The 72,089-nt window shown below is 46.4% G+C and overlaps 2 protein-coding genes and 1 pseudogene across 2 annotated transcripts; 1 reads left to right on the plus strand and 2 right to left on the minus strand.

Annotated features, from left to right (window-relative positions):
- Positions 1-4,819: 4,819 nt before the first annotated feature.
- Positions 4,820-6,510, minus strand: LOC125514798 (1-aminocyclopropane-1-carboxylate oxidase 3). The gene is made up of 3 exons (XM_048680149.2): positions 6,280-6,510; positions 5,945-6,174; positions 4,820-5,613 (listed from the first exon to the last, which is right to left on the minus strand). The coding sequence occupies exons 1-3, from the start codon at positions 6,409-6,411 to the stop codon at positions 4,986-4,988; spliced, it is 990 nt and encodes a 329-aa protein (XP_048536106.2). The 5' UTR covers positions 6,412-6,510; the 3' UTR covers positions 4,820-4,985.
- Positions 6,511-18,021: 11,511 nt separating this feature from the next.
- LOC147966155 (uncharacterized) lies at positions 18,022-19,656 on the plus strand (annotated as a pseudogene).
- Positions 19,657-43,897: 24,241 nt separating this feature from the next.
- LOC125514797 (1-aminocyclopropane-1-carboxylate oxidase 3) lies at positions 43,898-45,655 on the minus strand. The gene is made up of 3 exons (XM_048680148.2): positions 45,411-45,655; positions 45,039-45,268; positions 43,898-44,641 (listed from the first exon to the last, which is right to left on the minus strand). The coding sequence occupies exons 1-3, from the start codon at positions 45,540-45,542 to the stop codon at positions 44,008-44,010; spliced, it is 996 nt and encodes a 331-aa protein (XP_048536105.1). The 5' UTR covers positions 45,543-45,655; the 3' UTR covers positions 43,898-44,007.
- Between the last annotated feature and the right edge of the window lie 26,434 nt (positions 45,656-72,089).

The raw sequence follows: 72,089 nt of genomic DNA on the forward strand, positions 1-72,089 counted from the left end.
TTTATGAATTCATGAATATATTTTTAATCAGTGAACATTTTTCTAATATTCCCAAAAGTTGTTATGAATATTTTTAAAAACATTCGTGGACATTTTTTATAGGTACAGACATTTATTTTTGAATCATGAACATTTTTTGAGTCGATGAATGGTTTTTTAAAAACTCATGAACATTATATAAATTCATGATATTTTTTAAAAGACAACTGTGTCTATATAAAGGACGAAGCATCCCGATATTTCACAAGATCCTGCAGTCGGCATGCTGGCTACCACGCCCAACGATAGGGTAGAGCCTGTTCGAATCCCCGCCTACAATTTTTTTCCTTTTATATCTCGGCGCCCTTTTTTGTTTTTTCTCGGCCCACAGACAAATGAGCCCGTCAACTATAGAAATATGAGATACGTATGCAATGTGTAGAGCCAGGACTGCTGTTTCAACCTCAGAGACCATATTGATTACGTATTTTCTTGTATCGGAACCGTATTAAAGCAATACGCAAATTCCAGGATCAAGTTAGACGTCGCTAGCGACTACAAGGACTATAGATACAATTATCTCCAATCGATACTTGTACAGCCAGATGGTCCAAAAACATATTCGATCCCTACGAACCAACGTCCGCCTTTCAGTTGGTTGCAGGCCAAGGCCAAGTATAATAAGCACGTGAGATTTCTGAGATTGTGATCTATATATTTCTAGGTACATATGCTTTCCAGAGAAAACTTTTGCAAACTGCCGGGAATCCGAATCTAATCCGTCCCTCTGGGCTCCTGCCGGCGGTCCTTCCCAGATCGCACGCACAAACCTTAATAATCGACCAACGTAACCAGAACGAATTTCTTCGCCTGTTTCTATAACAAGATCGCTCTACAAAAGCAGAATGTGTAGGCGCGATTCCCTCCGGACTAGACTAATTGTTCCTCTCGTGAACAAGCCCGGCAGCTTCGTCCTGTATTATCTGTTTGTAAAATACTAACACCTGCATGTTATTGTAGTGGTCGAATAACTTTGCCTTCTTACAGGCGCATGCAAATAATATTTGCATATATGCTCCCTGTTAACTTCTTGGCGGGAATTCCAGATAGGGATCGAGAAAGTAATTAAGTACTGGTAGCACTTGATGACGACAATAGAATTTTGGCATCCGCGCCACTGAAGCATATGCAATATATTTTTGTAAAACAGTCGCAACAAAATATTTATGGCGGAAGATGGTTGGACGTAACCGGATCATGAGACTTAGGCTACATGCATTAACACATGACCATTTTGTCGATGGCTGTGTGCATCATTTGATGCAGAGGCGGGGTAACCCTCCTTTTCGAAAAAAGAACTGCAAGTTTTCAGCTCGCCATGACCAACTAGAGCTCATCAGGAATAAGAATCTGAACGTTTGGCAATTGTAACTTACGAAAACATTTAAAATGAAGTCCAAACGAAACCGAACGAGCAAGATATATATGTGGCCAGTCTCATCATCTTATCCCTGTACCAACCAGCCCGGATCGGCGGCCCATGCCCCATTCGCGTGCAGTAGGACCGTTTCTCACGAGGGGCTCAGGAAAATTCTCAGAGGACGCAAAGGGCCAATGGGCGTCAGTTGCATGATCCAAGTACCCGGACCCACCCATGAATGCGTGAGTGAGAGAGATGATGGCTGTGTGGGTACGGTTGATACGATGTCCTTTTGTCATGGAATACTGTAGCGTTCATGTGCACGAAATGACGGTTATGCATGTGCACTCCATGCGCTTAACAGCTAGTAAAACATGAGATTTACTCTCTTTTTTAAATAAAGACTAATTTATTGACTCATTTATTAATTAAGCATAAGAAAATCAATTAGGGTGGTGTTTGGTTCTCTAGTCCTATGACTTTTTCTAGTCCCAACTAAAAAGTCTCTAGTCACTAAAAAGTCTCTCTCTGTTTGTTTTCAGAGACTAAAAAGTCCCTAGTCCCTTCCTAGAGGTTATTAAATGACCATGTTGCCCCTAGTACATAGAAAAATAACAATCAAACAACACCATGGGGTGGCGGGCCAATGGGTGCATGGAGGGGCATTGTTGGAAAAGTCCCAAAAAGACTCTTCTTGAGAGTCTTCTTCATTTAGTCCCAAATGCCTAGTTTAGTCCCTAAAAAGTCCCTCTCGTTTGGTAAAAAAAAGTCTTTAAGAGAGACTTTTTCTAGTCCCTACACAAAAAAGTCCTTGGAAACAAACACCCCCTAGATAGAGTCGAAATATAACACCTCCCACCAAAGCACATGGATTATTCTTTATCAAGACAAGGAATTTACTCGGGCGTGCTTTCTACTGTGTCGACAAACCATAACAGCTTTATAGGATATGAAGCAAAAAAAGAGTGATCGGCATCTCCAAAGTTGTTCTCCAAATTGGACACGGAGTACTTCTTCGCGGACTGATAGGGACCAGTCCACGGACAATGATGGGGGAACCGGCCATCCAAAATTGCCGACATACATTTTAAAACAAAGTTGAATAAATTGGATAAATTTTATCAAACACGACGGTTTTCAGCAGATGTTTGACATAGTTCACATAAAAGGGACGACCATTTGACCGTTTATCTAAAAACAAAAATAAGTAGGTGCACCAGGTACACCTAATCTCATGTGCGCTAGGTGCGTGCGGCCCTCGCCCATGGGGTGTCCAGAGACTTAGCCATGGACCGGGCACAACCCCTGAACCCCATGGGCACGGGGAGGCTGCCCATGTGCACATTAGGCGATGAGATATATGTAATTTGCAGTAGTAGGTGTAGGGTGGCTGGTATATGATTTTAGCATATTTTGGCACCTTCATTCGAGCACCTCGACCCCTTTTAGTAGTGTGATGTCCTATGACTCAAATAAAGTAAAACCAAAGCTCTGAGTCGTCAAAAAAACATGTCTTTTTATCCTTTTTGAAGTGGGGGTTCAACCATCTTCTTAATAATACCTCCAAAGAACCAATAAACTAGGATAAGCTTTTAGCACCTGTCATTTGTACCACTAACCATATTATCATCTCATCAAAAAACTATTTAGAGATAAATTTACTTTCAAAGCGCGATAGCGTCCAACGCCACACACTAAATAAATACATTTCCTTAGAGGAGCTAAAAGCATATATTAATAGACATTAAGGTCGTTGTGGAAAGAAAAGCAAAAGCAAACAACACATGCTTTTGCATTGATGCCGCAGCTCATGATGGGTTTTCGCAGCCCAACTGCCAATCGGCAGGGATTGCAATATGAAATCAATCCTCGCGTCTCCCCAAGCGCCTAGCGTTCAAGACGTTATAATGCTCTCATAGGGAGCTCCTATTGCATGCTCTATACTAGAACGTGCATCCTATGAGCGTGGGCAGGCTACCCGAGTATCACTTAATCCTTCTCCTATTCGATAGCAAGAACACAATTTTTTATGTGTGGTTCGACAAGTTTCTTAATTTTGGAAACATTATGTCTAATATAAAATAACAAGGGAAAAATAGAAGTCATATGTTGCCAAACAAATATCATATAATCAAAATATGTTTGTCCCAATTTTTTAAAATTACGAATATGAAGAATTTTCACAATTTCAATTATTTCCTCAAATTTAAAAACCTCTCAGAGATTTTAAATAGTGTACAAAAACAAAAAAATGATTACAAATTTCAAAGATGTTTATAATTTTTAGAAAATGTTTTTGGGTTTCAAGAATTTCATAGTTTTAATTATGTTTGTGAATTTAGAATAATAATTCACAAATTTGAAAGGATGTTGATGAATTAGAAAAATATTTACATTTTTAATAAAAAATATTTGCGATTTATAGAGAAAAAAATAAAAAATAATAAAAAATGTTCATGGGTCTTGAGGAAAATGTTCATAATGTATTGTATGTTTGTGAGTTTGATTGAAAAATGTGTATGAACGTTATACAAAATGATGTGTGTTAGAAAAGGATTTGCTTTAGAATACCCCCTCTTAAAAATAAAAGGGATAATTCTGTCTTTTACAATTAATTATCTTCTAAACTAAATTAAATTGTGTTGACCTCATCGAGCTGTATGCGGTCATGCCATTAGGTGCTAGTGCAGTGGCACTTTGTGGGCTTGCCTTGGTTGATCAACTGAGCATGGATTGACTCCAAGGAGGGGACAAGGAACACCATCTTATCTCATGCGTGATCAGGGAGGGCATTGATGTAACGCTACCAAAATGGAGCCTCACCTTAGGGTTCCTAACCCTATCCGCCGCCTCTAAAGTTTTCCTACCTACTTTTGTTTGGTCTTCTTCCTCTTCCCCGTGCGAGGGTAAGAGGTCTGTCTCATTTTTCTTAGGTTTTTGTTCCATGTTGACATCGACAAGGTGCTTGGGCGATGGCATTTTGAATGGTCTCTCCAGTCCCTCCCAACCTTGATGATGTCCGATCCAACTCTAGAGAAAGGCCTAGAGTTTGTGTCCACAAATACGATGACTCCCTCCAGATCTTGGTACTTGGTGTGTCTTTCAAGGAGAGCTATTGACTGGTTATTGGTACGGCGACTAAGACATCTCATTTGTGTTGTTCTGTGTGATGGTCTGATCCCTCCAACACTCTGAATTGATGGTGATGGATGGAAGCATGTATTGCATGAGCAAAACCGATGCTTGTTTAACTACTTGTAGATCATCTCAACACTATGGCTATTGTGGTTTTCAATGCATGGTATGGCGAGTATGTTTGTTGGTGTTGATGTCCTTTACTGAATGAATGGTTTTAATCACCACATGGAACATGTGGTAAACAATCAAAACTTGATTCATACGTTTGAATTAAAAGGAAAGTGAACTGAAACATAGTACCCTTTAGAAAAGCAAATAAGAAAAATACCAGTGACAACATTACACGCATAATATCTTACAGTACACACCACAACACAAGTCTGAAAATACTTTTGTCTGAGTACTGGCACGTACGAGCACATGAACTTATGCGCGCGCAGTCCACTAGTCACGCAGTGGCGATGGGCGCGGCGTCCGCCTTCATGGCCTCGAAGCGCGGCTCCTTGGCCTCGAACTTGTGGCGCAAGTACAGGTTCATGTAGTCCTCGAACACGAACCTCGGGTACACGGCGCTCCCGGCGCGCTCCGCCTCCTCCTCCGACAGCTCCTCGAGGAGCGCCGGGGCAGGGAAGATGACGGCGTCCGCGCCGGGGTTGTAGAAGGAGGCGAGGGACATGCGGTTGCCGTCGGGGCGGGTGAGCACGCGGTGCATCACGCTCTTGTACCGCCCGTTGGTGATCACCTCCAGCTGGTCGCCGATGTTGACGACGATGGCGTGGCGCATGGGCGGCACGTCCACCCATGCTCCATCCTTGAGGAGCTGGAGCCCGCTCACCTGGTCGTCCTGGAACAGCAGGATGACGCCGCCGGCGTCGGTGTGCGCGCGGAGGCCGGCGACCAGGTCGGGGCGTGGGCACGGTGGGTAGCTGCTCACCTTGGTGCCGAACGTCGGGCCCCTTGAACCGGCGAATGCTCGCTTCAGGTAGCCCTGCTCCAGGCCCAGGTTCTCGCACAGCAGGTCCAGCACCTTCTCCGCCAGCTTCTCGATCTCCGCCGCGAATTCCTTCATCACTTGCCTGCAACGACGACACGAAAAAGGCAAACAAGTGTCACTTTCTAAAAAGATGATTCCATTCCAATCGTGTTGGTTCCTGCTGCCAAATTAGTACGATTCTGATTTGCGCAACCAATCTTATCTCCTGTTGATATCCCAGTGGCAGTACTATAATTGCTGCATGGTGTTTTTTGAGCTGCTGTACGTGTGAGGACTAACAATAGGCTGCCTCGTCAGAAAGAGTTGAATCAATCTGTGGAATCTGATGCTATCTGTTGTCTCTTATGTTATTACTTAGTGATCAAGTAGCCGTAGTTAATTAATTAAGTAATCACGCGTGCGTGCGTGCGTACCTGTAGTGGTGGTCGAGGTCGGGCAGGTCGGCGAGGTTGGAGGCGGGGAGGTGGCGGACGAAGAAGGTGCTCTCCCAGTCCACGTCCTTCACGTCGGCGCCCTTCTCGCCGGCCTCCAGCGTCTTCGCCGCGAACTCCTTGAACTTGTCCTCTCGGCACGCCGTGTAGTGCGCCTTGCTCACCCGCTCCACCTCGTTCATCAGCTCGTGCGAGATGCCATGGTTCAGCAGCTGCACACATATACCCTCAGTTAATCATGTCCAGAATTATCAAGCACTGCGTTAATAAATCACTCTGCTATAAGAGAATTCTATGTGTGTGGGGGGCAGTGTCACCTCGAAGAAGCCCCAGTTCTCGCAGGCGTCGCCGATGAGCCCCATGGCGGCGCCCCTCTCCTCGGTCTCAAGCTTCTCCATGTTGATCACCGGGAAGCTCAACGAGGCAGCAGCATTAGCAGGAATTGCCATCGCTCTCTCTCTCTCTCTCTCTCTCTCTCTCTCTCTCTCTCTCTCTCTCTCTCTGTATGTGTGCTTGTGCTGGTTAGCTGAAGCAGAGAGTGTGTGTGCGCTCTGAGGCCGGCGTGAGTTCCCAATTTATAGGCGCGACCGCGCGAGGGAGAAGGCCGGGACGTAGGAAATTACGACACAGCTTAATTTGTTATAAATCACTTTGGTCAATCGTCAGTATGGAACGGGGAACAAAGCTGTCTGGACGTACAAAACAAAACTGTAGGGACCAAAGCAAGCGAGATATGCCCCAGTTAGTTAGCTAAACGGATCAGCGTGAGGGCCGCAACTTCAAGTAGCTTACCGCATATACAATGATGCTATCTTAGGAGTGCCACGTAGGATAAATAATGAGGTGGAGGAGAGAGAACTAGTAAGAAAAGGCTTGCCTTCTTTTATTTAAGAAAAGACAAGTATGTCTCATCATATTTTTAAGAATAACTAGTTATTGAAGATAAGACTAAGAAATGACTCATTATAGACATCTTTTTTTCTCATCTGTAAATTACATATAAAACTTAAGATAAGACCATCTTATCAACCATTGTACATGCCCTAACCAAGTTGTCTTCAAGAATATCGCTTCTTGCTAGCTAATATGCCCTGATGGAGACGGAGCAGTCTGATAAGTACTAGGCTGATAGTCTACGTTGGCCACTATTCTATATACCTAAATCTAAGCGGGCAAGTAGCCAGTGTTGATGAACTTTGTGGCGTACGGATGGAGTTGTCCCTTACTTTACACGTTGATAATGACAGAGATTAGGCCTAGTACACCTGACCCAGGCCACTTATAGTGGAGTTTTGCTGTCAACAAATAGATGGTACTCCTTCAACATCGATCAATTTGACTGCTGCTGTCCGGGGACACCGGTCGATTGTGTCTGAAACATGGCACGTACACCTTGTCTAAAGCTTGTAATTTCGGGTGTCTACCAGGATCAGCGCTGTCTGTCCTACTCAGCGACAGCCAGCAGCAGTAGCTAAATGGCATGCAGATCACTTATTGCCCAGACTACTGTGTGCCCGTCGACACAAAAGCGGGAATGCGAGCAGAAGTTGCTGCACTCCTGTACGCATCAAAGCTTCATGGTGCTTTGCAGCTGGACCGCCAGACCCCGGCCATGTCCCAGACCGACTCATCGATGGACAGCTCGAGCTAGCGTCTTCGTCATCGCTGGTCTCTCTCTCTCCCTCCTCCCTAGTGTAACCTTTCCTTTCTCCTTTGTCCCTCATGGTAGGGGTCGGGTTAAAGTTCCCTTCTCCAGTCACCAGGACCCATGGCATTGTCCGAAAACTTATCTCCAGCAGTTCCAAAGACCATCGGATGGAGGCAGGGAAAAAGAAAGGATCGAGTTCTATCACGATCGAGCACATCATGACATGACTCGGCCACCTCTAGTGGGAATCAAATTAGCAAGCCAAAAGTTAGCTACTCCCTCCGGACTGGTATTTCAGTCGGGAGAATAACAGCCCTGAGAGAAGACAGCCCCATGAAATTAGCCAACAAGCGCTGCCTAATCTTCCTCGCGTGCGGTTTTAGGTCATCAACTTTACTAACCAAATATGTCTTATCCGTCACGGAAAGCAATTTTTTTAATTTACGAAAAGCATATTTTTGTATTCATATACAAATGTGATTTCTAAACACATATTTTGTCACATATAACATGTATTTGCCAGTGTGTGTTATTTGTGTGTGTGCGTTTATATTGGCCGTGTGCATTCTAGCTATGCGATGACTGAATGTGTACTCATTGTGTTTGTTTCCATTTGATGCGTCATCTCGAGTCAATAAAATCCACCATTCGTCAAAAAATATAACACATGTTTAGCTAATTAAATTATCGGTTTAGAACTACGAACATGCCCTTACAATTGGACGGATCTAGTATCTCGACTTTCCTCCAAGCGCGAAGGATAGAAGGGGCTGCCCTTTTCCTAAAAAAAAGAAGAAAGAAGGGGCTGCCCTTTTCCTCAAGAAAAGAAGAAGAAAGAAGCGAAATAACTAATTAACGAGTACTCGTTGCAAAGAACACTTCACTTTTTTAGGTTGCGACAAGTGGCGCACATGCAATGCGCCACTTGTCGCAACCTGTGAGTTTTCCCTTTTTTCGTAGATTCGTTTATTCAAAACATTTTATCTTTTAAACCGTGCATCCAAATCTCGAACCGTTTTCATCATTGGATTTCTCGCGTCGAGATCTTCAAAACTAGATCCCATGTTGATAGGTTTTGATGAACTTTTTTTTCATGAAAAAACCAAACCGGGAGCACGGTTTTTTTCCCTTTCCGAAAGTGTCACGCCCGTGCCTCTCGCGAAATCACACCCGTGCCTCTTGTGGAAGCAAAACCGTGACTCTCGTGGAAGAAAAAAAATAGAAAACGCGTTTTGATAGAGGCGAGGGTCCCGATCTTTCGATGAGATGATAACTATCGATTTGGTGAAGACGACTTTGACGATCCGACTACAAACGTGCACGATGTTGCGCCTTAGCAATCGCTAAACCAATCTCCTGAGGTTACTGACGATGCTGGAAGCACGGTCAGCCTGACCACGAAGGTCTATTCCTGCAAGCAATCGAAGAACGAGCAAGAATATGATAAAGCAATCTGAATATTGCAAATATATATGAAGTATTGATAATGGTGGGGATTCGGAAGCGGTCCTGGTCTGGTCGTTGGACACGAACGAAGTACACGAAGTTGCAATGGCTAACTTTTAACTAAACAAATCCCAAGGAAAAAGCTACTAGATGGATCTACTTATATAGGAGCAAGGGATGGCGGCCAAGGAGGTGGGAGGACATCCCAAGCCAGCCTAAAACTAACCCTAGGTCGTACAAGGCTCATGGGCCCAAGTGGAGGTGATGCAACACCTTTGGGCTTGTAGTTTGACTCGGATTCTGCTGCAGCGTCAGATTGTTTCGTCCGTAACTCAACGCTCCGGACGAATTTGAAGGTGAATCCAATTGGGTTGGAAAGAGCACGAAATCTAGTTTCCAACAAAAAAAGAATCACCCAATTCGGAGTCCGTATGAAAAAGTTGTTTGCGTTTTAAGTCAGGTATGTCTGTGCAGTCCGAATCTGAATCCAGAACGTGAAAGACTTGGACTCTATCTTCTCTTGGCCCAAAAGTGACGTGAGAGTAATTTTTGAACACAACATAAACTTCTCCTTTTCCCTTATCTTCATATGTGGATTGTACAAATGTCCCATACACCTGCAATTAGACAAAACACAAAAGTGTGTGAAGTATTTTTGTTCTGGATAACATAAATAGATTATTGAATAGTTTGCATTAGAAATCACCTGACAAATATGCATGTATGCAATATTTTTGGTCGTATCCAAGGTAGTCATGTCCTCATCACGTTTTTTTCGTTTCCGAGAGGCACGACCGTGACTCTGGCGAAAGCACAACCGTGCCTCTCGCGGAAGCAAAATCATGACTCTCGCGAAAGAAAAAAATACGGAAAACGCGTATTTTTTTCCTTTTCTGAGAGGAACGGCCGTGACACACATGAAAGCACAACCATGCCTCTCGCGGAAGCAAAACCGTGACTCTCGCGAAAGAAAAAAACAGAAAACGCGTATTTTTTTCCTTTCTGAGAGGCACGGCCGTGACTCTCACGAAAGGGCCGTGACTCTCACGAAAGCACAACTGTGCCTCTCGCAAAGCAAAACCGTGACCCTCGCGCAAGAAAAAAAATAGAAAACGCATTTTGTTTTTTCCTTTCAGAGAGGCACGGCCGTGACTCTCGCGAAAGTACAACCGTGCCTCTCGCGGAAGCAAAACCGTAACTCTCACGAAAGAAAAATAAACTAGAAAACACGTTTTTTTTCGTTTCTGAAAGGCACGACCGTGACTCTCGCTAAAGCACAACCGTGCCTCTTGCGAAAAAACCGTGACTTTCGCGAAAGAAAAAAAAACATGAATTTCCGTGCAAAAAAAATTCAAAATTGTTTTTGATCGAAAAGCTAAAGAAGACCGGGAGAAAACCAATACGTCGAAAAAAAACAGAAAAAAACCGTTTAAAAAGCCGGAAACGCGTGCAGAAAAATAAAAAAATTCAGAGAGAGTGTCCAGAGCGCGACACGTGGCGAATGACTGAGAACGCGCCAAGTGGCGCTGATCGTTGTGAGGCTCCCCGAGGAGGATCCGGCTTGCCTGCTCCCTCCCTGTTCTCCCGTCCGTGCTCCCACTTCATCCTACGGCTGTCTTTTTTCCTTTTTTCTTTCTAATCTAATTATCTCCCCCCTGATTTTAATGAGGTGGGGCCGGGCCTTATTTTGTTCCAATCAAATCAAGCCACGTAGATAGGAGCACGGATGGGCACAAGACGAGGGAGCAGGCAAGTCTGGTCCCCTCGAGGAGCGCTTGTTAACTAGTTGCTCCTAAAAAGAAGGGGCTGCCCTACCGCACGCGATGGCCCAGCCATTTTACATGGACGAGATGCGGGCCACGGGTGCGCATGCATACGTGAATCAATTAGAAATATTTGAGATTGGTGAGCCCACTAGAAATCTGGGACGGAGGCAGTAGCTAAATCTAAAAAAAAAGTTCTACGAAAAACTTGGTAAAGGTTTCGCTTGCGACGAGTTGCTAACATTGGCTAAAAACATGAACTAGAGTTTCTTAAGCACGCCATTGTGCACATGTTAGGGAAGAGGATTTGTAGCACGTACTCCCTCCATTCGGAAATATTTGTCATCAAAATAGATAAAAGAGATGTATCTAAACGTATTTTAGTTTTAAATACATACTTTTTTATCCATTTTGATACAAGTATTTTCGGACGGGAGGAGTATAGACGAGGGCACGCTTATCTTTATTAACTTGATTGTGTTGTGATTCGCAAATTGGATGGTACCCACACGTGTTTTTGGCTTAATGCATGCATCTTTTGGCAGAGAGTGCATCCCTCACTCATCTCATCTCCTCATGTTTTTTTCTTTTGACTTGTAAATTTTAATATATTACCCCCTTAGTCTCAAAATAAGAGTTGCTGATTTAGGAGATCAACGACACATACTTTGAGACAAAGGGAATATATCTTTTGAACCAGAAATTTAATTATTATTTTGTTTGCATATTCGTGTTTTTTGCGACGAAGTTGAAATTACATCAATTTTCAATACGTTTTGATGTGTTTATAAATTTCCGCTAAGTTTCAACTTTTAAAATTTAATAGAAATGAACGATAAAATCAGTAAGATTTAGAACTAACTATTAAAACCATGTGGACTCCAGCGTTTTGACAAGTTTTCAAAACTTCAGCAAGTTTCAAACTTGCATCAAGTTGGGTAGCTAGCGTAGAACAGAGGAGTTAGCTCACGCTATGCCTGGTCCAGAGCTGTTCCATTCCAATTTTCCGGTAGAACGGCCGTCGCCATCTTAGGTTATGAAGATATGCATTTCAACAGACTTTATGGTTTTATCTATCTCTTTGCTAGGTGGAGTACCTAGGATGTGTTTGATTACCTGCATTATTTTTGGCACTTTGCATACGTGTCCCAATTGGGCCTGGCTGAGCATATGCAGACAAAAAATCAACATCAGCATGTTGATTGCCGGCCTACATCCCCTCTAGCCTGCATGTGCCGCTGAGGGAGGCCTGCAGTTTGGTTGCGGACTTGTTTCAGGAAAAACACAAGTTCGGTTGTTTGGTTATATCCAGGACAGTTGTGTGGTAACCTCCTCAATGTGGTGAGGTTATCAGAGGTACAGATGAAGAACTGTCTTAACCATGTTTGTGTTTGAGGTAAACTAGATCAATAGAATAAATTTAGGCACAAACACAAGTCTTAACCATGTATCACAAGTTTTAAGACAAGATAGTACGATAAGCTTTAGACGAAACCCAAATCTTAAACAAGCAACAGGGGCTCATGCGGTCACGGCGAAGGCGTTGTCGTGCTCCTTGCACTTGGTGACCACCTCCACGCCGTCATCGTTAAAGACGATCACCTTCATGGTGTAGGGGGTCAGCAGCTTGAACGTCGGCATGTGCCCGATCATGATCTGGTGAAAGGCGGCGAAGGTGGCCCAACCCTTATCAAGGGTGACCCTGCTATTAATCACCGTCACCGTCACCCTCCATGCACAGCCGGTGTAAGTCTTCAGTTTGAACTCTGTAGGGATGGCCCGGAAGTGCTTCGTGAAATCCAAAGGCAATGACAGCCTCTCCAGCTTTGGAGCAAGGATAATCTTGCTGAAGTGGCTTGATCCTGACTTCTGATGGTAGCGGCCATAGTTCCTCCACTTGGCGCCTGAATGATCCTGCACCAGCACGTCAACTAATGGCGGCACGACCTCCTTGCCCTTCTCCAATAGTGGCACGACCTCCTTGACCTTGTCCATCTGCATTATGCACAACACGCAGTTCAATGGTCAGCATTCATTCATATCGGCCTAACGCTTCTATACTAACCCACCCTACTAATCCAACACCACACTCAAACCCCCTCTGTTTCACCACCTCTCCCTCGCCATGAACTCCAACTCCAACCCCAACCCTTTCCCCTGGGGCATTGGATGCAAGGCCTTATTCCTTGGGTGCTCGCTCGATGCTCGCAAGAAGTTCGAGCACACCATGGAAGTGTGCTCGAACTTCAGCAACATCGATGACATGCACAAGGAGGCTAACGTTGTGATGAAGAAGGCTATGCCGGATGAGCTCAGCTGACGACACTGATTACGGACTCACCCAAGGGCGCGATGTCAGTGGACATCCTGCGCTGGGCCATGAATCACGCGGACTCCGGCGATGCTGGACAGCGGGCAAGATGGGCCAAGTATAGTACAAGGCATCTCAAGACCAGCGTGCGGCGGCGTACTGGAATAGGACGTTTGGGTCACCGGAGACGGACAACGATGAGGTGCAGATGGTGGCCAGGGCGACCGTGCAAGACCCATCGTTCTTGACAAAAACGATGTGGAAGAAAAGAAGATGGCTACCCCCCCGCCCCCACCCCACCCTCTCCCTCCCCACCTGTCAACGCGACTCCAAGGTCATCGCGGCTAGACAAGAAAGTTTGTACCCCCAATCTCCACCCCCGATGTAATCGAAAAATAACCTACGAGCCCTAGAAGCCGTCGGTGCAGAATCGATGAATGGCAATCCTCCACCCCCCCCCCCCCCCCGCCCCCCACCCCCCCAATGTTTTCAATCCCCTCCCTAACTCTCCAATCACGTGCTCAAATCTAATCTAGCCCGAGTCGAAAGCAGTAAATGTACTGAGAGGGCGAGGACTTACCGCCATGGCCGATGCGCTCCGGTGGAGGTCCGCAGTCACTCCGGTGGTAGCCGCCGTCTTGGATCGCCCAGGTGTTGCTCCGATGGTCGCTACCGGCGGTGTGAGTGGGGAAGAGGGGAGAGAGCGGTGAGGAAAGGAGGTGAGGGTAATTTATGACGACACGTCTGAAAACAACGCGACTTCTCTGGACCGCACTCACGCGTGTAACCGCCCGCGCCCATGTACCTAGGGTTGCACCGCTTGGGCCTGACTCCACAAAAATGGCCAATTTGAGCTCTTCCCTGAATGCAAACCTAGAGATGCTTTAATGATCGTGCTATGCTGCCCAACAATGAAGGCAAGTAACCAGACGGATCTTTTTTCTTCACGCAGGCCTGACTGAGATATATGCAGCCTACCAAATACGTCCCTACTGTTTAGGTTGCCGGTTCATGAATGATGGGCAGGCATGGCTGGCCGCAAGTGGGCTCGTGTCGCCTCGGCTCTGCCCATATGAACAGCTGGTCGCCTGCGCCGTCGCGTCGGCGTCGGTGTCACACAAAATGCATCGCCGACGGTTCTTGCGGAGGACACGTAGTGGTCGAGCAAAGCAGCGAGCTCGGCTGCGGCCGCTTTGGAGTTTAGCTAGACTAGCTAGGCAGTCTGCTAGTGGGGGAATCGGAGTGGCGACGTCGCGGAAAGCGCACTCGCGTGTCCGTCCACTACTCGTGAACGGCCGGCTGCACGTACGGCCGGCCGAAGAGAAGAGTTGTTGGCTGGCTGGCTCGCTTGGAAGTCTCTGGCCGGTTAAAGTTACGCACGCGTGCATGGCTGTTTTATATTGGTCCTCTCGTATCCGCCTTGGTCGTGAGCCCTGACGCAATTTTCCACGCGCGCATGACTGACCCAGCAGAGGAAGCGATCGAGCGAGACGTACGAGCAGATTTGGTTTCCTGGCACGATATAGATCGGATCCCATCAGCGTGCGCTGTTGTCAAAGATTCAGATCACGGGCTCCCAATCGCATGTAAACCGGCGGCATCCGTAATACTACTACGTGCGTATGACTGGAGCCTCAAGTGACTGCATCGTCTTGTGCAACGGATGGTCTTGATCATTTCCATCTTGGACCCTAGCTAGCCAGCTCAAGTGGGCACTGTATAATCCACTGCAAAAAACAAAGAGGAAGATCTAACTGCGAAGACTCTGGGTCTGCGAAGATCTTCCCTTGGGATCCACGACGAGCTAGGGATCGAGATCGATCGCGACCGAAAGAGGTCGGGATCGACGACAATGCAAGTGTTCAAAGCACGCTGACGAACAGTACACATCGAGGACTCGAGGCGATGCCCTCGTCGATCTGGTCGTAGAGGAGAAGCAGGCGTGAGGCCGCACGGTCCGACAGCGAAAGCAGATGAAGAGCGAGAAAAGGTTTCCGGCCATGGTTGAACGCTTCCTCGGCAACTCGTTCATAGCACGACGAGGACGGCTGGTACGAGTGTTGTACGTACAGTACACGGATCTATGCTAAGACGGAGACCTGATCGTACCCGAGGAGTTGGAACAGAGTGTTGTGCTGTGGGCAATGTGGGACACTATCAGTGGTTGGTAAAATACAACCTCAACATTGCGATGAACGAGCCCTCATTGCGTCCTTTTCTATTTGCATGTAATCAGCATTGTTCGCTAGCGATGTATACTCCCTCCCAGATAGGGGAGACATGCCCTTTAGGGCGTATCGACCCGATGCCGAAGGACTGTTCCTAGCCTCGAGGAGTGAATCCGAGAGGCGTGACTAGCTCGATGGAGTGAGTACTTGAAACCGTAGTGAAGAGTACAGATCAACCGGAAGGTAGGTTAGGGAGCGGAATAGTTTATAACGGAGAGAGCCTTTTCTTTAGTGCAATTGTTTAGTTAAACTTCCTTTAACAAGGTTGACGAGGAGTGACCGATCACTTGACGGAACTCCGTCAGTGTGGAAGACGGAAGAAGTACATTGTTCTACAAGTCATCAAGTGGGCAGTGGTGGATGACACGGGTTTCACTAGGCTCTAGATATATAGATCGACACTAGCTATCTTAGCTAGAGGCACGCAATTCCGTCGTAGCCGTACGTCGTGTCAGCCTGCTGCTGGCCAAATACGAATCTAGCCGTGAGCTGTGTGTGTGTTCGGCTTCAGTGCGCCCAATATATTCTACAACCAACCAGCCAATCGATACTTGTAAAGCCAGATGGTCCAAAAGAAAATTCGATCCCCTAGGAACTTACGCCTTTCAGTTAATGCAGGCCAAGTATATATAAGCGCGTGAGATTTCTGGGATTGTGATCTACTCCTATACTCTCTCCCGTCCTTTTTTGTTTGCGTTTTAGCTCCAGCCCGGATACTAAAGAGAGGAGAGCTCAGCAAAATTTGGACTACTTTGCCCCTGAATTGCTACCAAGGAGACCCTGGGCAGTTACTCCCTGCATGCAAACGATTGGCCTGCAGCCATATATTCTCGCGCCCACTCTCTCCATCTCTCTGCATGCGTGTCTCTCTCTCCTCCTCTCTCTCTCCCGGTCTGCATGCATGCGCATCTCTCTGCATGTGCCTCTTCCTCTGTGCAAAATCTTCTTGAAATCGACGCCAATCTCTCATCCATTGCATGGCCTATGAGCAGGAAGAACACCAGCGGGGCTTGAAACTGGTGGAGTTGGAGCCAAAGCAATTCGTTTACCGCCATGGCTGAACAATTGGAGCAGATGAAAATTTCCAACTCCCTCCAACTGAACAGCCCGCCATAGATTAGAAGCTCAAAATTTAGCTTACCGCCATGGCTAAAACTGAAAAGTTCTGTCTATAAATCTCAGCCGCAGTCATGAACAGAACGGCAAAAAATTCTTCCCTCGCTCTCTTTGCTCCTCTCTCTCTCTTGCCACGTGAATGCAATGGCTGGTTTCGACCTCAATTCGGCCATCAACTGGGACGAGGTGGAGGATCAATATGATGGTCATGCCGAGGACATGAACTACGTTTACGTATTCGAGGAGAGCGATGACGGTATGAACTGATTGCTCTTGTTTGATTTTACTCCAGTTTTTTTGTGCTCTGTTTGATCGCTTTTCAACTCCCAAACCAACGACAGAAAATGAAGCCGCCGAGCAAAACAATGGCGGACGCGGAAGCGGCGGCAACGACGCTTCGCACGGCACGGAGGACGCAGGCGGAAGCGGTGGCAACGGCAATAGCAGCCAGCTCGCGGACGTGGAGGTGCAAGGCGGAAGTCCCGCGCGCTGGTCCGAGCCGCATAGATCAGGTGCACGACGCGGAAGCTGAAGACGGCAGTGCCGGCGCTGGTCTGAGCCGCACCGACCGCGTGCACGACGAGGACACCTCCAGCGGAAGAAGCAACAGCCACAACCATGGCCGCTCTCGTCTAGGCTTGACCGGCCGTGGACTTCGCAACGTTGACCGCGGAAGAGGCCTGCAAGTCACAGGCGGAGGAAGCGTGCAAGTCGCCGGCGGAGGAGATGTAGCCCCTATCCGTGGACGACTAGGCCTCGCTGGCCGCGGGCGAGCTCACGCCGGCACGATCCAGTGGCAGCCGGAGCATCCAGTCGTCACTGGATGAGGGCATGGCAGAGGCGCGCCATCGGGCCGTGGTCGCGGGATGCTTGGCATGGCCGGGCGTGGTCGTGGTCGAGGGCGCCAGCTTCCTGACTTGAACCTCGTCGCGCCAGAGGACGTTGAAGACGGGCACGCCGCCGGTGGTGGCGATGGCGATGATGGACATGGCGATGCTGGAGACGAGGGGCATGGCGCAGAGGATGGCGAAGCTCACGCAGGTGACCCCATGCATGGTGAGAAACTTGCCCAGCACCAGCGGACAATTCCATGTTAATGAAAACTAGCGGACAATTCTATTTGATTGTTTGATTCTCATGCAATTATAGTCCATTAAAATTTGTGGCAATTTCTCATTTTGTTATAAAGTTCATAAAGTGTGTTCATTAGATTTATTGTTGTTAAGTTTAATTCGGTTATGCAAATTTCATTATTGATCAAGTAGGCACTTCTAGTCATGAAGACCATGGCGCCGGTGATGAGGGTAACGGAGGTGCGGAAGGTGACGGGCATGAGGGCAATGACCATGATGGTGAGCTCATAATTTCACTTCTATATGAGTACTCATTTTTCGTGACATGGCAGCATATTTTGCTCATTTTGTGTGACATGGTAGCAGATTCAGTCACATGAAATTGATCATGTCTTCCTTTTTGTAGGTGGGAATAATCCGCAGCCGCCGCAGCCACGTGAGTGGAGTGACAAAGCTAAGCTCACCGTCTATGGCATGTTGTTGGAGAGGACAAGTCTAGGAATTATGAAGCGTGGAGTGACCAAGGAAGTGTCTCGTTTGACCGGTACGCCGCAGAGAACTATCCAGGACTTATGGAACAAGGGAAAGTTATATGGAGGGATGCTTGGAGTGTTGAACAAGAAGCCCAAAAATTGTGGTCGTAAAAGGATATCTATCGACTCGGAGACTATAAAGGCAGTTGACAAGAGGAAGAGAACAACCATCAAAGACCTCGCAAACGAGTTAAATGTGTCCAAAACCACAGTTTGGAGGAGGCTGAAAGAGAAGCAGATTAGACGCCACAACAATGCCATCAAGGGAACTCTCACCGACTTGAACAAGAGACGTAGGGTTGAGTGGTGCCTCTCGCAATTTCAGGAAGAGAGCCTACCGGAACAACCGTCTTTTAAAGGAATGTACAATGTCATTCATATAGATGAGAAGTGGTTCTATCGCACCAAGAAGTCTCTCAAGCTATACCTAGCAGATGATGAGGAAGAACCGGAACGGTTTACGCAGAACAAGAATTATATAGAGAGGGTTATGTTTCTAGCAGCTGTAGCATGCCCTCGCTTTGATGTGAATGATAATGTGACATTTGATGGTAAAATTGGAATATGGCCGTTCACTTTTGAGGAGGTGGCTAAAAGGGATAGTCCTAACCGTCTAGCCGGGACAATCGTGACAAAGGTCATCCTCAAGGTGACAAGGGATGTGAGTAGAGACTTCTTGGTGAACAAGGTTATCCCCGCCATCAAGGCGAAGTGGCCTCCTTCTGAACGTGGGCGTCCTATTTTCATCCAGCAAGATAATGCTAGGACTCACGTGAATGTTGATGATCCGGTGTTTCTTGCCGCGGCCTAGGCGGATGGGTGGGACATTCGTTTGGTGTGTCAGCCACCGAACTCGCCGGATCTTAACATACTTGATCTTGGTTTCTTTGCTGCCTTACAGTCGTTGTTCCAGAAGCTATTTCCAGGTTCAATTGATGATATAATTATGAAGGTGTGCCAATCATTTGAGCAGTACCCCGCCGAGAGGTGCAACCGAATATTTCTCACTCAACAATCTTGCATGCGTGAGGTTCTAAAGGACAAAGGAGGCCAGCACTACAAGGTGCCGCACATGAGAAAGCAAGTCCTTCAAGATCTTCGTATCTTACGTGTTGCTGCTTCCAATGCCACCGTCGACCTTGATGACCGCGTCGGCGAGCGCGCGCACCAGTTTGGCGAGCTGGTGCACGTTGTCGATCAGGGTGCTCACCTTGTCGGCCAGTGCGTGCAGCACTTCCTCAAGCGCCTGGATGCCACCATCTTTCGGCTGCACTCTGTAGTCCGCGAGCGCGCCGCCTCGCTCGAGTGCGTCGCCGTCCGCCCGCGGGAGCACGCCGCCGTGCATGCCGCCGTCCGCCCACGGGAGCACGCCGCCGTGCATGCCGCCGTCCACGAGTGCGTCGCTTTCCGCCAGCGGGAGCAGGCCACCTTGCACGAGTGCGTCGCCGTTCGCCAATGGGAGCACGCTACCTTGCACGAGTGCGTCGCCGTCCGCCCGCGCAAGCACGCCGCCGTCCGCACGCGCGCCGCCTTCTGGGAACACGCTGCCGTCCGCGTGCGCACCGGCCACTGCTAGTGGGAGCACGCCACCGTCCGCGAGCCCAACGCCTGCTGGGAACACGCCGCCGTCCACGACCGCGCGGCCCTCTGCAAGCGGGAGCACGCCGCCGTACGGGAGCTCACTGTCCTCCGCAAGCAAGCTATCCTCCGCAAGCAAGCTATCCTCCATGGGCTCACTATCCTCTATAGGTTGGCTGTCCTCCCACAGCCATGATGGGTGGATTTCATCCATGGAGGGGACGTGGAGTAGGCTGGTGTGGAGGAAGAAGTGAAAGAGGAGAGAAGAGGAGACGAGGGGATGTGGAGTAGTCTGCTGGGATGGATGGGAAGGAGTGGAAGAGGTAGGCGGCTGCCTCGGGAAGACGCGAAGGACGTTAGAGAGAGAGATGCGAGTAACTGCAGCACGCATGCATGCGATCGACTGGAAAACAGGGGCATAACTGGAAACAGAAGCCAGAAAAAGCTAATACGCAGAGCATTGTGGAAAAAACGGATTTTTCCAGAACGCAGACAAAAAAGGACCGGAGGGAGTATTTCTAGGTACATATGCCTAGCTTTAGTCCAGGAAAAACTTTTGCAAACGGGCGGGAATCCAAATCTAGTCCGTCCCGCTGGGCTGCTGCCGGCCTCCTTCCCCGACAACGCACGCAAACCTTATTAATCGGCCAAGGTAACTTAAACGAACTAGTAAATGCGCATGTGTAACGCACCTTAATATTTAGGTAATATATTATTTGTACGCGGATATTATGTATGCTATTATTTGTGTGTTAATTCTATGTTTAGTGCAATATTTATGATATTAATTGCACATTAGACACGTTTAACGCTGGAACTTAGTTTGATGGCTGGGATAGTTGGATCTACTCATTTAAGTCTTTTTATATTGATATAGATATAGATGGCATCTCCTATTTTTATAACAGATCGCTCTACAAAAGCAGAATGCTAGCGCTAGCGCCGATTCCCTCCGGATAAGATTGTTCCTTTTGTGAACAAGCCCAGTAGCTTCGTCTAGGATTGTTATCTGTGTGGCAAATGCATGCGAACACTTGCTTGCTATGGTGTTGGTCGAATAACTTTGCCCGCATGCAAATAATATTTGCATATGTGCTCCTGTTAACTTCTTGGCGGGAATTCCAGATAGGAATCGAGAAAGTAATTAAGTATCTGATGACGACAGTAGAATTTGGCTTTCTACACCAATAGATATATGAATTCTTTTATAAACACAGTCGCAACAAATGATTGGTTGGAAATGACTGGATCAGCGGGCTACATGCATTAGTAGCACATACTTTCTCCGTCCGATGAAAAATGTGCATATAAAATTTTTAGGATAAATTATGAAGTGGAATAAAAAATACATTAGAATATGCAAGCCATCATCTCTTTTTTCTTTAATTACCTAACTGTCAATGAGCTAAGTGCATATAAGAATTAAGAAGACTATGTATAAAATGCTATTGGCCTTGATTACCGTGTAATGAGAGCAAATACTTTAAAGTTTGGGAAGATAAAAATACACTTTTTTGTGAACAACTTTTAAACCCAAACGTACATTCTTCACCGGACAGAGGGAGTATGCCCTCTTTGGCCGCTCAAATCTCTTCAACACATCTGTGACTTTTCAGCTGATTCATGAATTAGAATATAAACTAGCGGCAATTTTAACTTCAATTTTTTTAGAAAGAAATCTGAACCAAACGATATTTCTACTACTTAAAAAGAACGCAAGGTTCTCATTTCACCTTTATTTTCACCACCCCTTCGTTCATACTTTCATGTATATGATAATCAATCATTTTAATTTTCTTATCTTCTAAACCAATTTCACTTTAGTTTACATACCGAACTTCTAATCAAAATATAAGGTAATTCATGGTCAGAACTTGCTAAACATTTTTTTTATACAATCACGTTATGCATTCTTCTAGTAGAGTATATATTTGAGCAGTCTTATCATCTTATCCCTGCACCAACCAGCCAAACTTTCTCGGCATCTCCTCTTTTGGGAAATCAATCATCGCTTCTGTTCCACTATCATCGATCCATCCTCCGGGAAATCTGGAAGAGAGAGAGAGAGAGCCGAGGAGAGAAGAGCCATGCGCCGTTTTTGATGGCGTATCTGCGGCCCATGCGCCGTTCGCGTGCAGCAGTAGGGCCGTTCCATACGAGAGAAGGGACACTACGGAGCAATGGCTCTACTACGTACCTACTGTAGCCTAGCAGCATGTGGTCGCCCACTGCAGCCCTCACACGAACACACCGAGTGGCCATGTGAGGCAAAAATCATATATTTGACCTCAGGGCGAAATCAAATCATAAAATGATCTGCTCTCGAAAAAATTTCACTCTGCCGACCCTTTCGTATGGCGCCTGACAGCTAGGCACCACACACCACTGTGCAGCGCCTCTGCCTTAGGCGTCGCACCTCCTACCAGCGTGGCAGCCCTGGTTGGGTTGCGGCCCCACAGACAGCAGTGCAACGCCCAAGGGATAGGCGCCACACTGTGTAATGTGCAGCGCCTATGTCTTGGGCGCTGCACATTGACTTAAGCCGCATCGGGCCAGCCCCTCCCAGCAGTTCTTCCCCCTCTGAGCAGTTGCTCTGTTTACAGAGAGCGGCGGCAGCGGCGCTCCCTTCGGATCCCCCCCCCCCCTACACCCCTCTCAGATCTGAAGTTTTGAGGCCCGGATTCGATCTCCAATCCCTCCTACTAGGTAAACTCCTCTGTTCCCTTTCTTTTTCTCCGTAAATGCGTTGCAATTTTAGGGATTTGCCCAAGATTAGGTGGAACCTTTGATTTGCTTGGTTTGGATCTTTGTTTGCCCAAGATTAGGTGGAACCTTTGACCCCCCCCCCCCCCACTATATGATTCTTGTTAGTGAAACCTAGATTGTAATTTTTTTAGATATATATGAGATGCCTAGTTTTGTAGATAATTATGAGATGTTGAGTGTTGTAGCTATATGTGAGATGTTGAATTTTTTTAGATATATATTAAATGTTGAGTTTATTTGAAATATGAGATGTTGATTTACTTGAACACATATGACATACTAGATATATATGAGAATTTACAATCATTTATTTATTGTGTGAGAAGGAGATGTTGAGATTCTTGTAGATGAATACATATGAGATGTTTAGATGAACACATATGAAATGTTGAGTGTTTACCGATATCTGAGATGAACTCATATATGTTTATTGTTTGAACTTTGTAAGGATGGTTTGGCTTCTCGACGATGTCTACGACACGAAACACCGGGCCTACATGATGCGCGAGAAGGAGATGGTAATAACGAGTAATCTAAATATTTTGCCTTAAGTTGAAATTTACATGCCCTAAGATTTGTCATTACTTGTTTTTTGCAGAAGCTTGAACCTTTGAAGATTCGGTATCACGGGGTCTCTGGTCCTGCCATGCCTTACGATGAGCGGTACACACCGTACATCAAGCAGGCAGGACTACTCCCGTGGATTCAGTTGGTCAGCCGGTCCACGCCGAATCTGAACGCTCCACTGGTGTCCGCTCTTGCTGATCGGTGGAGGCCGGAGACGCATAGTTTCCATCTTCGGACTGGGGAGATGACCGTGACGCTCGAGGATGTCTCGTTGATCACCGGTCTTGCTATCGACGGGATGCCTCTCTGTATGAGCACCGATTCTGATGGGTGGCGCGAGCAGATGATTGCTCTTATCGGTATGGCTCCTACCGAGGCTGAGGCTGATGTAGAGGAGGGAGAAGAGAAGAAGAAGAAGGAAAGGAAAGCATCCGGAGCTGCTTTCACGTGGATTCAAACTCACTTTGCGACGTGCCCTCCGGATGCCACTGATGACGTGATCCAGACACATGCTCGTGTCTACATGTGGTATGTTGTGTCGAGGACTTTGTTTCCTGACTCCACTGGCAAGAACGCTCCATGGATGTGGCTGAAGGCGTTGACCGTCTTCGATAGCAAATGGAGCTGGGGTTCAGCGACTCTTGCCTACTTGTACCGACAGGTAGTTGGTCTGTTTTGTGATCAACTCATTTCTTCATTAGCAATGCAAGCTTGCTGTCAAGTTAACATTGTTTTTCTTTCATATGCAGCTGGACGATGCGTGTTGCAGGATCACAGATAGTGCAGGCATTGGTGGTAATATGCTTCTACTTTCTGTATGGAGCTGGGAGCGTCTGCCTGTTGGACGCCCGAAGAGCGTCAGGTTTAATCCTTGGTATGAAGATGAAGATGACGAATTACGGTGCCCCACTTGGGCTTACAAGTGGGATGTGGTTTCCGAGATGACGAACGATGTCAATCTCATGTACCAGAAGTACGTTGCCGAGTTGGACACGATTACGCCTGAGCAGGTAACGAGGTCATTACTTCAGTCATTTCTCACGTTTGCCTAAAAAAATTCACCAATTTTGCATTGTTGCCCTATTTCATAGGTGGAATGGCAGCCATATGGCGCCGATGACAGACTTGGGTACACCCCGGAGTCTACCATCAACTCGATGTGCTTGCGGGATAGGGATCTCTGGCGTATGCGGTGCCCACTGATATGCAACTGGGCTGTTGAGTTTCATTTGCCACATCGCGTGTCTCGTCAGTTTGGTCTGTTCCAGCCTCACCCGCCGGAATGGGTGGATACGGACAAAGCACTTCATAGGTAAGACAGCATGAACCGTATTGACTAAGCATCATCACTCCTTGATTTTGCTAATGTTTGGTTTTGTACCATGCAGGTTGGACAGGAGAAGGCAGCGGAAGATAAAGGACTGGGACAAGCATCATGCTTCGTATGTTACCCGCTTCCAGCTTTGTGTGGAGGAAGCTCGTAGCAGTGCACGCGCCAAGCTTCATGAGCATTGTCCACTTGCTTTTGATAACTACATACGATGGCTTCTTGAAAATACTCGAGTTGAGATATGCCCGCCGGCATATAATGAGGATATTCTTGAAGAACCCGTAAACTTTGAGGATCTATCAAAGGAGAAGTACAACAGAGATGTCAGGGTAGGGCACGGAGTCCCTGCTGTTCCGGTGATTAACTATGTGGTAAAGTGTTTCTTCTTTACTTTCCCGTTGGCCGTATTACACATGTTTGAATGGCTAACGTGTTCATTCTTTCTCATCCGCAGCGCACCGAGATCAAGAAAGCAGCTGATGAGAGCCAGTCTATTCTGGAGGAAACACCGGTTGGAAAAGGCAATGATGATGGTCCACTACGAGCATTTCTCAAGGTACAAATCGCATTCACTATGAGAGGTAGTCTATGTTGCGGAGTTTCATATCTTCCACACTTGTTCATGTTACAGCGTCAGGCCAGGAAGTTAAGGCGGTTATCAAATCTTCTCGGTTGCCGTGATCCCGAAATTGATGAACCATCTGCCTCTAGGTCTGGTACACCATCAGACCCCTCATCTCACCATCAGAGGGACGATGTGAGTTCCTCATATGCTTATCAGGATGATGAGGGTGCGGTCACCCAAGAGGTATGACTAATCCTTTAGATGTGATTCTCACTTGATTACGACGTCGGTCTTCACCATATTGTTTGATTGTGTGATAGGGCGATGAGCTTGATGATGACATGACTTTGGCGGACGCTCAACTTCGGTCCCCATATGTGTTCAAGCCTAGGCAGCCCAGACGCCGGTACACGCCCAACGACTTTGACAACAGAGGCAACCCAAAGGTGGTCGTAGGGACCTCGCGGATGGCTAGCTTGGATCATGAGGTGGAGGCAGAGGCGGAGGAGGAAGTGCAGGAAGAGGAGGCTCGTCCATCCAGGAAGAAGAAGATTGCCTGCAGGCGTGGCACCAGGAACACGCGCGAAAGGCATTAGTGTTTGTTACTATGGAAGTGCTCTCTTGTAGCCGTTTCGTTAGATTGATGAACTTGTTTGGTTATGTTATATGTTGGTGAACTCTTACTATTGTGGTATTTGTGTTGTCCTAAAAGATGTGATGTTCAAATTATTATGGTATTGTGGTATTTGTTCAGTTGAATTGTTCAGTATTTGTGGTATTGTGGTATTTGTTCAGTTGAATTGTTCAATATTGTTATTTGCCAAAATGGAATCTGTTTCTGCAGTTTGGCAGTTAACAGCACTGCAGCGCCTGACAGTCAGGCGCTGCACTATACAATGCAGCGCCCAAAGCCTAGGCGCTGCACCTCATAGTGCAGCGCCCAAAGCCTAGGCGCTGCACCTTACTGCAAAAACAGAGTTGACAGCACATTCATTTCACCGGAACATCATAATACTTACAATGACTGCATCATCACAACAATTTGAACAAACAAAAATTTTATGCCGACGAGTTCATAACTTAAGACAATTCGAACTACGACATGGTTCACAACACATTCATTACAAATGACAAATGGTAGCTTGCCCTAGAAAATAGTTCACCAACATCTTACATGCCCTCACAAGTTCACGACTTGTGCACCGAACCGAAGTCCCTACTGAGTAGAGCGAGGCCATTTCCCCTTCTTGTCACGGGCCGAGTCCTCCTCTTGCGCCTCGCGAGCCTTTGCAAGCTTTCTTGCCCTCTCCTCCTCACGAGCAAGTTTCGCTTGGCGTGCCCTCTCCTCGTCTCGTTTCTTCCGCTCCATCCTCTCCTTCTGACGACGCTCTTCCTCCAAGCCTCTTCGAACCGCCGTTGCCGCCTAAGACAATCTTGGTATTGGTCCTTTTTGACATCTTCTGGCACTTCAAGATCTATCCACGTGAAGTACTTGCATAGAGGAGGCGGTGACTGCATACAAAATTTTTGTTAGTGTTGACACACATTTGATAGTAACATTTTACTTCTTGAGCTTACCGGTGGTTGGTCATAGGCGTTAGTTGGAAGTGCACGATCATAAGCATAGTTCGGGCATACAAAATATCTCCGCCCTTCCGTTCATGATTTATTTTGGTCGGTGGATACCTTCACCTTGCAAACATCTCCACACCAACATGGCGGGATGTTGGCATCTTTCTCCTTCACCTTGTCCAAAGATGCGTCCTCCCACTTGTTCGGCATGTCTTCTTGGTTAGCACATGGTGGCCTCGTCATGGAACCGGATGAAGCCATGCCTACAAAACCGATAATTCTTGGTTAACCCTAACCCCCACTTAACAATAACACAATCCTAACCATAGCATAACCCTAACACCAACATCAAACACACATACCCCTAACCCTAGCATACCATGAAAGCCTAACCAACCCAAATTAGCAAAGAAACTTAACATCATTCAACAAATATTTGCAAATCCAATCCAATCCCCAAAGTAGCAAGATTTGAGCAAATGTGACAATTCCTATGGATGAAAACGAGGGGAACGGAGGAGATTACCTTAAGGGAGGGTTTGGCTTCGAAATCCACGGTCAAATACTCCGGATCTGAGGAGGATTTGAGAAGGGGAGAGAGGAGGGCAGAGGGGAGGCACTGAGCTTCGGGTTTGTGTGGGGGTGGGGATGTGTGGGGTGGGGATGGGTGGGAGGGGGGTGAGTGCAGCAAATAGATGTCCAGCCGTGCAGCGCCTAAGGGAGAGGCGCCACACACCATAGTGCAGCGCCTACTCTTTAGGCGCTGCACTTCTGGACATCCCAGTCCAGAGAGCAACAGAAGCTTCCAGTATGTTTTCTGCCCAAAAAAATGCTAAGTGAGTGTGCAACGCCCAAGGGATAGGCGCTGCTCTTTACTGTGCAGCACTGCTGGACATCCCAGTCCAGAGAGCAACAGAAGCGTTCCAGGAGCTTTTGCACCCGAAAATTTGCTAAGTCAGTCTGCAGCGCCTATGGGAGGGGCGCTGCACTGTAATGTGCAGCGCCTCGGCCTTAGGCGCTGCACTATCTGCTATTTTCATATACAAAGTGATTTTTATGTTTTGTGATTCACATAGATGGCACATAATCATATCCAAATCACATGTAGTAGTCCAAATCACATACTCATACACACATAGCAATAGAGTTGTCCAATCAGATAGTCATACACAAACATTTAGCCAAAAAGACATAGTCATTTACGTCTCATATCACATAGTAGCACACCAAGAAAAGGTCATGGTCCTTGTCCCTTCTTCTTCCTCTCTTCTTCTTCTTCTTCTTCTTCTCCCTCCTCCGATCACCAAGGGAGCTCACCTTTCGCCTCCGTGTCCTCCACCCCCTTCATTGTTTCCATACCTATGAAAATGTCAATATAATAGTTAGTCACACAATGCAAAATGACAATACAAGCATTGAGCCAAAAGAACAAGATCATAGTAAGTGACATACGGCAATGGTCCATTGAGCCAAGTGAACATTCCTCCACCACGGCCGCCGCTAAGGCCAAGATCACCACCACTGCCTCTACCACCACCACGGCCTAGACCACCACCACGGCCTCTACCGCCACCATGGCCTCTACCGCCACCATGGCCTAGACCACCACCACGGCCTCTGCCACCACCACGGCCAAGACCATCACCACGACCCAGGCCTTCACCACGGCCAAGACCATCACCACGGCCTAGGCCTTCACCACGACCTCTACCACCACCACCACGACCTAGACCATCACCACGGCCTAGGCCTTCACCATGGCCAAGACCATCCCCACGGCCTCTACCACCACCACGACCTCTACCACCACCACGACCTCTTTGTTGCCTAGTGCCTCGTTGGCTTGTTTGACTTGGTTGGCTACTCCTTGGTTGACTTGGTTGGCTATCATTTGCTTGGCTTGTGCTTGCATCATTTTTCTTTGATCTTTTTCTTGATTTGGGACAAGTTCTTGTGTTGTGTCCCCTATGACTGCAGTCCCCACAACGGGATTGCTCACGAGGCTCTTGGAATTGGCCGGTGCCGTATTCTCCACCGCCACCACGGCCCCATCCGTCCATGTCACCTCTAAGACGCTTTGTCTTACGTCTTCCCCGTCTAATGACCTTCAATTCCGGGTCCGGCCATAGTTGAACTCCATGATACTCCGGCCATTGTGATTGGTCCAAGTATGGCTGAAACCGGGGAGCCCATGTATTCTTTACTGTCATGATTGAGAACTCGGACTCCCTCACGGTAAGAGGGTGATTGACGTCCACATTCCTAACACGGGATGCATTTAACAAGTGCGAGCATGGGAGATGAAGCAACGATGGCCTCATGCAGCTGCAATCACACCGTGTTAGGGAGACCTTGAAAGCGCGGCCTCCGTGTTGGTGGCCATCATTTCTGGTTCCTCGAGGCTCTTTCACCTCATACTTCCACTCGTTGTCGTCATATAGTACAGCTTCTTGGGAGTCTGCCTTTCGTGATTGAAAGTCCAACCATTCTTCAACCTTTGGTGGGAAATAGTACTTGTGCTTATCCTTGTTCTCACCAGCAATCTGCTTATCCGTCTCCATTGAATACTTCAAAAAGTATCCATTCATCTTGTCAAATGTGTATTGAACTATTGCCGTCACAGGTAATGCACGTACACCCTTGAGCACCTTATTGAAGCATTCTGCCATATTGCTTGTCATTTGACCATACCTCCGGCCATCTTCATCGACAGCACGTGCCCACATATTCCTTTCGACAATGTTCTTACTGAGAAATTCATGACCACCGGGGTCAAGTTTCTTGTGTCTGAGCAATGCATTGAACAATGTGGCAAACCGCTTGTTGGTGAAAGCGAGACAACAATCTTGAAGATCATCGGCCAACTCCTTGATACCACATGCCCTATAGAAGTTTGCACAAAAGTGCCTCATGCACCATCGATGGTGCAACTTTCTATGTCCGGGAATGTCAACCACCACCGCATTGAGAATTCCTGGATGGCGATCCGATATGACACAAATTTCCCTTTCAGCCGGTAATACCCTTGTTCTCAATTGACGCAAGAACCACTCCCAGTTATCATTGTTCTCCACCTCAACCAAAGCGAAAGCCAAAGGCAACACCCGGTTATTGGCATCACTTGCTATTGCAACCAATAAAGTGCCCTTGTATTGTCCGGTCAAGAATGTGCCATCAATGGCGATGACGGGCCGACAATGCTCAAAAGCCCTCATGCATTGCTCAAAGGCCCAAAATGCACGGCCAAATACTCGGACGGTCCTCCCGTTGTGAATCAATGTTTGGTGCCCATGAGGCTCAACCACGTGAACCATGCCTGGGTTTGTAGTGGCCATAGCTAACAACAACCTGAGGAGTCGGTTGTATGCTTCCTCCCAATTGCCATACAACATCTTGAATGCGGCTTGCTTTGCCTTCCATGCCTTGCCGTACTTCACCTTGTAATGAAAGATGGCTTTCACAAGGTCAATGACACTCTTGATGCTCATTGTTGGAAGTGTGGATATTTGGTTGGAAAGCCTATAAGCGATGAACTCGGACGTGAGTTGTCTGTGTTGTTGGTACACAAGCTTGCCATCCGCATTCTTGTGTCGGCACATGTGATTTGGTAGACAACTCACTATGCGCCAAGTGGGACCTCCTTTCCACGGCCTTGCACGCACAATCCATGGACAACTTGGCACTTCACATTTGACCGTGTAACGCACATTGACGTCCGAGTTGGCCACTTTATGTGGACGATAATGCGTAACCGAGTAGTTGTCGAGCCACATCTTCAATTCCAAGAAGGATTGAAACTCACAACCGAGATATATCCCGTTCTTGCCGTCTTCCAAATCACGATGAGAACTTGGCCTAGCTCCAAGAGATATGCATTTGCCACCATCCACAACGGCTTCATCCGTGAGACTAAGATCCTTGAACAATGGTGTCTTGTGATCCCGCCCGAATACCTTCTTGAATGCTTGGGCCTCCTTTGGTGTGAACCCCTCCTCATCAACTTCTTCATCGGGACCATCGTCATCCGAGTCCGATGCATATGCACGGGAAAAAGGGATGGATTGGTCCATTGTCTCTTGCACATGATATTGGTCGAGATCACACACATTGTTGTCATGGAGATCAACTTCGTTGTCATCCTCCTCGTACTCATCATTCTCCTCTTCAAAACCTTCATTTTGGTTGTTTGGAGTCGGGCTCAATGTTGGCCAATCTTGTTGCGTGAAATGAGGTTCACTCATTTGATCTTGGTTCATGGGTGGTGGAGTGCTAGCAACCAACGGGGAGGGGTTCTGGTTCAAGTCCAAATTCAAAGTAGACTCAACCTTCTTGGAGGCAAATAACTCAAGAGCCTTGTCTAGAGATTCGGCAACCGTCTCCTTGTATGCAACCCAACGTTGCTCGGAGTTCACACGCATTGTCTTCCAACGGATGTGCATTCCAAAACCAACATTATGCCTTCCCACGAACTCAACAACGTCACTTGGGTCCATCCAATTCAAATCCTTCCTCACTTGGTCCAAGAGCTCCGCATAGCTTGGACTACTCTCAAACACCATGTCAAGCTCATCCAGGTCCAGCTCAACATTGCCTTTCAAAAAGGCCTCTTTATCCACATGATGAACATAAACACATGTTCTCCCCATCCCTACAAAAATAAGAAACACACATATATCAAGTAAGTACTTAACAAAAAATATTTGCACAAAATACATATGCCATAACATATATATGAATTAATAACCCTAACCCCCACTTAACAATAACCACAACCCTAACCATAGCATAACCCTAACACCAACATGGAACACACATAACTCTAACCCTAGCATACTATGAAAGCCTAACCAACCCAAATTAGCAAAGAAACATAACATGATTCAATACAAATTTGCAAATCCAAGCCAAAACTAGGGTTTCCCCAAAGTAGCAATATTTGAGCAAATGTGACAATTCCTATGGATGAAAATGAGGGGATCGAAGGAGATTACCTCCCTAAGGGAGGGGTTGGCTTCGAAATCCACGGTCAAATACTTTGGATTTGCAAGATTTGAGAAGGATTTGAGAGGGGGAGAGGGGAAGAGAGAAGAGGCGCAAGGCTAAGGGTTTGTGTGGGGTGGGGTGTGTGGGGTGGGGGTGGGATGGGAGAGAGGGTGGGGCCAGCCTAAGTGGAACACAGACTGTGCAGCGCCCAAGATCTAGGCGCTGCACATTACAAGTGTGGCGCCTAAGTCTGAGGCGCTGCAGTGCTGTCTGTGGGGCCGCAACTGGACCAGGGCTGCCACGCTGGCAGGAGGTGCGACGCCTAAGGCAGAGGCGCTGCATAGTGGTGTGTGGCGCCTAGCTGTCGGGCGCCACACAAAAGGGTCAGCAGAGTGAAATTTTTTCGGAACGAGGTCAGTTTGTGATTTGATTTGGACCTCAGGTCAAATATGTGATTTCTGCCGCCATGTGACATGCAGGGGCGTGATCCAAGTACATGGGCACACCCATGACCCATGCATGATGGAGTGAGTGAGATTACGGTGGTACGGATATGATCGATACAGTGTCCTTTCGTCACGGGTACTGCGGCGTTCATGTGCACGACGGGCGGCCATGCCTGCATACAATATCATGCATGCCTTAACTGGTTCCCGTCTTTCATTCAAAACGTGAATTTAGATGTAGTCGAATACACCACAAAAACAAAGTGATTCTTCTTCTTTTTCGAAACGGATGCATTCCTCTTTTTTCGGGACACAAGAATTTACCCGCACGCCAAATATGTTTACGGCCCAGATCTTCTGCTCTCTTCTACAAAGTGGACCATGGCGACGAGGTGCCGGCCTTTCTCGGACGAGGGCCAGCCGATGACGCTACAGTCAATGCCTTGATGGCGGATACGTTCCCCGTTGACTCATAGGGTTCTTCTTGCGCCAAGATGGTTTGTGCTTGATGACCGGCCCTCATTGATCTGGTCGTTGACGAGTTTCGGAAGGCTCCGCCGGATATTTCTTGTTGGAAGGAATAGAGGGATTGGTGGAATCGATTGTTGTATTGCTTGAGCCTCGTGGGCATATATATAGGAATACATGATCTACTTGAAGTACAAGGCAAGCCAGAATATTTTCTAGTCTAACCTATGTTTCCTAATACAATCACGTTACTCAACATCCCCCCGCAGTCACAACGGTAGCGGCGCGGACGGTGAGACTGGAAAAGAATCCGAAGACAAGCTGATGAACACCCCCCACAGTCGTAATGGTCGACGCATCACGGAGTCGTGGCTGGAGTGGAAACCAACGAGGTTGCTCAAGCAGGCGGTAGCCCTTTGTGTCGTTCACCGATGCGTGCCTTCATCCACGACGTGTCCTCGGGCCTGGCTTGCCTTGTACTCCAAATAGATCATGTACTCCTATATATATGCCCACGAGGCTCAAGCAATACAACAATCGATTCCACCAATCCCTCCGCAGTCACAACGGTAGCGACGCAGACGGTGAGACTGGAGAAGAATCCAAAGGCAAGCCGACGGACACCCTCCTCCCACAGTCGTAACGGTCTAACCTATGTTTCCTAATACAATCACGTTACTCAACATTTCTATTGGGTGCTTGGCACCTCTAGATTACTGGATCGGATGAGATTCGATTGTGTGCACCCTATTTCAGCCTGTGTCGCTTCGGGACGACGTGAGGCGAAGCTTCGTTGTCCGTTGATATTATAAGACATGTTGGTATCTCGACTTCCATGATGAAAATAGTGACGGAGAACATCATGGTGGCTGAGGTCTGAGGCCTAGTAATGGCGAGTCGAGTCTTGGTGGCGATGAGGACTTTGCTTGGTCATTGGTGACTCGTAGTAGCGGCATCGGCAAGTGGGGCGGCAGCACAGGCAGAGTACAGAGTCTTAGCTTTCAGGGTGAAAATTCAAGGTCTGGCTTTAATTAGTTGTGCCTGGCAGTGATCTTGTTGAAGGTATTATTTTGAGAGCGAGAATCTTCTCTAGGTTGAAAACCTAAGATCTAGGATCGGGCGATGATGGTGCTTGTGCACTATTTCCTTCTTGGAGGCATCACTTTTGTATAATTTTAACTCGGGTGTTGTTGGAGAGGCCGGGTTTGTGCTACAGCTACGAGGAATTGATCACTATAGTCTTTCTTCTTCTTCTTCTTCTTCTTCTTCTTCTTCTTCTTCTTCTTCTTCTTTTTGTCTTTTCGCTGTATGCATCCGTAATATTTTTACGACATTACGTTGTTGCAGAGGCTGGGTGTAATTGGTATCTCCACGATATTAATATATTCCCGTTATTGTTTACTGCTCCATCGAGGATGTGCGATAAATTGTTGGTATTGCGAAAAAAAGTGCAACAATTGATCAGTTGTTGGCATGCATAGTTAATAACTCATATTATATACCTATGGTCTTCATTTACTCGTAAAGGATGTAATGATTTTGGACCGCAATACCCAGCGAATGTTTTGGGTAGCATGGCATTTGTGGATGTCTTTTATGTTGGAAATATGCCCTAGAGGCAATAATAAAAGGATTATTATTATATTTCCTTGTTCATGATAATTGTCTTTTATTCATGCTATAATTGTGTTATCCGGAAATCGTAATACATGTGTGAATACATAGACACCAACATGTCCCTAGTGAGCCTCTAGTTGACTAGCTCGTTGATCAACAGATAGTCATGGTTTCCTGACTATGGACATTGAATGTCATTGATAACGAGATCACATCATTAGGAGAATGATGTGATGGACAAGACCCAATCCTAAACATAGCACAAGATCGTATAGTTCGTTTGCTAGAGTTTTTCCAATGTCAAGTATCTTTTCCTTAGACCATGAGATCGTGTAACTCCCGGATACCGTAGGAGTGCTTTGGGTGTACCAAACGTCACAACATAACTGGGTGACTATAAAGGTATACTACGGGTATCTCCAAAAGTGTCTGTTGGGTTGACACAGATCAAGACTGGGATTTGTCACTCCATATGACGGAGAGGTATCTCTGGGCCCACTTGGTAATGCATCATCACAATGAGCTCAAAGTGACCAAGTGTCTGGTCACGGGATCATGCATTACGGTACGAGTAAAGTGACTTGCCGGTAACGAGATTGAACGAGGTATTGGGATACCGACGATCGAATCTCGGGCAAGTAACGTACCGATTGACAAAGGGAATTGTATACGGGGTTGCTTGAATCCTCGACATCGTGGTTCATCCGATGAGATCATCGAGGAGCATGTGGGAGCCAACATGGGTATCCAGATCCCGTTGTTGGTTATTGACCGGAGAGCCATCTCGGTCATGTCTACATGTCTCCCGAACCCGTAGGGTCTACACACTTAAGGTTCGGTGACGCTAGGGTTGTAGAGATATAATATGCAGTAACCCGAAAGTTGTTCGGAGTCCCGGATGAGATCCCGGACGTCACGAGGAGTTCCGGAATGGTCCGGAGGTGAAGAATTATATATAGGAAGTGCAGTTTCGGCCATCGGGAGTGTTTCGGGGGGTCATCGGTATTGTACCGGGACCACCGGAAGGGTTCCGGGGGTCCACCGGGTGGGGCCACCCATCCCGGAGGGCCCCATGGGCCAAAGTGGGGAGGGGAACCAGCCCATAGTGGGCTGGTGCGCCCCCCTTGTCCCACCCCATGCGCCTAGGGTTGGGAACCCTAGGGTGGGGGGGCGCCCCACCTGGCTTGGGGGGCACTCCACCCCTTGGCCGCCCCCCTAGGAGATCCCATCTCCTAGGGCCGGCGCACCCCCTCGGGGGCCTATATAAAGGGGGGGAGGGAGGGGCAGCCGCACCCTTGAGTCTTGGCGCCTCCCTCTCCCCTGCTACACCTCTCCCTCTCGTAGTAGAACGGCGAAGCCCTGCTGCGGTGACCCCTGCATCCACTACCATGCCGTCGTGCTGCTGGATCTTCATCAACCTCTCCTCCCCCTTGCTGGATCAAGAAGGAGGAGACGTCACGCTGACCGTACGTGTGTTGAACACGGAGGTGCCGTCCGTTCGGCGCTAGGATCTCCGGTGATTTGGATCACATCGAGTACGACTTCCTCATCCCCGTTCTTTGAACGCTTCCGCGCGTGATCTACAAAGGTATGTAGATGCAATCCGATCACTCGTTGCTAGATGAACTCATAGATGGATCTTGGTGAAACCGTAGGAAAATTTTTGTTTTCTGCAACGTTCCCCAACAGTGGCATCATGAGCTAGGTCTATGCGTAGTTCTCTTTGCACGAGTAGAACACAATTTGTTGTGGGCGTAGATGTTGTCAACTTTCTTGCCGCTACTAGTCTTATTTTGCTTCAGCAGTATTGTGGGATGAAGCGGCCCGGACCAACCTTACACGTACGCTTATGTGAGACCGGTTCCACCGACTGACATGCACTAGTTGCATAAGGTGGCTGGCGGGTGGCTGTCTCTCCCACTTCATTTGGAGCGGATTCGATGAAAAGGGTCCTTATGAAGGGTAAATAGAAGTTGACAAATCACGTTGTGGCTTTCACGTAGGTAAGAAAACGTTCTTGCTAGAACCCTATTGTAGCCACGTAAAACTTGCAACAACAATTAGAGAACGTCTAACTTGTTTTTGCAGCAAGTGTTTTGTGATGTGATATGGCCAAAGTTGTGATGAATGATGAATGATATATATGTGATGTATGAGATGTTCATGCTATTGTATAGGAATCACGACTTGCATGTCGATGAGTATGAAAACCGACAGGAGCCATAGGAGTTGTCTTTATTTTTTGTATGACCTGCGTGTCATTGAGAAACGCCATGTAAATTACTTTACTTTATTGCTAAACGTGTTAGCCATAGTAGTAGAAGTAATAGTTGGCGAGCAATTTCATGGAGATACGATGATGGAGATCATGATGATGGAGATCATGGTGTCATGCCGGTGACAAGATGATCATGGAGCCCCAAGATGGAGATCAAAGGAGCTATGTGATATTGGCCATATCATGTCACTATTATTATTTGATTGCATGTGATGTTTATCATGTTTTTGCATCTTGTTTACTTAGAAAGACGGTAGTAAATAAGATGATCCCTCATAATAATTTCAAGAAAGTGTTCCCCCTAATTGTGCACCGTTGCGACAGTTCGTTGTTTCGAAGCACCACGTGATGATCGGGTGTAATAGATTCCAACGTTCACATACAACGGGTGTAAGACAGATTTACACATGCAAACACTTAGGTTGACTTGACGAGCCTAGCATGTACAGACATGGCCTCGGAACACAGAAGACCGAAAGGTCGAGCATGAGTCGTATAGAAGATACGACCAACATGAAGATGTTCACCGATATTGACTAGTCCGTCTCACGTGATGATCAGACACGGTCTAGTTAACTCGGATCATGTTATACTTAGATGACTGGAGGGATGTCTATCTAAGTGGGAGTTCATTGAATAATTTGATTTAGATGAACTTAATTATCATGAATTTAGTCTAAAATCTTTACAACATGTATTGTAGATAAAATGGCCAACGTTGTCCTCAACTTCAACGCGTTCCTAGAGAAAACCAAGCTGAAAGACGATGGCAGCAACTATACGGACTGGGTCCGGAACCTGAGGATCATCCTCATAGCTACCAAGAAAGATTATGTCCTACAAGCACCGCTAGGTGAAGCACCTATTCTCCCTGCAGAACAAGACGTTATGAACGCTTGGCAGACACGTACCGATGATTACTCCCTCGTTCAGTGCGGCATGCTTTACAGCTTAGAGTCGGGGCTCCAAAAGCGTTTTGAGAGACACGGAGCATATGAGATATTCGAAGAGCTGAAAATGGTTTTTCAAGCTCATGCCCGGGTCGAGATATATGAAGTCTCCGACAAGTTCTTCAGCTGTAAGATGGAGGAAAACAGTTCTGTCAGTGAGCACATACTCACTATGTCTGGGTTACATAACCGCTTGACTCAGCTGGGAGTTAATCTCCCGGATGACGCGGTCATTGACAGAATCCTTCAGTCGCTTCCACCGAGCTACAAGAGCTTTGTGATGAACTTCAATATGCAGGGGATGGAAAAGACCATTCCTGAAGTATTTGCAATGCTGAAATCAGCAGAGGTAGAAGTCAAAAAGGAACATCAAGTGTTGATGGTGAATAAAACCACTAAGTTCAAAAAGGGCAAGGGTAAGAAGAACTTCAAGAAGGACGGCAAGGGAGTTGCCGCGCCCGGTAAGCAAGCTGCTGGGAAGAAGCCAAAGAATGGACCCAAGCCCGAGACAGAGTGCTTTTATTGCAAGGAAAGTGGTCACTGGAAGCGGAACTGCCCCAAATACTTAGCGGACAAGAAGGCCGGCAAAACGAAAGGTATATGTGATATACATGTAATTGATGTGTACCTTACCAGTACTCGTAGTAGCTCCTGGGTATTTGATACCGGTGCAGTTGCTCACATTTGTAACTCAAAGCAGGAGCTGCGGAATAAGCGGAGACTGGCGAAGGACGAGGTGATGATGCGCGTCAGGAATGGTTCCAAGGTCGATGTGATCGCCGTCGGCACGCTACCTCTACATTTACCTACGGGATTAGTTTTGAACCTCAATAATTGTTATTTAGTGCCAAGTTTGAGCATGAACATTGTATCAGGATCTCGTTTAATACGAGATGGCTACTCATTTAAATCCGAGAATAATGGTTGTTCTATTTATATGAGAGATATGTTTTATGGTCATGCTCCGATGGTGAATGGTTTATTCTTAATGAATCTCAAGCGTAATGCTACACATATTCATAGTGTGAGTACCAAAAGATGTAAGGTTGATAATGATAGTCCCACATACTTGTGGCACTGCCGCCTTGGTCACATAGGTGTCAAACGCATGAAGAAGCTCCATGCAGATGGACTTTTAGAGTCTCTTGATTACGAATCATTTGACACGTGCGAACCATGCCTCATGGATAAAATGACCAAGACTCCGTTCTCAGGAACAATGGAGCGAGCAACCAACTTATTGGAAATCATACATACTGATGTATGCGGTCCAATGAGTGTTGAGGCTCGCGGTGGTTATCGTTATGTTCTCACCCTCACTGATGACTTGAGTAGATATGGGTATGTCTACTTAATGAAACACAAGTATGAGACCTTTGAAAAGTTTAAGGAATTTCAGAGTAAGGTTGAGAATCAACGTGACAGGAAAATCAAATTCTTGCGATCAGATCATGGAGGAGAATACTTGAGTCACGAGTTTGGCACACACTTAAGAAAATGTGGAATAGTTTCACAACTCACGCCGCCTGGAACACCTCAGCGTAATGGTGTGTCCGAACGTCGTAATCGCATTCTATTAGATATGGTGCGATCTATGATGTCTCTTATCGATTTACCACTATCTTTTTGGGGCTATGCTTTAGAGACTGCCGCATTCACTTTAAATAGGGCTCCGTCAAAATCCGTTGAGACGACACCGTATGAATTATGGTTTGGGAAGAAACCTAAGCTGTCGTTTCTAAAAGTTTGGGGATGCGATGCTTATGTCCAGAAACTTCAACCTGAAAAGTTCGAACCCAAGTCGGAAAAATGCGTCTTCATAGGATACCCTAAAGAAACTATTGGGTATACCTTCTACCTCAGATCCGAAGGCAAGATCTTTGTTGCCAAGAATGGATCCTTTCTAGAGAAGGAGTTTCTCTCGAAAGAAGTAAGTGGGAGGAAAGTAGAACTTGATGAAGTATTACCTCTTGAACCGGAAAGTGGCGCAACTCAGGAAAATGTTCCTGTGGTGCCTGCACCAATTAGAGAGGAAGTTAATGATGATGATCAAGATACTTCTGATCAAGCTCCTACTGAAATTCGAAGGTCCACAAGGACACGTTCCGTACCAGAATGGTACGGCAACCCTGTCTTGGAAATCATGTTGTTAGAAAACGGTGAACCTTCGAACTATGAAGAAGCGATGGCGGGCCCGGATTCCGACAAATGGCTGGAAGCCATGAAATCCGAGATAGGATCCATGTATGAAAACGAAGTATGGATTTTGACTGACTTGCCCGTTGAGCGGCGAGCCATAGAAAATAAATGGATCTTTAAGAAGAAGACAGACGCGGATGGTAATGTGACCATCTATAAAGCTCGGCTTGTCGCTAAGGGTTATCGACAAGTTCAAGGGGTTGACTACGATGAGGCTTTCTCACCGGTAGCGAAGCTGAAGTCCGTCCGAATCATGTTAGCAATTGCCGCATTCTATGATTATGAGATATGGCAAATGGACGTCAAAACGACATTCCTTAATGGTTTCCTTAAGGAAGAATTGTATATGATGCAGCCGGAAGGTTTTGTCGATCCTAAGAATGCTGACAAGGTGTGCAAGCTCCAATGCTCGATTTATGGGCTGGTGCAAGCATCTCGGAGTTGGAACATTCGCTTTGATGAGATGATCAAAGCGTTTGGGTTTATGCAGACTTATGGAGAAGCCTGCGTTTACAAGAAAGTGAGTGGGAGCTCTGTAGCATTTCTCATATTATATGTAGATGACATACTTTTGATGGGAAATAATATAGAGCTTTTGGACAGCATTAAGGCCTACATGAATAAGAGTTTTTCAATGAAGGACCTTGGAGAAGCTCCTTATATATTAGGCATCAAGATCTATAGAGATAGATCAAGACGCCTCATAGGTCTTTCACAAAGCACATACCTTGATAAGATATTGAAGAAGTTCAATATGGATCAGTCAAAGAAGGGGTTCTTACCTGTGTTGCAAGGTGTGAAATTGAGCTCAGCTCAATGTCCGACCACGGCAGAAGATATAGAAGAGATGAGTGTCATCCCCTATGCCTCAGCCATAGGTTCTATTATGTATGCCATGCTGTGTACCAGACCTGATGTAAACCTTGCCGTAAGTTTGGTAGGTAGGTACCAAAGTAATCCCGGCAAGGAACACTGGACAGCGGTCAAGAATATCCTGAAGTAACTGAAAAGGACTAAGGAAATGTTTCTCGTTTATGAAGGTGACGAAGAGCTCGTTGTAAAGGGTTACATCGATGCTAGCTTCGACACAGATCTGGATGACTCTAAATCACAAACCGGATACGTGTATATTTTGAATGGTGGGGCAGTAAGCTGATGCAGTTGCAAGCAGAGCGTCGTGGCGGGATCTACATGTGAAGCGGAGTACATGGCAGCCTCGGAGGCAGCACATGAAGCAATTTGGGTGAAGGAGTTCATCACCGACCTAGGAGTCATACCCAATGCGTCGGGGCCGATCAAACTCTTCTGTGACAACACTGGAGCTATTGCACTTGCCAAGGAGCCCAGGTTTCACAAGAAGACCAGGCACATCAAGCGTTGCTTCAACTCCATTCGTGAAAATGTTCAAGATGGAGACATAGATATTTGTAAAGTACATACGGACCTGAATATAGCAGATCCGTTGACTAAACCTCTCCTTAGAGCAAAACATGATCAACACCAGAATTCCATGGGTGTTCGATTCATCACAATGTAACTAGATTATTGACTCTAGTGCAAGTGGGAGACTGTTGGAAATATGCCCTAGAGGCAATAATAAAAGGATTATTATTATATTTCCTTATTCATGATAATTGTCTTTTATTCATGCTATAATTGTGTTATCCGGAAATCGTAATATATGTGTGAATACATAGACACCAACATGTCCCTAGTGAGCCTCTAGTTGACTAGCTCGTTGATCAACAGATAGTCATGGTTTCCTGACTATGGACATTGAATGTCATTGATAACGAGATCACATCATTAGCAGAATGATGTGATGGACAAGACCCAATCCTAAACATAGCACAAGATCGTATAGTTCGTTTGCTAGAGTTTTTCCAATGTCAAGTATCTTTTCCTTAGACCATGAGATCGTGTAACTCCCGGATCCGTGGGAGTGCTTTGGGTGTACCAAACGTCACAACGTAACTGGGTGACTATAAAGGTATACTACGGGTATCTCCGAAAGTGTCTGTTGGGTTGACACGGATCAAGACTGGGATTTGTCACTCCGTATGACGGAGAGGTATCTCTGGGCCCACTCGGTAATGCATCATCACAATGAGCTCAAAGTGACCAAGTGTCTGGTCATGGGATCATGCATTACGGTACGAGTAAAGTGACTTGCCGGTAACGAGATTGAACGAGGTATTGGGATACCGACGATCGAATCTCGGGCAAGTAACATACCGATTGACAAAGGGAATTGTATACGGGGTTGTTTGAATCCTCGACATCGTGGTTCATCCGATGAGATCATCGAGGAGCATGTGGGAGCCAACATGGGTATCCAGATCCCGCTGTTGGTTATTGACCGAAGAGCCATCTCGGTCATGTCTACATGTCTCCCGAACCCGTAGGGTCTACACACTTAAGGTTCGGTGACGCTAGGGTTGTAGAGATATAATATGCAGTAACCCGAAAGTTGTTCGGAGTCCCGGATAAGATCCCGGACGTCACGAGGAGTTCCGGAATGGTCCGGAGGTGAAGAATTATATATAGGAAGTGGAGTTTCGGCCATCGGGAGAGTTTCGGGGGACACCGGTATTGTACCGGGACCACCGGAAGGGTCCCGGGGGTCCACCGGGTGGGGCCACCCATCCCAGAGGGCCCCATGAGCCAAAGTGGGGAGGGGAACCAGCCCATAGTGGGCTGGTGCGCCCCCCTTGGCTCACCCCATGCACCTAGGGTTGGGAACCCTAGGGTGGGGGGGCGCCCCACCTGGCTTGGGGGGCACTCCACCCCTTGGCCGCCCCCCCTAGGAGATCCCATCTCCTAGGGCCGGCGCACCCCCTAGGGGGCCTATATAAAGGGGGGAGGGAGGGGCATCCGCACCCTTGAGTCTTGGCGCCTCCCTCTCCCCTGCTACACCTCTCCCTCTTGTAGTAGAACGGCGAAGCCCTGCTGCGGTGACCCCTGCATCCACCACCATGTCGTCGTGCTGCTGAATCTTCATCAACCTCTCCTCCCCCCTTGCTGGATCAAGAAGGAGGAGACGTCACGCTGACCGTACGTGTGTTGAACACGGAGGTGCCGTCCGTTCGGCGCTAGGATCTCCGGTGATTTGGATCACGTCGAGTACGACTTCCTCATCCCCGTTCTTTGAACGCTTCCGCGCGTGATCTACAAAGGTATGTAGATACAATCTGATCACTCGTTGCTAGATGAACTCATAGATAGATCTTGGTGAAACCGTAGGAAATTTTTTGTTTTCTGCAACGTTCCCCAACATTTTATGGCAAGTTCTTTAAACACACATGACAATTTCTTCAAAATCACATGGCAAATTCTGGCAAGACAATGGATTTGTTGTGAAAATTGCCGTGTTAGCTTGAAGTAGTTGTCATACTGCCGACATATCAATTGCCGCGAAAAACATTTGTCTTGGCATGGACAGCCAGCGAACGTCCGTTGAATAACATAACCCATGTTTTTTTCATGAAAACATAAAATTTCAGTAACCAGAACGCTCAGTAGATTGACTCGCTTCTATTCCACTAATAACTCATATTATATACCTATGTTCTTCATTTACTCGTAAACGATGTAATGATTTTGGACCGCAATAGCCAGCGAATGTTCTGGGTAGCATGGCATTTGTGGATGTCTTTTATGGCAAGTTCTTCAAACACACATGACAATTTCTTCAAAACCACATGGCAAATTCTGGCAGACAATGGATTTGTTGTGAAAATTGCCGTATTAGCTTGAAGTGGTTGTCATACTGCCGACATATCAATTGCCGCGAAAAACATTTGTCTTGGCATGGACAGCCAGCAAACGTTCGTTGAATAACATAACCCATGTTTTTTTTCATGAAAACATAAAATTTCAGTAACCAGAACGCTCAGTAGATTGACTCGCTTCTATTTCACTAATAACTCATATTATATACCTATGTTCTTCATTTACTCGTAAACGATGTAATGATTTTGGACCGCAATAGCCAGCGAATGTTCTGGGTAGCATGGAATTTGTGGATGTCTTTTATGGCAAGTTCTTCAAACACACATGACAATTTCTTCAAAACCACATGGCAAATTCTGGCAGACAATGGATTTCTTGTAAAAATTGCCATGTTCGCTTGAAGTAGTTGTCATACTGCCGATATATCAATTGCCACGAAAAATGTTCGTTTTGCCATGGACAGCCAGCGAACTTCGTTGAATAACATTACCCTTTTTTTTAAAACATAAAATTTCAGTAACCAGAACGCTCAGTAGATCGACTCGCTGGCAACCATGTCTGAAACAAAAAGTTGTTTTGAACCTAGCCAAAACATAGTGGCTTCAATCATACGGTACCCGTATTGCGCAAGCGCATGGGCAACAGAATTACATGACCAACACAGAAATTAAACTCAAACGTGTCAAACGTCGCCATGCATATGCTCCTAACTTCACGTAACAGCATGCCATAATCAGCAAAATAGAAATGCCCGGACAAGAATCTGTGAGTCGGACTCGAAAATACATTACCCATAAAGCTAACCGGATACATGGCACGCCCAAAAGAAAGTAAACACGTCTCAAAATACTCTTGTACTCGATCGGCGCGGCGTTATCACGCGGTGGCGATGGGCGCGGCGTCTGCCTTCATGGCCTTGAACCGTGGCTCCTTGGCCTCGAACTTGTGGCGCACGTACAGGTTCATGTAGTCCTCGAACACGAACTTCGGGTACACTGCGCCGCCCTCCTCGCCCTCGTTCTTCTCCGTGGCGCCGGCAGCGGCCACAAGCGCCGGGGCCGGGAAGATGACGGCGTCGGCCCCGGGGTTGTAGAATGACGCGATGGACATGCGGTTGCCGTCGGCGCGGGTGAGCACGCGGTGCATCACGCTCTTGTACCGCCCGTTGGTGATCACCTCCAGCTGGTCGCCGATATTGACGACGATGGCGTGGCGCATGGGCGGCACCTCAACCCAGGCCCCGTCCTTAAGGAGCTGCAGCCCGCTCACCTGGTCGTCCTGGAACAGCAGGATGACGCCGCCGGCGTCGGTGTGCGCGCGGAGGCCGTCAACCAGGTCGGGGCGTGGGCACGGTGGGTAGCTGCTCACCTTGGTGCCGAACGTCGGGCCCCTGGACCCGGCGAACGCCCGCTTCAGGTAGCCCTGCTCCAGACCCAGGTTCTCGCACAGCAGGTCCAGCACCTTCTCTGCCAGCTTCTCGATCTCCGACGCGAATTCCTTGATCAGTTGCCTGCAACGACGACACGAAAAAGGCAGCTTTTGTTATCAGGAATAACTTGCTAAAAAAAGTGATTCCAATCGTGTTGGTCACTACTGTGCTTAATTTAGGATTCTGATGTGCGCAAGCAATCTTATCTCCTGTTGATATCCTAGTAGCAGTACTATATCTGCTGCATTTATTTGAGCTGCTGTGTCAGCTGGCATGACTTTCTGACAGTACAAAGTGTTCGGCCAGGAGGCCTAACAATAGGCTGCCTTTGAATCGTCTCTGTACTTTTGCGACTAATACTACTAGTTATTCTGTCGAATCTGGTGCTATCTCTTGGTCTCTTATGTTATCATTCGTTAGTTAGTGACCAAGTAGCAGTAGTTAATTACTAAGGAATCAGGCGTGCGTGCGTGCGTACCTGTAGTGGTGGTCGAGGTCGGGCAGGTCGGCAAGGTTGGAGGCGGGGAGGTGGCGGACGAAGAAGGTGCTCTCCCAGTCCACGTCCTTCACGTCGGCGCCCTTATCGCCGGCCTCCAGCGTCCGCGCCGCAAACTCCTTGAACTGCCCCTCTCGGCACGCCGTGTAGTTCGCCTTGCTCACCCGCTCCACCTCGTCCATCAGCTCGTGCGAGACGCCATGGTTCAGCAGCTGTGCGGACACATACACCGTCAGAGTCAATATATGTCAAGAATCAGATAATCATGTCAAGAATCGTACTTATGCCTGCTTTCTAGAAAACATGCACACATATATCAAGAATTGTATAGTGGTATGTGAGTGGCAGTGGCACCTCGAAGAATCCCCAGTTCTCGCAGGCGTCGCGGATGACCTCCATGGCCGCGCCCCTCTCCCCGGTCTCAAGCTTCTCCATGTTGATCACCGGGAAGTTCAACGAGACAGCAGCATCAGCAGGAATTGCCATCGCTCTCGATCTAATGTCTCTCTTACACACACACTCTCGATATCTGTATGTGTGTGCGCTGGACTGCTAATGTTAGCTGAAGCAGAGAGTGTGTTGAGTGCGCTCTGAGGCCGGTGTGGAGTGCCCAATTTATAGGCGCGCGCGAGAGAAGGCCCCGCCGGGTGGCACCTAACCGCAATGACCTAGCCGGGACGTAGGAGATTACGACACAGCTTAATTAGTTAATTACTACTACTACTACTTTGGTCAATCAATATGGAACGGGGAACAAAGCTGTCTGGACGTATACAAAACAACAGGGGACGAAAGCAACCGAGATGTTAGCAAAGCGGATCAGCGTGCGTGCGCGCCGCAACTTCGTGTAGCCTACCTGATCGACATACATACTCTAACTAAGTTGTCTCCAAGAATATCGCTTCTTGCTAATCAATATGCTCTGATGGAGACGGAGCAGTATGATAAGTACTAACTGATAGGCCGATAGTCTACGCTAGCTAGCCACTATTTCATGTACCTAACCTAACCTAAGTAGTGTTGATTGATGAACTCTACGTCGTACGGATGGAGTTGTCTCTTACTTTACTTTACAGGTTGGTAATGACAAGATTAGGCGTAGTGCACCTGACCCAGACCACATATAGTGGGGTTTTGCTGTCAACAAATATATTTGTAGTACTCCAACATCGATCACTTGACTACTGCTGTCCGGGGACACCGGTCGACTGTGTCTGAAACATGGCACGTACCGTGATCTATCCATGGATGGGGTGGCTGGAGCTAGCAAAATTTCGGGTGTTTACCGGATGGGCGCTGTCTGTCCTACTCAGCGACAGCCAGCAGCAGTAGCTAAATGGCATGTAGATCACTTATTGTCCAGACTCCTGTGTGCCGGTCGACTTAAAAGTGGGAATGGGAGCACAGCACTCCTGTACGCATCAAGCTGCATGGTGCATCGCAGCTGGAGATTAGGCGTAGTACACCAGACCCACGCCACCAGACCCCGGCCCTGTCCCAGATCCACCCATGCATGGATGGACAGCTCGAGCTAGCGCCTTCATCGTCCCTGGCCTGATCTCTACTCTCATCAGCGTGTGCGTGTCCATCACTTTTGCTTCTCCGTGCGTGCAACCTTTCCTTTCTCCTTTTCCCTCATGGAAGGGGCCGGGTTAAAGTTCTGTTCTAGAGTCACTAGGACCCATGACATTGTCCGAGAACTTGGCTCCAGCGGTTAAAAAAAACGGATTTGCTAATTCTCATCTAGATGAGAATTGACCAAGTCCCATCTAACTCCTACATCCTTTAGCTAACCAAACAAAAAAAAGAAAGAAAAAAAACTCCATGATTATCAACGTAAAATCAAATGTTGTACGAGTTACGAGACTAGTCAATTTCATCTAGATGTGAGCTAGTTACACCCTAAAGATAAACAGTAGAGGGAGGGGGTAAAGGAAGGATCAATTTCTACGCACACTAGTAGAAAAAGGGCCATCTGTCCCGATTCATAAGGCCCATCTGTCCCAGTTGCGGAACCGGAACTAAAAGATCGTTACTAATGCCCTTGGCCTTTAGTCTCGGTTCTTATACGAACCGGGACAAATGGGCCTCCACGTGGCCGCTGTGGCGAGCCCAGGCAGAAGGGCCTTTAGTCCCGGTTGGTGGCACCAACCGGGACCAATAGGCATCCACGCGTCAGCTGTTCAGGGGCTAGGGTTTTTGTTTTTTTTCTGAAAGGGGATGGATTTGGGGTTTTTGTATGGTTAATTAAGGTGTTTCATATATTGTGTTAGGTAGCTAAGTAATTAATAGAGAGAAGTGTCCTCTCTTATCTCCGTGCTTGGTCGACGCTACGTACTATACGTATAGAGAGGCCCTCGACACGCTAGCTAGTAAGAAAATGATGGAAACCATTAAGTACAGAAGTTCGTCATGCATACCGAGAGAAGTGATCGACCTCTCCTTCTCCGAGAGATTGGTCGAACAACACGTTTTCGTATTATCTATCCGACGCTACTGGCTACATACATATACAATATGTAAGATCTGTTACAATCCCCTAGCATCTGAAATCATGTTTCACATGGTATTCTCCGGCTTTATTGATGACGTGGTCAAGAAAGAATCCCACTAATTCCTCTTGAATTGCTTTCATGCGATCTTCTGGTAGGAGTTCATTCCGCATCTCCCACGTCTAATTTGAAGAAGGGGGTTAATACATATATATGAATGAAACTCAACAGAAATGATGGTGTAATAAAATGAAATTATGAATATTATTGCTTACGCACATCAAATTGTCTTTTAGAGTAGCCCCGCTTATCTTTGCAAGTCGCGTTGTGGGTGAACTCGCACACGTAGTATCCACAGAAAGCATTCCCTTGTTCCTGCCACAAGCACTTTACGAGAAATAGAGGTCAATCAAACTAATAATGAAGCATTATAAATGGCATTGATGAAAGTAGCTAGAATCAACGGGATCGAGATGCGCGGAACTAGCTAGCTAGTACTACTTACTTTCGGGTATGTCCATGGCAGCTCCTCCGGCAGTCCCGGAGCTTGTGCGGTGAATACTTTCCAAACCCTGCGAGACAAAGAAAACAATTACTTGATATCAGGAAATGAACAAAAAGTTGCCGATATGGTGCGATAATGATCGATTGAACTAACTTCTCGAGCATTTTAGTCATGTCCACATAGGTCTCGGGAGATTTTCGCCTCAAGTCTAAGAAGGTTACTAGTCCCTGCTCAAGCTTAATCTTCAGGAGAATATAGTGGAAGCTGCGCACGCATGCATAACTCATCAATTACATTACTATAACCTCGCTCGAGTAATAAGGGAAACCGAATATGCACAAGACAGTAACACTCACTCGAAGTTGTAAGGAAAGAGTATTTTATCTTTGTTTTGATTTACTATCAATGATTTGAGCAAGTTGGTCTCAGCATCATCGGCGTTCTTTTCAACCTTAAATTTATCTATGAGATTTGTGTTAATGAACTCAATATCATACATTTCTGCTTTTCTGCACTCGACGATCTTCAATCTGCATAATATAGTGAGGATAATCATATATACATGCAATGAAAGAGCTGAGCTACATATAGAGACTTAATGACAGAAGTAGTACTTACAGACAGTAGCAAGTGACCGTAAATTTATCGAGGGACTTTTGATTGAACCACTGGAAGAACTCCTCAAATGAAACAGTCAACAAATCAATTCCAATGAGGTTGTGCTCCTCTTTAACTCTCAGATACAAAGTATTGGTCCCCCAGACTCTCTGCAGGTTTTCATGTACCAATCATGGAATCTTCGCATCATCGTTGTTAGAGATTTTTCATCTTTGACAAGAGGCTTCCCGTAATGGTATTGGTGTTCTTCCACCTCCAAGAAATCATAATGTACATCGTCGGGCAGGTAATCTTCAAGATTGCTATAACCGGGCACCATCCCCGGATCATTAGCGACGATATCGCTAGACACCTTGAGCGAGGTGGCACGATTGGTCCGCTTGTTCGCCGAGCTGGGCAATTTTTTCCCAACTCGTCGTTCTGCTAACCTTCGATCACTGATAGTATTTCCCGACCGCTCCGCTTCGATATATACCTTTGCAGTAATGCGCTCATAGTTGGTTTCCGGCGGAGACTTTGGTGGTTTCCTCAGGGCATCGAGTGTGCGCTTTGCTTTCACCCGGTCTACCTTCTCCTCCGGAGGTGGATGTCTCTTTACTTTCACCCCTTCAAAGAAGTCATTCACTTCTTTTTCCACGATCTTCGTGTTTTCTTCCACGGTCCTCTCGTATGGTAACTTCTCTAGAGGCTTGAGAGGTGGACCGAATCTGTATTGCCTGCCTCTGGCTGTACTGCTAGACGCCGGAGCAGACGAAGCGGCTGCGGCTGTCTTCTTTCGTGCTTGCTTACGAGGCAGAGGAGAAGGACTACAACGCGCCTGAGCAGCCGGGGCGGCGGCGGGTCTCTTCCGCCCTTGCTGGCGAGGCGGAGGAGGAGGCTGGTGGCTGCTCGGGCGCGCCGGCGCAGGCAGAGAAGAAGGCGGAGTGCCGCCACGCATCGGAGAAGGAGGCTGGTGGATGCTCGGGCGCGCCGGCGCAGGCGGAGAAGGAGGCGGAGTGCTGCCACATGCCGGAGAAGGAGGCTGAGTGCCCTGATTACTCGCCGGAGGAGGAGGCGGTGGAGGAGGCGAAGTGCCCTGACTCGCCGGAGGAGGAGGAGGAGGAGGAGGCGGAGGCGTCCAGTTCGGAAGGTTGATGAGCTCCTTCCGCCATAGGCATGGAGTCTTCAGACAAGAACCCATCTGAGTCTCCCCGTCACCCGTAGGGTGGTCAAGCTAGAGGTCCTCAAATCCTTCTGTGATTTCATTCACCATCACCCTAGCATATCCTTCTGGAATCGGCCGGCAATGAAAAGTTGCGCCAGGTTCAGGAGGTGCAATAGAGCCAACAGCCGCCTTGACTTTTGTTGGGGAACGTAGTAATTTCAAAAAAATTCCTACGCACACGCAAGATCATGGTGATGCATAGCAACGAGAGGGAAGAGTGTTGTCTACGTACCCTTGTAGACCGGAAGTGAAAGCGTTAGAACAACGCGGTTGATGTAGTCATACGTCTTCACGGCCCGACCGATCAAGCACCGAAACTATGGCACCTCCGAGTTCTAGCACACGTTCAGCTCGATGACGATCCCCGGACTCCGATCCAGCAAAGTGTCGGGGATGAGTTCCGTCAGCACGACGGCGTGGTGACGATCTTGATGTTCTACCGTCGCAGGGCTTCGCCTAAGCACCGCTACAATATTATCGAGGATTATGGTGGAGGGGGCACCGCACACGGCTAAGAGATCAATGATCAATTGTTGTGTCTCTGCGGTGCCCCCGCCCCCGTATATAAAGGAGTGGAGGAAGGGGCCGACCAAGGAGGGTGGCGCGCCCTAAGGGGGAGTCCAACTCCCACAGGGAGTAGGACTCCCCTTTTTCCTATTAGGAGTAGGAGAGGGAAGGAAGAGGGAGGAAGGAAAGGGGGGCCGGCCCCCCTCCCAATTCGGATTGGGCTTGGGGGCGCACCCCCTCCCTTGCTCCTTTCCCCTCCTTTCCACTACGGCCCAATAAGGCCCATATGTTGGAAATATGCCCTAGAGGCAATAATAAATTGGTTATTATTATATTTCCTTGTTCATGATAATCGTTTATTATCCATGCTAGAATTGTATTGATAGGAAACTCAGATACATGTGTGGATACATATACAACACGATGTCCCTAGTAAGCCTCTAGTTAACTAGCTCGTTGATCAATAGATGGTTACGGTTTCCTGACAATGGACACTGGATGTCGTTGATAACGGGATCACATCATTAGGAGAATGATGTGATGGACAAGACCCAATCCTAAGCCTAGCACAAAGATCGTGTAGTTCGTATGCTAAAGCTTTTCTAAATGTCAAGTATCATTTCCTTAGACCATGAGATTGTGCAACTCCCGGATACCGTAGGAATGCTTTGGGTGTGCCAAACGTCACAACGTAACTGGGTGGCTATAAAGGTGCACTACAGGTATCTCCGAAAGTGTCTGTTGGGTTGGCACGAATCGAGACTGGGATTTGTCACTCCGTGTGACGGAGAGGTATCTCTGGGCCCACTCGGTAGGACATCATCATAATATGCACAATGTGACCAAGGAGTTGATCACGGGATGATGTGTTACGGAACGAGTAAAGATACTTGCCGGTAACGAGATTGAACAAGGTATCGGATACCGACGATCGAATCTCGGGCAAGTACAATACCGCTGGACAAAGGGAATTGAATACGGGATTGATTGAATCCTCGACATCGTGGTTCATCCGATGAGATCATCGTGGAACATGTGGGAGCCAACATGGGTATCTAGATCCCGCTGTTGGTTATTGACCGGAGAGTCGTCTCGGTCATGTCTGCATGTCTCCCGAACCCGTAGGGTCTACACACTTAAGGTTCGGTGACGCTAGGGTTGTAGAGATATTAGTATGCGGTAACCCGAAAGTTGTTCGGAGTCCCGGATGAGATCCCGGACGTCATGAGGAGTTCTGGAATGGTCCGGAGGTAAAGATTTATATATGGGAAGTCCTATTTTGGCCACCGGAAAATGTTCGGGATTTTTCGGTATTGTACCGGGAAGGTTCTAGAAGGTTCCGGAGTGGGGCCCACCTGCATGGGGGGCCCACATGAACGTGGGTAGTGGGGGCAAGGCCCCACACCCCTGGTCAAGGCGCACCAAGATCCCCCCTTAGAAGGAATAAGATCATATCCCGAAGGGATAAGATCAAGATCCCTAAAAAGGGGGGGGGTAACAATCGGTGGGGAAGGGAAATGATGGGATTTCTTTCCCCCCACCTTTGCCAACGCCCCAATGGACTTGGAGGCCAAGAAACCAGCCCCCTCCACCCCTATATATAGTGGGGAGGCGCATGGGAGGCGCACCCTAGCCCCTGGCGCCTCCCTCTCCCCTCGTAACACCTCTCCCTCTCGCTAAGCTTGGCGAAGCCCTGCCGAGATCCCCGCTGCTTCCACCACCACGCGTTGTGCTGCTGGATCTCCATTAACCTCTCCTTCCCCCTTTCTAGGTCAAAAAGGAGGATACGTCTTCCCCAACCGTACGTGTGTTGAACGCGGAGGTGCCGTCCGTTCGGCACTCGGTCATCGGTGATTTGGATCACGACGAGTACGACTCCATCAACCCCGTTCTCTTGAACGCTTCCACTCGCGATCTACAAGGGTATGTAGATGCACTCCTCTCTCTCGTTGCTAGATGACTCCATAGATTGATCTTGGTGATGCGTAGAAAATTTTAAAATTCTGCTACGTTCCCCAACAGTGGCATCATGAGCTAGGTCTATGCGTAGTTTCTATGCACGAGTAGAACACAAATTAGTTGTGGGCGTCGATTTTGTCAATTTACTTGCCGTTACTAGTCTTATCTTGATTCGGCGGCATCGTGGGATGAAGCGGCCCGGACCGACCTTACACGTACACTTACGTGAGACAGGTTCCACCGAGTGACATGCACTGGTTGCATAAGGTGGCTAGCGGGTGTCTGTCTCTCCCACTTTAGTCGGATCGGATTCGATGAAAAGGGTCCTTATGAAGGGTAGATAGAAATTGGCATATCACGTTGTGGTTTTTGCGTAGGTAAGAAACGTTCTTGCTAAGAAACCTATAGGAACCACGTAAAAATTTGCAACAACAATTAGAGGACGTCTAACTTGTTTTTGCAGCATATGCCGTGTGATGTGATATGGCCAAAAGGATGTGATGTATGAGATTGATCATGTTCTTGTAATAGGAATCACGACTTGCATGTCGATGAGTATGACAACCGGCAGGAGCCATAGGAGTTGTCTTAATTTATTTATGACCTGCGTGTCAACATAAACGTCATGTATTTACTTTACTTTATTGCTAAACCGTTAGCCATAGTAGTAGAAGTAATAGATGACGAGACAACTTCATGAAGACACGATGATGGAGATCATGATGATGGAGATCATGGTGTCATGCCGGTGACGATGATGATCATGGCACCCCGAAGATGGAGATCAAAAGGAGCAAAATGATATTGGCCATATCATGTCACTATTTGATTGCATGTGATGTTTATCATGTTTTACATCTTATTTGCTTAGAACGACGGTAGCTAAAATAAGATGATCCCTCGCAATAATTTCAAGAAAAGTGTTCCCCCTAACTGTGCACCGTTGCGAAGGTTCGTTGTTTCGAAGCACCACATGATGATCGGGTGTGATAGACTCTAACGTTCGAACACAACGGGTGTAAGCCAGATTTACACACGCAATTCACTTAGGTTGACTTGACGAGCCTAGCATGTATAGACATGGCCTCGGAACGCGGAAGACCGAAAGGTCGAACATGAGTCGTATAGAAGATACGATCAACATGAAGATGTTCACCGATGATGACTAGTCCGTCTCACGTGATGATCGGACACGGCCTAGTTGACTCGGATCATGTATCACTTAGATGACTAGAGGGATGTCTATCTAAGTGGGAGTTCATTAAATAATCAGATGAACTTAATTATCATGAACATAGTCAAAAGGACTTTGCAAATTATGTCGTAGCTTACGCTTTAGTTCTACTGTTTTAGATATGTTCCTAGAGAAAATTTAGTTGAAAGTTGATAGTAGCAATTATGCGGACTGGGTCCGTAAATAGAGGATTGTCCTCATTGCTGCGTAGAAGGATTATGTCCTTAATGCACCGCTCAGTGAGCTGACCCTCGAACGTCGGTTGTGGATGTTGCGAACATCTGACATACACGTTTTGATGACTACATGATAGTTCAGTGTGTAATGCTAAATGGTTTAGAATTGAGGCACCAAAGACGTTTTTGAAACATCTTAGAACATATGAGATGTTCCAAGGACCGAAATTGGGATTTCAGGCTAGTGCACACGTTAAGAGGTATGAGACCTTTGACAAGTTTCTTAAGCCTGCACACTAAGGAGAAAAGCTCAATCGTTGAGCATGTGCTCAGATTGTATGAGTACTACAATCGCTTGAATCGAGTGGGAGTTGATCTTCTAGATGAGATAGTGATGGTTCTCCAAAGTCACTGCCACCAAGCTACTAGAGCTTCGTGATGAACTATAACATATCAGGGATAGATATGATGATCCTTGAGCTATTCGCGACACCGCGAAAGTAGAAATCAAATAGGAGCATCAATTGTTGATGGTTAGTAAAACCACTAGTTTCAAGAAGGGCAAGGGCAAGAAAGGGATACTTCATGAAACGAAAAATCAGTTGCTGCTCTAGTGAAGAAACCCAAAGTTGAACCCAAGCCCGAGACTAAGTGCTTCTATAACAAGGGGAACGGTCACTGAAGTAGAACCACCCTAGATACGTGGTAGATGAGAAGGCTGGCAAGGTTGAAAGAAGTATGTATTGGACATACATTATATTAAATGTGTACTTTACTAGTACTCCTAGTAGCAGCAGGGTATTAGATACTGGTTCGGTTGCTAAGTGTTGGTAACTCGAAATGAAAGGCTATGGAATAAACGGAGACTAGTCAAAGGTGAGACGATGATATGTGTTGGAAGTGTTTCCAAGGTTGATGTGATCAAGCATCGCACGCTCCGTTTACCATCGGGATTGGCGTTAAACCTAAATAATTGTTATTTGGTGTTTGCGTTGAGCATAGACATGATTGGATTATGTTTATCGCAATACGGTTATTCATTTAAGGAGAATAATGGTTACTCTGTTTATTTGAATAATACCTTCAATGGTCTTGCACCTAAAATGAATGGTTTATCGAATCCCGATCGTAGTGATACACATGTTCATGCCAAAAGATACAAGATAGTAATGATAGTACCACATACTTGTGGCACTGCAATTTTAGTCACAATGGTATAAAACGCATGAAGAAGCTCCATGTTGATGGATCTTTGGACTCGCTTGATTTTGAATCACTTGAGACATGCAAATCATACCACATGAGCAAGATGACTGAAAGGCCTCATTTTCAGTAAGATGGAACAAGAAAGCAACTTGCTGGAAGTAATACATCTTGATGTGTGCAGTCCAATGAGTGCTGAGGCATGTAGTGGATATCGTTATATTCTTACTTCACAAATGATTTGAGTAGATGCTAAGTATATTTACTTGATGAATCACGAGTCTAGATTATTGAAAGGTTCAAGTAATTTCAGGGTGAAGTTGAAGATCGTTGTGACAAGAGGATAAAATATCTATGATATGATCATAGAGATGAATATCTGAATTACGAGTTTGGCACAGAATTAAGACATTGTGGAAATTGTTTCACAACTAATACAGCCTGGAACACCATAGTGTGATGGTGTGTCCGAACATCATAACTGCACCCTATTGGATATGATGCATACCATGATGTCTCTTATCGAATTACCACGATAGTTTATGGGTTAGGCATTAGATACAACCACATTCACTTTAAATAGGGCACCACATAATTCCGATGAGATGACACCGTATGAACTATGGTTTAGAGAAACCTAAGCTGTCATTTCTTAAAAGTTTGGGGCTGCAACGCTTATGTGAAAAGTTTCAGGTTGATAAGCTCGAACCCAAAGCGGATAAATGCATCTTCATAGAGTACCCAAAACAGTTGGGTATACCTCCTGTCTCAGATCCGAAAGCAATAGGTATTGTTTCTAGAATCGGGTCCTTTCTCGAGGAAAAATTTCTCTCGAAGAATTGAGTGGGAGGATGGTGGAGACTTGATGAGGTTATTGAACCGTCACTTTAACCAGTGTATAGAAGGGCACAGGGAGTTGTTCCTGTGGCACCTACACCAATTGAAGTGGAAGCTTATGATAGTGATCATGAAACTTCGGATCAAGTCACTACCAAACCTCGTAGGACGACAAGGATGCGTACTACTTTAGAGTGGTACGTAATCCTGTCTTGGAAGTCATGTTGCTAGACAGCAATGAACCTACGAGCTATGGAGAAGCGATGGTGGGCCCGGATTCTGAAAATTGGCTCGAGGCCATAAAATCCGAGAGAGGATCCATGTATGAAAACAAAGTGTAGACTTTGGAAGAACTTCTTGATGGTCATAAGGCTGTTGGGTACATATGGATTTTAAAAGAAAGACGGACAATGGTGGTAAGTATCACCATTAAGAAAGCTCGACTTGTCGTTAAGATGTTTTCCGACAAGTTCAAGGAGTTGACTACGATGAGACTTTCTCACTCGTAGCGATGCTAAGAGTCTGTTGGAATTATGTTAGCAGTTACTGCATTGTTTATGAAATCTTGCAGATACGATGTTAAAATATTGTTTCCTTGACGATTTTCTTGAGGAAAGGTTGTATGTGATACAACCAGAAGGTTTTGTCTGTCCTGAAAAATGCTAACAAGTATGCAAAGCTCCAGCAATCCTTCTAAGGACTGGAGTAAGCATCTCGGAGTTGGAATGTACGCTTTGATGAGATGATCAAAGCTTTTGGGTTTATACAAAGTTTATGAGAAACTTGTATTTCCAAAGAAGTGAGTGGGAGCACTATAGAATTTCTGATGAGTATATGTTGTTGACATATTGTTGATCAGAAATGATGTAGAATTTCTGGAAAGCATATAGGGTTATTTGAAAAGTGTTTTTCAATGGAAAACCTGGATTAAGCTACTTGAACATTGAGCATCAAGATCTATAAGGATAGATCAAAACGCTTAATGGTACTTTCAAATGAGCACATACCTTGACATGATCTTGAAGGTGTTCAAGATGGATCAGTCAAAGAAGGAGTTCTTGCCTGAGTTGTAAGGTATGAAGTTATGAAGTTAAAGCTCGACCACCTCAGGAGAAAGAGGAAGGACGAAGGTCGTCCCCTATGCTTTGTCATAGGCTCTATACGGTATGTCATGCTGAGTACCACACCTGATGTGTGCCTTGCCACATGTCTGGCAAGAGGGTACAAAGGTGATCTAGGAGTAGATCACCAGATAGCGGTCAAAATTATCCTTAGAGGAATAAGGATATGTTTCTTGGTTATGGAGGTGATAAAGAGTTCGACGTAAAGAGTTACATCGATGCAAGCTTAACACCTATCCGGATAGCTCTGAGTAGAGATACCGGATACGTATAATGGAGCAACAATTTAGAATAGCTCCAAGTAGAACAGTTATTTGAAATGGCTCCAAATATAGCGTAGAGATTTGCGAAGTACATACGGATCTGAATGTTGCAGACCCGTTGACTAAAACCTCTCTCACAAGCATAACATGATTAAACCCAGAACTCATTGAATGTTCATCACATAGTGATGTGAACTAGATTATTGACTCTATTAAACTCTTTGGATGTTGGTCACATGGCGATGTGACCTGTGAGTGTTAATCACATGGCGATGTGAACTAGATTATTGACTCTAGTGCAAGTGGGAGACTGTTGGAAATATGCCCTAGAGGCAATAATAAATTGGTTATTATTATATTTCCTTGTTCATGATAATCGTTTATTATCCATGCTAGAATTGTATTGATAGGAAACTCAGATACATGTGTGGATACATATACAACACCATGTCCCTAGTAAGCCTCTAGTTAACTAGCTCGTTGATCAATAGATGGTTACGGTTTCCTAACCATGGACATTGGATGTCGTTGATAACGGGATCACATCATTAGGAGAATGATGTGATGGACAAGACCCAATCCTAAGCCTAGCACAAAGATCGTGTAGTTCGTATGCTAAAGCTTTTCTAAATGTCAAGTATCATTTCCTTAGACCATGAGATTGTGTAACTCCCGGATACCGTAGGAATGCTTTGGGTGTGCCAAACGTCACAACGTAACTGGGTGGCTATAAAGGTGCACTACGGGTATCTCCGAAAGTGTCTGTTGGGTTGGCACGAATCGAGACTGGGATTTGTCACTCCGTGTGACGGAGAGGTATCTCTGGGCCCACTCGATAGGACATCATCATAATGTGCACAATGTGACCAAGGAGTTGATCACGGGATGATGTGTTACGGAACGAGTAAAGAGACTTGCCGGTAACGAGATTGAACAAGGTATCGGATACCGACGATCCAATCTCGGGCAAGTACAATACCGCTGGACAAAGGGAATTGAATACGGGATTGATTGAATCCTCGACATCGTGGTTCATCCGATGAGATCATCATGGAACATGTGGGATCCAACATGGGTATCCAGATCCCGTTGTTGGTTATTGACCGGAGAGTCGTCTCGGTCATGTCTGCATGTCTCCCGAACCCGTAGGGTCTACACACTTAAGGTTCGGTGACGCTAGGGTTGTAGAGATATTAGTATGCGGTAATCCGAAAGTTGTTCAGAGTCCCGGATGAGATCCCGGATGTCACGAGGAGTTCCGTAATGGTCCGGAGGTAAAGATTTATATATGGGAAGTCCTATTTTGGCCACCGGAAAATGTTCGGGATTTTTCGGTATTGTACCGGGAAGGTTCTAGAAGGTTTCGGAGTGGGGCCCACCTGCATGGGGGGGCCCACATGAACGTGGTTAGTGGGGGCAAGGCCCCACTCCCCTGGTCAAGGCGCACCAAGATCCCCCCTTAGAAGGAATAAGATCATATCCCGAAGGGATAAGATCAAGATCCCTAAAAAGGGGGGATAACAATCGGTGGGGAAGGGAAATGATGGGATTTCTTTCCCCCCACCTTTGCCAACGCCCCAATGGACTTGGAGGGCAAGAAAACAGCCCCCTCCACCCCTATATATAGTGGGGAGGCGCATGGGAGCCGCACCCTAGCCCCTGGCGCCTCCCTCTCCCCTCGTAACACCTCTCCCTCTCGCTGAGCTTGGCGAAGCCCTGCCGAGATCCCCGCTGCTTCCACCACCACGCCATCGTGCTGCTGGATCTCCATCAACCTCTCCTTCCCCCTTGCTGGATCAAGAAGGAGGAGACGTCTTCCCCAACCGTACGTGTGTTGAACGCGGAGGTGCCGTCCGTTCGGCGCTCGGTCATCGGTGATTTGGATCACGACGAGTACGACTCCATCAACCCCGTTCTCTTGAACGCTTCCGCTCGCGATCTACAAGGGTATGTAGATGAACTCCTCTCTCTCGTTGCTAGATGACTCCATAGATTGATCTTGGTGATGCGTAGAAAATTTTAAAATTCTGCTACGTTCCCCAACACCATATACCTCCCGGGGGGTTCCGATAACCTCCCGGTGATCCAGGATTGTCCCAATCTCACCCGGAACCTTTCCGGTGTCCAAATATAGTCGTCCAATATATCGATATTTATGCATCGCTACGGGTGAGAAGGTCTCATCGTAGTCAATCCCTTGAACTTGTCGGAAACCTTTTGTGACAAGTCAAGCTTTGTAGACAGTAACATTACCGTCAGCGTCAGTCTTCTTCTTGAAGATCCATTTATTCTCAATTGCTTGCCGATCATTGGGAAAGTCAACCAAAGTCCACACTTTGTTCTCATACATGGATCCCATCTCAGATTTCATGGCTTCAAGCCATTTTGCGGAATCTGGGCTCACCATCGCTTCTTCATAGTTCGTAGGTTCATCATGATCTAGTAGCATGACTTCCAGAACAGGATTACCGTACCACTCTGGTACGGATCTTACTCTAGTTGATCTACGAGGTTCAGTAGTAACTTGTTCTGAAGTTTCATGATCATCATCATTAGCTTCCTCACTAATTGGTGTAGGTGTCACAGAAACCGGTTTCTGTGATGTACTACTTTCCAATAAGCGCGATTGCATTGCATACAATAAAGCGACAACCATATGGCTCCTGCCAGTAGCCGATAACTCGGTTAAAAACATGATCATCTCATACAATAAAATTTAGCATCATGTCTTTACCATATCACATCACAACATGCCCTGCAAAAACAAGTTAGACGTCCTCTACTTTGTTGTTGCAAGTTTTACGTGGCTGCTACGGGCTTAGCAAGAATCGTTCTTACCTACGCATCAAAACCACAACGATAGTTTTTCAAGTTGATGTTGTTTTAACCTTCGCAAGGACCGGGCGTAGCCACACTCGGTTCAACTAAAGTTGGAGAAACTGACACCCGCCAGCCACCTATGTGCAAAGCACGTCGGTAGAACCAGTCTCGCGTAAGCGTACGCGTAATGTCGGTCTGGGCCGCTTCATCCAACAATACCGCCGAACCAAAGTATGACATGCTGGTAAGCAGTATGACTTATATCGCCCACAACTCACTTGTGTTCTACTCGTGCATAACATCAACGCATAAAACCTAAGCTCTGATGCCACTGTTGGGGAACGTAGTAATTTCAAAAAAATTCCTACGCACACGCAAGATCATGGTGATGCATAGCAACGAGAGGGAAGAGTGTTGTCTACGTACCCTTATAGACCGGAAGCGGAAGCGTTAGCATAACGCGGTTGATGTAGTCGTACGTCTTCACGGCCCGACCGATCAAGCACCGAAACTACGGCACCTACGAGTTCTAGCACATGTTCAGCTCGATGACGATCCCCAGACTCCGATCCAGCAAAGTGTCGGGGATGAGTTCCGTCAGCACGATGGCGTGGTGACGATCTTGATGTTCTACCGTCGCAGGACTTCGCCTAAGCACCGCTACAATATTATCGAGGATTATGGTGGAGGGGGGCACCGCACACGGCTAAGAGATCAATGATCAATTGTTGTGTCTCTGGGGTGCCCCCTGCCCCCGTATATAAAGGAGTGGAGGAGGGGCCGGCCAAGGAAGGTGGCGCGCCCTAAGGGGGAGTCCAACTCCCACAGGGAGTAGGACTCCCCTTTTTCCTATTAGGAGTAGGAGAGGGAAGGAAGAGGAAGGAGGGAGGAAGGAAAGGGGGCCCGACCCCCCTCCCAATTCGGATTGGGCTTGGGGGGCGCGCCCCCTCCCTTGCTCCTTTCCCCTCCTTTCCACTAAGGCCCCATAAGGCCCATATACCTCCCGGGGGGTTCCGATAACCTCCCGGTGATCCAGTATTGTTCCAATCTCACCCGGAACCTTTCTGGTGTCCAAATATAGTCGTCCAATATATCGATATTTATGTCTCGACCATTTCGAGACTCCTCGTCAAGTCCGTGATCACATCCGGGACTCCGAACAACCTTCGGTACATCAAAATATATATAAACTCATAATGAAACTGTCATCGTAACGTTAAGTGTGCGGACCCTACGGGTTCGAGAACAATGTAGACATGACCGAGACACGTCTCCGGTCAATAACCAATAGCGGAACCTGGATGCTCATATTGGCTCCTACATATTCTATGAAGATCTTTATCGGTCAGACCGCATAACAACATACGTTTGTTCCCTTTGTCATCGGTATGTTACTTGCCTGAGATTCGATCGTCGGTATCTCAATACCTAGTTCAATCTCGTTACCGGCAAGTCTCTTTACTCGTTCTATAATACATCATCTTGCAACTAACTTATTAGTTGCATTGCTTGCAAGGCTTAAGTGATGTGCATTACCGAGAGGGCCCAGAGATACCTCTTCGACAATCGGAGTGACAAATCCTAATCTCGAAATACGCCAACCCAACATGTACCTTTGAAGACACCTGTAGAGCACCTTTATAATCACCCAGTTACGTTGTGACGTTTGGTAGCACACAAAGTGTTCCTCCGGTAAACGGGAGTTGCATAATCTCATAGTCATAGGAACATGTATAAGTCATGAAGAAAACAATAGCAACATACTAAACGATCGGGTGCTAAGCTAATGGAATGGGTCATGTCAATCACATCATTTTCCTAATGATGTGATCTCGTTAATCAAATGACAACTCATGTCTATGGTTAAGAAACATAACCATCTTCGATTAACGAGCTAGTCAAGTAGAGGCATACTAGTGACACTTTGTTTGTTTATGTATTCACACAAGTATTATGTTTCCGGTTAATACAATTCTAGCATGAATAATAAACATTTATCATGATATAAGGAAATAAATAATAACTTTATTATTGCCTCTAGGGCATATTTCCTTCAACCTTGAATTCTATCCACTGCGTCATAAGGTGGCAATTCTGAGACTCCGTGATAGCATCCACGGGGTAGCTAGCAGGATCCGTGAAGACAGGCTCCTGAAGCGGCTCCTTGGAAGCCACGCTGCTTCTCCGCTGAGATGGCGGGGTAGCTTCGGGTGTCGCAGCTTCGGCAGGTCACGCGCTGCGGGCCTCGTCTCATTCCTCTAGCGCTTGTACCCTTGTGTGCAGCGCCTGTAGTTGGGTCAACTCCTTTTTCTTCTTCCTCTCCCAGCGTTTGTAACCGCCTGCGTCGGGAAATCCAGCCTTCCACGAAAGGGAGCCTGGTGTGACTCATGTCCGTCCGGGGTGCTCGGGATTTCTGAGGGCCTCTGTGAGCTCGTCGTTCTCTCTGTACGGAACGAACGTCCCTTGCTGCGCCTTTTCGATATACTCCTGAAGCTTCTAGATGGGTGTGTTCAGCTGCTCGTTGGTCCAAATGCAGTTCCCTGTTACAGGGTCCAATTTTCCCCCAACCCCGAAGAACCAAGTCCTGCAACAGTCTGGCCAGCGTCGCGTCTCTGGTTCGATCCCTTTAGCAATGAGGTCATTCTCAGCCTTGTCCCACAACGGCCGGGCTTTCAGGTAGCCACCTGACCCCATGCGATGGTGATGCTTCTTCTTTGCCGCATTTTTATTGTTTGTCGCTAACATCTTCGCTGCTCTCTCAGATTTCTTTTTGGTGACAAATGCGTGCCACTGATCTTTGATCTTCTCAAATTGGCCGATGAATTCTGGAGTCTTGTCTTGGTCGACAAATGATGATTTCAGCTCATTCTTCCACCTCCTGAATAGCTCAGACATCTTCTTAAGAGCATAAGCCTTGATCATTGGCTTTTAACTGGATTCTCCGGATCCTCCTCTGGCGGGAAGGTGAAATTTTCCTGCAGCGCGGTCCAAAGATCAGCTTTCTGCCCATCGCTGACATAAGACACATGAGAGTCTTTGTCCTTAGGCTTCAACCATTGCTCGATGCTGATCGGGATCATGTCCCTAACTAGAACCCTGCACTGAGCATTAAATTTTTGCTTGGTCCGGAGGGGTTTGATCGGTTGGCCAGCGCGATCAATTTCGATGATCGTGTACCTTTCATCCGAGCGCAACTTTCTCTTCGGGCCTCGTCTCGTTATCGAAGTGTTGCTCGATCCGGAGGGCTAGAAAATAAGAAAAAGAAGATAGTTAATATGTGTACATACCAAAAGCAATTAATGCATCAATTTGGTATAGTCGGCACATGCTTAATTAATTAATATATACACCTGGCCGGACTCCGTTCGGTCACCGGAGCCGTCATCACGGTGTCCTTCCCCCTCCATTCGGTCACCGGAGCCGTCATCACGGTGTCCTTCCCCCTCCATTCGGTCACCGGAGCCGTCATCACGGTGTCCTTCCCCCTCCATTCGGTCACTGGAGCCGTCATCACGGTGTCCTTCCTCCATTGTTTGATCATCGTCGTCGTAGCCTGCTTCTTCATCCTGTCTTTCCAGACCATCGGTGCATGTGTCGTTGAGAAATGACAAGTCGGCATCGATTATCTCCCCCAACACCGCTTCTTATGCTTCGTCTCGGGGGTGCGGATCCATAGTTTCTGCAAATATTTACAACATGACAATTATTATTCAAACATGACAGATGGATATATTAGTGGCAAACGTTGAAGCTAGCTAAGCACAATAAGGAATCATATTAGTGGCCTGGCCTCGACGCTTCTCTAGGGTTTGGGGTGGCCTCGACGACAACGCTCTTTTAACTTGGTAAATTTGGGTGGTCTCAAGAGAGTTTGTCGATCGGGTAGGGGCGCGGCGGGAGGGGGTAGGAGACCGACATTGTTTTTTCTAGGGTTTGGGTGTCCTCGAGAGTTTTGGTCGAGCGAGAGGGCCGGGAGGTGCACCCATGGTATAAGTTATCACGGTCGAGAGGGGGTATATATATCGACCGCCCCTCATGTCGAAGTTATCCGGGAGGGAGTTATATCAACAACGACGACATACATACATGGGAAAATAATGTTATAGGGGAGGGGGTATATCGACCCCCCCCCCTTGTGTTGAAATTATCGGGACATAAATTATACATACATGGAAAAAAAAAAGAAAAGGGAGAAGAAAAAAAATAAGAAGAAAAAAAAAGAGGAGAAGAAGAATTCTTCTTCTCCTCTTTTTTTTCTCCTTTTTTCCTCTTCTTATTTATTTCTCCTCTTCTTCTCCTTTTTCTTTTCCTTCTTCCTAAACTAAACATATGTAAACTAAAATAATCCTAACTTTTGCATACGAACATATATATAAACTAAAAATTCTATGAACAAAATTACAATAGAAAAAATCATAAAATTTTTATTAAAAAATGACATATTCTTTGCATATGAACATACAAACATTTGCATATTCTACAATGATATCACCCCAAAAAATCTATGAACAGAAAAAATCCTATCTTTTGCATATTATGAACATACATACATCATCATCATCATCTACTACTACTACAATATGAACATATATATATATATATATATGTGTGTGTGTGTGTGTGTGTGTGTGCGTGTGTGTGTGTGTGAATAGGGGGCCTGCTTCATCGTCAGCGTCGGGGCGGGCGGCGGTGTTGGGGCGGGCGCGCGGCGGCGTTGGGCGCGGGGGAGAAGGGGGGAGGAGGCGGAACCGTGCGGTGAGGCGCTCACAGTGCACGCGAGCGGCGGCGAGGTCGGGGCAGGGCGCGGCGTGCGCGATGGCGAGGCGCAGCGAGGTCAAGGCAGGGCTCGGCGACGGCGAGGTCGGGGCGGGGCGCGTCGACGTCGGGGCGGGGTGCGGTGAGGCGGGGGCAAGGGCGACGGCGATGACGGAGACGGTGGACGGGGGCGCGCGGCAGCCTGGCGGCGTCGATGTCGTCGGCGTCGTCGAGGCGGAACTGCGAGATGAGAAGTGAAAATGTTCACAAGTCCTTCTTATATACTAAGAGCATTGGTTCCGGTTCATAGCACAAACCGGGACCAATGCACCCTTTAGTCCCGGTTGGTGCCACCAACTGGGACCAAAGGTATCTTTTCAGCAGCCCAAAGGGCAGGAAGCGGTGACCACGAACCGGAACCAATGCACCCCTTTAGTCCTGGTTTGTGCCACGAACCGGGACCAAAGGCCTGGCACAGCCGGGTGGTGGTGGGAGTTTAGTCCCACCTCGCTAGTCGAGAGCGGCACGCAGTGGTTTATAAGCCCCCACTGCCGCACCCCTCTCGAGCTCCTCTCCATTGCAGGATTACGGGGCTAATTGTGACTGCTGTGCCTGATGGACCTATTGGGCCTTCTGCGGGCCTGAATCCTGGCCCATTGATGAGTTTCTAGTCGTATTCATGCTGTGGTGGCCCAGTAGGTGGCAAAATTTTTATTTTTTTCTTTTTTGCTTTATTTTTTTGTTTTGTTTCTACTTACAACAAAATACTTATTTATTTTATTTTATTTTGTTTCTAATTACTTATTTATTTTATTTTATGATAATTATTTTTGCTATTAAAGTTTCTAACAAAAAAAGTTCTTTATGAATTTTTTTTTTGCTTTTAATGATTTTGAACAGAAAATACTTTGATAATTTTAGTTGCATCAATTTTATATAATTTTAGTTTCAAAAATTTTAGAGGTTGCTTATAATGTTTTGAACAGAAAATACTTTGATATTTTTAGTTTCATAAATTTTATTTATGTTATTAAATTTTATTTTATTTTATTTTATTTCTACTTATATTTTATTAAATTTTATAATATTTTGTTTCAAATTACTTATTTAATTTATTTTATGATAATTCATTTTACTGAAAGACCCTGAAATTCATTATTTTTCATGCATTTACTGATTATTTTGAGCTATAAGACCCTGAAATTGAAAAGCACTACAAATGAACTCTGAAAAGGTTGAAAGTTGACATGGTATCATCATTTCATCCACATAGAATGTGCAAGAAAGTAGAGAGGCTTACGCCAAAAATTGGATGCACTTCGTGTACAAAATGCACAATCTCTTTCGAAGTATCACGGTTTTATACGAAACTCGTCTGTTAGAAAGGGATTTCATTTTTGTGAACTTATTTGAACTCCATACTTTTTCTTTATTCAAAATGCACCATTCAAAGCCACATCATCAAATTTCAACCCTTTTTGACTTCATTTGTTATTTTTCATGCATTTACTGATTATTTTGAGTTATAAGACCCTGAAATTGAAAAGCACTACAAATGAACTCTAAAAAGGTTTAAAGTTGGAATGTTATCATCATTTCACCCACAGCATGTGCAAGAAAGTAGAGAGGCTTACGGCAAAAACTGGATGCACTTCGTGTACAAAACGGACAGTCTCTTTCGAAGTATCAGGGTTTCATACGGAAACTCGTCTGTTACAAAGGGATTTCATTTTTTTGAACTTATTTGAACTCCATACTTTTACTATGTTCAAAATGCACCATTCAAAGTCACATCATCAATTTTCAACCCTTTCTGACTTCATTTGTTATTTTTCATGCATTTACTGATTATTTTGAGCTATAAGACCCTGAAATTGAAAAGCACTACAAATGAACTCTGAAAAGGTTGAAAGTTGGCATGGTATCATCATTTCACCCACATAGCATGTGCAAGAAAGTAGAGAGGCTTACGGAAAAACTGGATGCACTTCGTGTATAAAATGCACTATTCAAAGCTACATCATCAATTTAGTACATATAGCTCTCATGGATAGATAAGTGACCAAATCAATAGAAGTTCATCATCACAATTAAAACAAAGTACATACATAGTTCTCATTGAACAACATATAGCTCTCCAGAGCATCTAGTTAAACCATACATTGAAACTATGTGAAACCTTTCAATGCAACAATAAATGTGATCATAATCACAACCAAGGTAAAAATTGATCCAACGGCATAATGATACCAAGCCTCGGTATGAATGGCATATTTTCTAATCTTTCTCATCTTCAACCCCATTGCATCCATCTTGATCTTGTGATCATCGACGACATCCGCAACATGCAACTCCAATATCATCTTCTCCTCCTCAATTTTTTTATTTTTTCCTTCAAGTAATTGTTTTCTTCTTCAACTAAATTTAACCTCTCGACAATAGGGTCGGTTGGAATTTCTGGTTCAACTACCTCCTACATAAATAAAATCTATGTCAACTTGATGGGCATAATTGTCATAAATAATAAATGAACCAAATAGTTATAAAAGATAATATATACCACATCTGAATCATAGCCAGGACGAGGGCCGACGGGGCCGGATACCAAAACCATCGCACTATATAAGCACAAGCAATAATAAAAGTAAGAAAATTAGACAAGTATCTATCTAAAGTAAGAATTTTTTTCTTTCAGAAGAAGATAAGAGGCTCACCACAGTGGTGCAGGCGACGAGATCGGCGAGGGAGATCGACGGCGGTGAAGACGGGGACGGGACGTGACGGATCGCTAAATCTAGATAAATCTCGGGGAAAATGAAATTTGGAGGTCGAGCTTCGAGAGGAGATAGCTTAACTAGCGTGGTTTGGACATTTCATCGAAACATCCTAGTGTGCATAGGAGGTGAGCTAGAGCACCCAAATGCTCTCTCCTCGCCGGCCAGAAAAAACAGAGCACTGTGGAGTGCTCTGCTGCATCAATGGAGTATATATAGACAACTCATTTGTCCCGGTTCATGGCTGGAACCAGGACTAGAGCCCAGCCTTCTGTCCCGGTTCGAGCCAAGAACCGGGACCAATGTTTGTGGGCCAGGAGCGAGGCCCATTGGTCCCGGTTCGTGCCTGGAACCGGGATAAACGGGTCCATACGAACCGAGACCAATGCCCACGAGGCCCCGGCCGGCCCCTTGGGCTCATGAACCGGGACGAATGCATCCATTGGTCCCGGTTCGTGGAAGAACCAGGACTAATGGCCTGACCAGGCCCGAACGAAAGCCCCCTTTTTCTACTAGTGGCATCACCGGGAAACCTATCACGAGCACTTGATTTAAATACCTCCCGTAGAATGGGAGTGTGTTTGGTCTGTTGCCAAGTTACCATTCCAAAAATTAGCTGGCCAAATTTGCGGTTGAGGTTTTGATTACCACAAGTTGCTAACAGTGGCTAAAAACACGAAGTAGAGTTGCCATTGGCATGCCAAAAAATTGGTATCATCCAAACAAGGATCACGTTTTGGTCATGTACAAAAAATGATTATTTTCTTATAAACAACATTTTTATTCACTCATAATGAAGCATCAAGAAGATACAAGACACGATGAGCCAATATCCGACCTTTGCACTATTATGATGCACATAGCCAATAGTAATGCACACAGACAAAGTATTACGTCGACAAAAAAGTAAAGTCATACAAGACCGAAGCTTTGTCTAGACGGAGAAAAAGTAACGAAGATCCACGCCGAACAGTTGTTGACATGACAAAGATGTTTGAGTGTACACAATTTGGACGTGGACACAACCACGCTAACTGAAAGTCGTGCAAACATGAAGCAGACAATCTGGTCGCCGAGAGCGTCTTTGGAGCCAATAGCATCCATCGACGCATGATCGCGATTACACTGATGAGGAAACGGACCACCAAAACCCCCATTTGGAACGCATCGGCGATATCACGCCTGCATCACTAGTGTACGTCAGTGGTAAATCTGGACATTGCAACCTGCCCCTAGACAACATACCACGACTCACGACTTCATCACCATGGCTACTACCAACTCCGTCGAGCATGTGGCTCCATTGCTTGTCCATCCGCATAGCCGTCGCACACCACGTCCACAACACCACACCGCCGCGATGGATTGCTGCTACCCGCTACCAAGCACCGTCTCCATGCATCAGCCACCCAAAACAAGGCACCGGAGAGACGGGGAAAGTCGCACCTTGATAGTGTAAACTTTGGTGGCAATCCAAAAAAATACAACATGTGTATCCTTTTCACCGTTGTCCTTTATTCAGATACCATGTCTTGGAAGTTCAACATTTGACATATAGAGCTCGGCTGGGGTGTTTTTTTTCCTTCCTGTGCAACTTTTGGCATATCCATGTTGTTTGTGCAAATCCCCGCCCTACAACTTGTGCATTAGCTGCATGAGTGTCCAGGAAAGAGCCTGCTTTGCACTTTCTTACAAGTAGAGATAAGGAGCATCAAACGGTTGCAAGTATTTGGTAGCAGACTTTTTTGAAATTCTAGTGCAACAAGCTACTTCTTAAGTTCTCGCACTAGTAGACATGAGCAAGTTGCTTAGCTTAGCTGGCTAGCCTACCAATACTAAAAACTAAATAGTGCTTCACACATTGCTCCGGAAACCGTATTAAACAAATGCAAAAACATGTGCTTAAAAACAACAAAAACTAATGGAAAACAAATGCAAGAGTATTCTTGCTTTACAATTAAAAACAATGAAATTTATGAAGTATGTGACAAATATAAAAAAGAAAAGGTTCAATTGAATTTAACGTGGCGCCAACCTTTAACAAATATGTGAAGCTTGAACTATATTTCTTTGCTCCCAGCTTTCAACACATATATCATTTGTTATCAAAAAAAATGCAAAAAAATAATTTATGACTGACATGCATGACTTGATTCCGCTTGAAAAAACACATACCATCGTGATATAAGTTAGGTACATGACTTAATGAGATGGTATGGTTTGCATAAGAGTATTTGCATGACTTTTGATGTCATGTAATTTCAATCGGATGGATATCTGGGGTTTTTCCGAATACACACGAGTGTGTGTACTACTATATATTAAAGGAGATAGAGGAGGTAAAGAGTCCGTCCACGTTGGCAATTACAAATTATGCAACACCAACTCCACCCGCTCCACCCAAAAGAATAGAAAAGCTAACTTCTCACACTCACCCACGTCGACACCTCCCTAAAGAAGGTGTCCAACTCTCCTTTGAGAATACCCGCTTGCTTCCACGTTTTGCCTTCCACTTCTGTTATACACATCACATGTTGTGAAGATGGAGTCGCTCCATCAAACACAACGGCGTTATGGTGCTTCCACAGTTCCAACATCACAAGCAGTATGAGAGCTGACACGTCCTTCTTACCCAATGTTGTCGCCGTCTTCTGTGTGCACCAGTCGGTCAACCTCGAGCCACTTGTTGGGATCCACATTGGTTTGCTCATAGAATTGCAGACCCGTGGCCATACTTCCCTCGCCAGCACACACTGCAGCAATATGTGATCTATGCTTTCCTCCTCTTGCTCACAAAAAGGGCAGGCTTCTTGATGATCAAGATCGCGTCTTGCCAGTCGGTCTGACGTCCAACATTTATTTTTCAGAGAAAGCCGTGCAAAGAAGTGGCACCTCAGTGGTGCTCTAAATTTCCATGAGAACTCGACCATAGGTATAGCCTCTCTAGCCCAGAATTTTGTTGCATAGGCCGAACACGTCGAGAAGCATCCGTTCGTCTCCCAAGCCCTTGTGATGGAGTCGGGTATGTCTGCGCGTAGCTCCACCATTGCTATTTGAGTCCATAGGTGGGAGTATTCATGGAGCTCCTGGGCTATCAACTCTAGCCCGATATCAATGGCCCAAGTTCCTTCAGATAATGCTTGTGCAACCGTTCTGGACGATCTCGCACTGAGCCCAATACATGCAAAGATGTTAGGCGCCAACTCTTGAACTCTTAGCCCATGCAGCCACTGGTCCTCCAGAATAGGATACTAGTTCCATCTAGAACAATTGAAGAGATTCGTCAGGCACCGTGATCTCAAACTCTGCCCAATGTCTAGACGTGTATGTGCATTGCAGCCATGCCCATCTGGCATGCATTGCAATGTTGAGCCACCTAAGGTTTGGCAAACCCAGTACACTAGCCCACTTTGGAGACCACACTGAATTCCAGGCTACCGCACACTGGCCTCCATTCGCGTGTGGTTTGGCACACCAAAGGAATCCACGACATATCTTGACCATGGCCATGATCGTCTTGAGTGGAATGTTGAGTGTCATCACTGCATGAATAAGTATCGCGGACATCATTGACTGGACCAACATCATTCTCCCACTTTTCGGCATATTTGCCGCCTTCCAGTTTGGAAGGCATCCGGCAAGCTGGTCGACCAATCCCGAGAGTTCGGCAGCCATTTGTTTCCTGATCGTGAGTGGAAGACCCAAGTATTTGCAAGGGAAGTTACCGATCAGGCATCCAAGTATCTCACTAACTCGTTCCATATTCTCTGGAGTGCATCTTATGGGTAGTGTTGCGCTCTTCAACATGTTGACTTGCAAACCCGAGACCTCTCCAAATAGTTGAAGCAAGGATGCGCATGCTTAGAGATCCATGTCATTAGGCTTGATAAAAATCATAACATCATCGGCAAACATGGAGAGTCTTTGTGACATTCCTCTTCTTGCAAGAGGTGATAAGATCCCACGTGCAGAAGCAAGCTCAAACATTCTTTGAAGGGGCTCCATGATGAGGATGAAGAGCATAGGCAACAGGGGTCACCTTGCCGTAGTCCTTGACAAGTGTAGATAGGTTTGCCGGGCACTCCATTCACCATGATCTGTAATGAGATTATGTGGAAGCATGCGTGTTAAATTTTTTACTAGTGGGGGCTATGTATTTAAATATAGAATAGTTGCCTCATGTTTTTAGCATATGGTATTTTGCACGATAAGCAATAGTATGAAACCATTACTAAGTGAATGCTCGATCTTTGCATAGCAAGATGCATACATCTACCAAATACAAAACAAGAAAAATGTCTTACTAAAAATGTAAAAATAAAGTGTTGCTCTAATCCCGATCACAAATAATGCTCCCATACGAACAGTACATTCCTAAAGTAAAAAGTAAAAAAATGGGAGTTTTTATGGATAAACATCGACAAGTGTTCTAACATTCTGCAAAATTTTGCCACCAAATGCATCCGTAGAGGTGTGTGCCAAAACAAAACAAAAAAGGTGCTCCAAAAATGCATCTTTTTAGCCCTGTTTTTTTTCTGTACAGGGCTCCACGGATGTCTTTTCAA

This window comes from Triticum urartu, chromosome 6A (genome assembly GCF_056163025.1).
Source record: "Triticum urartu cultivar PI428250 chromosome 6A, HENAU_Tu73, whole genome shotgun sequence".
NCBI classification, from domain to species: Eukaryota; Viridiplantae; Streptophyta; class Magnoliopsida; order Poales; family Poaceae; genus Triticum; species Triticum urartu.

Excerpts from the sequence above, each read along its gene's own strand:
- LOC125514797 (XM_048680148.2), bottom strand. The coding sequence starts at position 45,542 with ATGGCAATTCCTGCTGATGCTGCTGTCTCGTTGAACTTCCCGGTGATC. Across the intron at positions 45,269-45,410 it reads AGAACTGGGGATTCTTCGAG|CTGCTGAACCATGGCGTCTC; the intron begins GTGCCACTGCCA and ends GTGTCCGCACAG. Across the intron at positions 44,642-45,038 it reads GACCTCGACCACCACTACAG|GCAACTGATCAAGGAATTCG; the intron begins GTACGCACGCAC and ends TCGTCGTTGCAG.
- LOC125514798 (XM_048680149.2), bottom strand. The coding sequence starts at position 6,411 with ATGGCAATTCCTGCTAATGCTGCTGCCTCGTTGAGCTTCCCGGTGATC. Across the intron at positions 6,175-6,279 it reads AGAACTGGGGCTTCTTCGAG|CTGCTGAACCATGGCATCTC; the intron begins GTGACACTGCCC and ends ATATGTGTGCAG. Across the intron at positions 5,614-5,944 it reads GACCTCGACCACCACTACAG|GCAAGTGATGAAGGAATTCG; the intron begins GTACGCACGCAC and ends TCGTCGTTGCAG.